We start from the raw sequence: 60,948 nt of genomic DNA, 5'->3' as shown, positions 1-60,948 counted from the left end.
ACCTAAATTTTGACCGTAAAATTTCACAAATGACGAACACAAGGTGCTGACAGCTTTTATTACAGCAGCTGCATTTTATTTTGTTCACGTTTGTCGTGTATGTAGTCGCTACAGCTGAAAGAATGTAAAAAGAAAATTTACGGACTTGTCAGCTGGCTCCTGCTGATGCGGACAGCTAGTTCCACGATATCAAACATTTTGCTGAAGTAGAGCGCTGGTGTCCCACCCCCGCGACATTTTTTTTTTTTTTTTTCAGCGTGCACGACAGTAAGCATCGCTTACATTATGTGGTGTTCTCTGCAATTATGTTCGAAACCTCTTCTGAACCCTAATTTACTAAATACGATGGACTCAGTTACACAAACCAAGAGAGTGCGGTCGATTAAACCGACCACACAATAGGGTGAACTGTGCCTAACCGGCAAAGACTGGTCCAACTGGGTGTCAGTCTTGTGCGAGCGCATAGGTGTCCACATTTGTATGCTTCGTATTTATGCACGTATCTTGTATTGCTCCTCGCATAAGAATGTATAACATGAATTTTTGCCTGTTTTGTATAATATGCATTCCTATCTTATATACTGGTCGTCTCTATTTTGTAAGGCTTATCCGGATATCAATGAAGACCCCAGCCCGACATTTCTTCAGATGAACAACCGACTAATGCACCCACCTGACTTTTAATTTGAAACAGCTTAGGTCATTCTGACTGAGATCAACTGCACTTCATTTAAGTCCCTTTGGAAGCACCGGCCTATCTGGCAATCAGTGACATTTCTAATGACGCAAAAAGAAAAAAAAAACGTTTTCAAATTAGAAGTTTCTCGCTCTTCCTGAGTAACATGTGCTAAAATGGGCACAGGTGGCTCGACGGAGAGTCGTGCAACTTGTTTGGAACAGGTTTATCGGCCGTAGTGTCGTCAGCGCTTCCAGTTTCATTTGTATTTCCTGTGAACTGCTGTTTAATGAAATGCAAGCACATGTGAGCCAGCAGTTCTCTGAAAGTCAGCATCTCCTCGCTGTGCTCGCTTCGTGTATGCGTCATTCCCTGCTGCTCCCTAAAGGTGGTGAGTTATCCGGATGAACTGTACGCGTTTGTGAAGAGTTGTGCGTTTCAGTGTTTTCGTATCGTATTGTCCATACAAAATTATTATGTCGAGCTCACTTTGCCGGTTGTGAGAACTTGCCTCGCGCTTTTCATTGTCCACTTTTTAATTAATTCGTTAATTTTCTGCTCTTTATATTCAGACGGAATCCTGTTCCAATCAACCTTTGTACTTATTCTCGCACTATTTTCTGTATATAAATGATCGGTTATAACATATTGTCACGTGATAGTGACAAGGCCGTAGAGGACAAGCGAAGGGACCAGCGTTGCAATTAAAGTATACTCTTTATTGGACTGACTTGCGCCCACAAAAGAACTCGGCCGATCGGCGGCAACGATAGCAGCGAACATGCTCGGTGGTTGTCGATCTACGAATGCCCGTTGCAATCGGCAGTGCTCAATTTAAAGTCGCCGAAGAAACATATAGATTAACCGGCCAAGAGATACTGGAAAACTCCGGAACATTACGGAAACACTTGCGCTTGCCTGCGATCACTCCAGCTTAATCTCGACTCATCTCAGGCTACAAAGAAAGCGATAAACACGCGTTTCACGATACCAAGCATGAATAAACAAAGAGCACAAAATGGGTCCATGCACCGCAATCACAGTGACAAGGCCGCATACCGGCAGATGTTGAAAAGCAACAAACAAATGTATGGATGGTTCGCGGGAATATACGCCAGTCTGTTGGCCGGGGCACCCCGGCCTCCACAGCCTCGTTTAGCAGATGGCTGTGCGATGCCAGCGAATGTTGGTGAATTCCAGATGGTCTAATGTATTCCAGGGCCCTTCATTACAACCCTTGCTCATTTGACGGCTTAAAGGCTATCAGAAACGTATAATTTGAGGAGTGATTGAGACAAGTGGGAGAAACGCGATGGGCTCGGAAAGATTTCAGTTATCTTAGAATCAGGAATGTCGACATATAATGATAAAAAATAAGTAGAATATTGTGAAGCAAAATATATTTGAAAAGTAGGCGGATCAATCCAGAAATTATAGGTCAAAGTAAAGGTTAATGAAACATGTAGGGGTCTGGCGAAAACAGGGATGCGAACTAATTAAGCACAGGGGACATTCAGAATGTCCAAGAAAAAAAAAAATTGACAGTGAAATACCTACAATAATTATAAGGTAAGCTCGTTTTTCGAAGTCATGAAGGGAGTATATATGTGTTAGATGTGGCCAGTTAAGTACTAAGATATAAACACGTTACGCGGTGTGTGTGTAGACAAGAGGAGCAAGTGACTGAACAACGAGTATTTTCGTGCAAGGGCTGCACCCTACACTTTGTTCAAATCAATGGGGTTGATTCAATCAATTCATCGCGGCTTAATGACAGTGGGAAGGAAAATATACTTCGAACGGATAGAAAACGAAGAATATCTGATTGGTGACTAAAATCATGGCAAGAGTTGCAGTGACTTAACTCCGCCAAGTCAGGATATACAAAGCGAAAGCATTAGTAGTCGTGCATGAGGCAGAATCGTTTCTATGTTGTTGTTCTTGTCGCACCTTCTTCTCAGCCGCCTTACGTAGTCGCTTTGCAAGTCTCTCTTCTCGCCCTTAGCAAGTTTCCATCGCTCGTTTACATCTCGAGCATCAAATTCTATATTGTCTAAAAGGTCTCGATGGGTAGGTTCCAAAATTTAAAGCTAAACCATGCAAAACCATGCAAAATCATGCAAAACGAGCTATCGCTTGTCTAACTGTGTTCAACATAATTGTTAAAATGCTGGCACTTGTTTCTATCACTATCTCTCCCATTCTCAGCGATGATAGCATCGCAGCTCGACTGCCGCGGCGCCCTGACGGCCCCAATGGACTGTTTCTTAACTATATAGTTTCGGATGGAACTTCAAGACTATGTGTTCCTACTTGCATTTGTTCGAGCTTCCCTGCCGTATCCCAGCAGCCAAATGGGCGAAGGCACACATCATAAAAACTTCCTTATTGCGTAGGTACTGCAAATGCGCGCGTGCAGTCAGAGGGCCCACATGTATGAAAATTGTAAATAGGGATATTATGTTGCGACAAGTGGCCAAAGCGAATTCGGCGTACGTTCGTTGGGGATCGTAAAAACAGAAACATTGCCCTTGCTTTCATATACAACAGCAGGTTTGACCTGTTTTCCTTTGTTGTGTTATTACCGTGCGTTTATAGGGGAAAGTTTCATTTCGCCCAGCTGGTGTCCTTGGAAAATACACCACAGGCGCATTCTCTGCTTTTGCGTTATGCACCTATAGGGTTCAGAATACGACTTCGTGAATTGTGAAAAGTGTTGAGAATTATACGATAATTAAGTTCTGTGTGGCATCTCTGTGAAGGCGTAGCGCATAAACTGAGGCGGCTTTGCTGCCTTCACATGACACTCAGTGAAAGAACAGCTAAATTTTTTTTTTCAGCAGGGGACAATTAACGTGAGTAAAGGTCTGACTGTAGGTCAGATGAAGTGTTCTGTAAAACCTGGCTGCTGCTGAAGAGCATGATGATTGGATTCGAGAACTCACTTCTAGAGTGAGGAATGTACTTTCAATTCAATTCAATTCAATTTATTTTCAACTCAAGGTTGAAGGCCCTCAGGCGAAAAAAGCTGTTCTAGAACAACTTGAAGAGTGCCTGAGGGCCCATACACGATATAACCAACGAGGAATATTTTCACGGGACCATGTTTTCCTGTTTGCCTAGCCCATTCGTAGTCCCTCTTCTTGCCAAGCTCCTCTACAAGCATAGTCATAGGCGAGCAGGTTCCCAAAATAGGAGCTCACGAATGAAAAAAATTGCGACCTCAATTGTCACGAAAACATATCTGCTCTTGGCGGGCAGCGCATTTGCTGGCGGCGAAGGGCCTCTTGAAGCAGCCTTGCAACTGATATAGTCTTATGAACGTTATTGCTTTCAGGCAGTTCCAACACAGGGCTCTCCGAGCAAGCCGAATGTACTAGTCGATCAATCAGCACTATGCTGGAGGTGTTCTGGAAGTGCCTCTTCACGATCCTGGTGATTGGGCTTCTGTCGATCCTGGTGCGCTATCTGTGGGAGTTGGTGCTATGGTACAGGCGAAGGGACCTTCCTCCGGGACCTCATGGTTTGCCGTTGGTCGGATACCTGCCCTTCATGCCCAAGGACGGACACCGGGGCATCGAACGTTTGAGGAAGAAATACGGTGCCGTGTTCGGGTGCGTTCTGAACCGCTTGTTCGTTGGTTTATATCCGGACATTTGAAAGCATTGAACTTCTGAGGCGATGCCAGTTTTACTGCGAAAAGCCGTTTTACGGAGCTCGCCTGCGACGGCTTTCATCTCTTGTCGCAGGCAAGGCTGGATCTTGTAAGGACTAAATAAGAGTTTCATTGCACCGGCCACCTTTACACGAGGCCCACTAAGCGGCATTATATTGATCGCTATGTAGCTTATAGCACGGATGCGTGACACTCTCCATACGCAGCTGCAGCGGCGGCGGCGGCAGCGGTGGGGCGGCAGAAATAGCAGAAACTAGCGCATGCGCCGTTTTTAGCGGAAACATATGGCAGTAGTTTTATAACTGCGGGTACATCTGTGCGACAGGAGTACTAAACTCAGTTTTACAAACCTTCTGTAGCTATTACAAAACTGATAACGTTACATCATTGCGTTCCTACGCGCCTGTAGGAACAAAATTATGTATGCGCGCCATTGTGACAGGACCAGGTTGCCCTTATTTTTCGTACGTAACTGATAACTTGTAATTAATTACATTTCTGTGTAATTGTGCAATCCACTGATTACTTTCTTCGAGCAATAATGTTTCGGGGGATTCAGTAATCGATTACAGATAATCAATTACTTCTTTGCTAAAATGGTGATAGGGCCGAGGCTTCCGTGATCATGTGATTGCGCCGAATTGTTCGGTCGCACGATGTGCGAATGGCTGCTGGCATGTTTCGATGACGTCAGGAGCTCCATCACTTTTGACCGAAGAAGTGAACCGGCCTTGCTATATGGACACGAAGCTGCATCTGATGTTAAGAAAAAAAAAGCGCCTACGGACAATTTCTTCACCTTTTCAAAGCCCTTATCTGCAGCGCCTTTTTACAGCGCTTGAAACGAAGAGCGGCGCTTCGTAGCGGACGTAAAAACTGGCATCGAAATATTGATCAAAGTGTTCGTACGGTATAACACCGCCTGTTAATTATAGAGGGAAGATCCCTTCGAGCGTTACAGCAGCGAGATGGATGAAAAAGCCATCTGCGCTCTATGGAAAGGTAAAAGTTTGCTGACTTATTTATTTAATATTCTATATCGGTTCAGCGCATCACTGGTTAAAGCATTCACTTATTGAATCACGGTATACAGGGGCTTGATCCTGGCTATGGCGACCGCGTTTATATTCAGTCAGAGAGCATGGCACTCGTGTATTATGCGGTGTCAGTGTACGTTAAAACAACACAGGTGTTCGAATGATCCCGAGCCCTCCACTAGGGCGAATCTCATAGCCTGAGTCGCCTTGGGACGCGTGGAATTCCTTTTGATTTTCGTGTCAGTTGAAAGGCGACAAATTTTGCCATGAATTCAACCCTTGACGTCGCGTTCATCAAAGAAAAAAATGTCATTCCACTGGCTGCGAGGACGTTTTAGTATTCAGACATCAGGGGCCGTAAAATACGACAAAATCGTGAGGGAACGCGAAGTAGCTTATTATGTGTGCATGCAATTATTTTCATTTGGCCCTTGGAACTTTTGAGTTCTTCTATCTACCTCTAGCTGCGCATCTGCGAGATTATTTTTCAAAAAGCCGACCAGGAGAACACTCTTCATTATAATTTTGTTTTGTGGTAAAAAAAAAAGAAACATACTTTGGGAGCATTATTGCGGTTTAATCTGATTTGTCGGCCAGACCTTACTTGTGTGGTAAGAGTCTTGCTCACTGCGAGTAATTTACCTCATGCGTTACTGCGAGAATGGGCCCGGGTTCGGCTTAATTCCAAGACCTGCAGGCCCGGCCGGGCTCGGGCCTCAAATTTAGGCCCGTGCAGTGCACTAGTCTGGAGTCCTAACCCCTAAGACACAACGGTAGGTTTGGTAGAAATTAAACAACGTGGTAAATTTATCGCCACGGCCAAATATTACCTAGTCTGGAAGAATGAGGTGATCTATTTGGGCCCATTTTATTTGTCATAACCATATAGCTTGCATTTGTAGATCCATTGATGAGTGTTCGTCAGCATTCCATGAAGTTTAGAGGCTTGTTTTTAACCTACACCAGCTACACCACTGGAGTGTCTGGGTTAACACAATTATTCGTTAAAACTAAACAGAAGTACAATACTTCGAATATTGTTTTGCTACACTAGTGTAGCTTTTTTAGGTTAACAAATGTTCTTAATTCCTAAATGTTCTTAAACGAATGTTCTTAATTCGAGAATCGCAACAGGCGTCAGTCTCGGAGGGTTTGAGATAATAGCTCGACAAAACCATGCCAGACTACTGCTATATGCAACCGACAATTCGGCGTGCAAGCGTACAGATATGAACGATTTCCAGCAATGCTGTCTGTATTACTGAATCCTGCCCGCGTCGTTTCACCGATATCTAGTGTCCGCTGTCGTAAGATAATAAAAATATTTTACTATAGATTATTTCCATAACTGAGGCATTGGGCAGTGTTATTCGTCATATCACCTGTGTAAGTTCGTAAGTGGCGCTTTTTTTTTCTGCATTCAAGAGATGGCTATTAAGGAGCTTTCAAGATTACCGAGGGGTTTATTCATTATATCGGTGCCTATAATTCCTCTCTGCAGTAAGGTCTATAGGAAACGCCTAAGTAGGCGTGCTATGGTTACTTAAGGAGTACGCAATGTCGACGCAGTGTATCTATATTGGGGAGAGTGCAGATATCTCCATCGTGTTCGTTTTATAGGGAAAATTTTCTCTCTCTCAGAATGTTAATATTCAAAATATATGGGTGTATACGTGACCCTGATATGCATGTGCCTGTAAGTATAGACGTGAGTGCCTATTTATTGGGGGTATACTCTCGCCACCGTCATTAGTGTTTTTGTGGGGATTTATTATTGCGTCAGAAAATTCTAGTTGTTTCTTTTCAATCGTGTGCGTCCCGGCGTGTTACGTAAAATGCAGAGTAAAGTTTTGAGTAGCTTCATTTATGCAAAATTGTAGGCGTATATCAAATAGTCAAATCTTTCTCCAGCGACTCCTCTCTTCTCATCAGATGACCGAAGTAGCTGAGTTTTTTTTTTAGATTTGATGTTGGGAAAGGTTGAGGGTCGCCGGAGAAGGGGTAGGCAGCGAACGCGATGGTTAGATGGCATCCTCGAGGCACTGCAGATGAAGTTATGTGATGTTAGGAAGATGGTGAGAGACCGGAAAGCGTGGCGTGCAATGGTCCATAGGGACACGAAGAGTCGAACACGACTGAACGACTGAACTGAACTGATCAAATAGTCACGTTACTGCATAACCGGCCTTAGTCAGCATATCTATCGAAGCAGTGTCAAAGTTGAATATTCTATTAGCCAATGGTAAATCATAGTCTAAAGCATTGCTATCGAAACCGAAAATGAGCTAAAGCACGCGCCCTAAAAATCTCAGGTGTCAGAGGTCAAATTAGTGGTCTGACCAGCCGCTCGGGACGCTGGGGGCAGTGGAGTACCTCGGCCGCAGGGTCATATATGGGAGTGTCCGCTCTTTACGTAAGTATATGTTTCTCTGCGGGAGTGCGAGGAGAGATCGACGCAGAGTTCGTGGATCTTCTTCCTCTTGTGAATAAAGTTTTATCAGACTCAGCTCTTTCTCTTGTTCTGAGAAATTCTCTTTGGCAGGTGACTCTCTCACGGCTCAAGGGTGCATAAAAGCTTGTATGGACGCAGGCTCCATCTGGGCTGCCGGTACGCGGTGTTTCTGTGCGACTTTGCCTCTGTGAAGGAGGCACTCTCGCATGACGCGCTGCTCGGCCGACCCGAAGAGTTCCCTCTCAACGTCAACGAGGGCGCGGAAAGTAAGCACGTCAGTACTGTTCCTACTGGGCCCCATGAACGAGTATCTCTCCCGGACTACGTCACTAACGCATGTGTCCTCAATAACTGCAGATATCTTCTTTCCATTCATCAGTTAATGACACACGAAAATGTCAGGGAAATGTATATGATACCGAGCAGTCACACAGAGGCTTATTTGAGATATCCATGTAACGTCCTTTTTTGTAAAAAAAAAAAAAAGGAAAAAATTAGAGACCGGGAGGCAAATCTCACTACACTCCTATTGACCCTTCTTTTAGGCCACACATTTGCATATTGATTTGGTTTCACAGAATTTAACGCCCCACGACTCTGCCTGTGGGGTACGGATACGAATTTTCTGTTATTTTCACTGCCCTAATGCACAATTTGAAAGCGTTTGCCCAGCGCACCTAATTCCAACTTTTAAACTAGCTTGTGCAATGCACCCAGAATTATTTGTTGAAAGGTGTGAAATGTTCAGTGACAATTTTCTGATCTCATATTTTCAACTGTCAGCGTGTTGCCATTGCTATACTCACTTGCATGGATGGATAGCTACTGCTCTACCGTATATCAGACACATTTCCGACAAGTCTTAAAAAGGCGAAATGTTTCTTGGTTCGTCAGTGACGTGAGAGGAACGGCGTCCACAAAACGGTGTTTACAGAAAGTGTATCCTCAAATTACATGATCGGATGTAAGCAAATTACTAACTGAAAATAATTGATTATAAATAGATGATTAAGTAAGTATTTGATAACAGCATAGTACATGAAATTAATACTAGTGTCTTAGCATCCTTTATACTTTCTATGCTAGTGGTAATGCAAGATTAGATAGTAGAAATGACAGTTAACGAAAGAGGTAGATAGTAATAAATAGTAATGTAGCCATGGTGCTTAAGGACAGGGATTATAGGAGTAGCAAAACTGGTAATATAGTGATGATGTTAGTGAAAGGAATTGATAGGGATAGTAATTACAGATAGGGGTACCGATAGATAGGGGTAATATTTCAGTGATGGTAGGTATAATAAGAACAGTACTGGTGATAGCGAAAATAATTTTGATAGTAGTAGCTGATAGCTATGGGGATAGTGTGATTTTTAGTGATAGTAGGGGGTGAGATCTATAGTGATAGTATTAGCGATGAAAGTTAGTGACAAAGAGTGATTATGCATGATACATAAAGGAAATGGAATATCAACGTCAGGGTTCGGTTCTGATTAGGTCGTGGGTTCGAGTGAAGTAAAAGTCACGGGTTCTAATCTGATAAGATGAAGTCCTATAAGCTTGCAGGCCCGAGTTCGATAAAGGCTGAGTCTTACTGCGGGAACACAACAGCGACATGAACACAACACGTTGGCCAACAAGCCCGGAACTTGTTTACCAACAGCTTGTCATACTGCACAAACGTCTGAGAAACATGACAAGTTGCCGGTCTGTTGCCTCGATATGAGAGACTCGATCAACGAAAACTAAATGCAAACTGCGTTCGTCAACCGTCTTTGGCTTGTTCGCCGGTCGAGAGAAACTTCCAGTGACAACACACCAACAAAGTAGGCACTTAGCGGCGAGGGATCGTTTTTTAATACTACCGTGCTGGCAACTGTACTTGAAAAAAAAAAAAAAAAAAAAAAGAAGTTTCTCTTCATCGTTGTGCTTTTGCCATGGTACGGCATCTTGCAAGCAGTCGGGCAGGATGCCATTTATTTACACCAGTTGTGGTGGGCCGCCGTAATCCCCCTCCGCTTCCGTGCGCAGGACTCGCCCACGAAAGAACACACGAGTGGCTACGCTAGAGTAAAGCACTGCACGGTCCTGAATCTAAGGCCCGAGCCCGGCCCAGGGCCGCGGCTTCAGGCCAGGCCCTACTCGGGCTCGTTGAATTAATGGTTTTGCTGAGCCCGATCCGAACCGCAAAACTCGGGGTCAAGTAAGGGCCTGGCCCGGGCCCATTCTCAAGTAGCGCATGAGGTATTACACAGAAAATTAAGTGATGAGGTGCGTTCGCCGGTTGGCTTTTTGAACAGTGATCATGTAGACTCAAAGGGATCATATATAGATGAATTCGGAAGTTACTGGAGGCGTGGAACCATGTACCAAAAGTGTTATTTTTGACCGCACCTTTAGAAACTACTTATCTCTTTCCACTCTTTACCTATCACCTTATGCCAGATAAAATAATTAGAAATGTTTCATTCTACTTTTCACCGCAAAGCTTGTCAAAGGCCCAGCCCTTCGAGCGTGAAAAGTTCTCTCACATTAGCTGACTACAGGAAGAAATGGAGGAAGACTGGTTATTTTGACAGCCTTGCTTGTCTATACAGTAAAAAAAAAAAAAAAAAAGGCAATTTAAAGACAATTTATAGTGTAGTATTTTTAGGTTTGGTATGAAGTAAACATTTATTAAAGCGTCATTATACGGATAAAGTGCACGAACCATGTCCACTGCCTTTGCTTTGCCTGCAGGCATGATAGTGCAGAGTGGACCATCGTGGAGAGAGCAGCGCCGGTTTGCAGTAAGGACTCTCAAGGAACTCTCAGAAACTTTGGAGACATGCATTCACGTAGGTTAAATTATGATAAGTATTCAATTACTTTATGTGTTCTCATTTGCTGTGGACGAGACCGCAGCCCGTGCAAGGCTCGCTTTATGAAGAGATGCTGGTTATGGCTGAAGTGAAATCATTCATAACTGCTCGTGAAATGACACGGAAAAGGAAATTGAATTGTAAAATGTGGGGCCTAACGTCTCGAAGTGGCACACGAGGAGATGAGCGGGTGCCGCAGGGGAGGGCTCCGGATTAGAGGTTCGTCAACGACTAGGGACATAGAACAACACACCGGCGTTTTTGCATTTGGCCTTCGTCGAATGCGTGACCACCTCTGCTGGAATCGAACCTGTGACCTTGATCCACAAAAATAAGTGCATAAATTGCTGCACTTACTTAATGTTACCGAAGAAAGGTCAACACAGAGGAAAACAACGTGGTGTCTTTAGGAGCCAAATAACGTTTCCTTTTGGGTGTTCCTCAATTCGACCAGCGGTCGCGCTGTTTCTATTTTTGCATGCCTAGGAAGGCCAAAATCCTTTGTACGTGTGTGTGAGCATATGCCTGTCCCACCTAGGTCCCACCTATCTCCATACTTTAGTGAGTAGCTTTAATCTGCGCCAAATTCCACACCACTGCAGAAGGAGCTTTCGCACCTTCTGCGCCAACTGTCATCACTCGAGAGCGAACCAGTGTATCCCGCATCGGTGCTGGCGCCCAGCACCTCCAACATAATGACGGCGGTGCTGTATGGCCGGCGGCTTGCCTATGACGACCCCGAACGCGCTAGACTGGACGAGCTTGTAGACCTCGTAGCAACGCTGGTCGCCCAGGTGTCCGCTCTCAATTTTGTTCCCTGGCTTCGCAAGCTGCGGGTCTTCTTCCGCCTGGGACCACATGGGAGACTAAGGGACGCCCTCGTCCGCAGGGACCATTACTCAGAGTAAGTGGTACGCTACCAAGGAAAGAATACATAAAAGTGAAACCGCTTCACGCTCTCTCAAATATAAGGTAAAAAAAAAAAGACACATCAAGAATGCGCTTTTGAGCATTGTTTCGCATGTTACATGGATCACTGGCAGGGTCATACGCAGAGGGCTGGGGTAGAGTTACCATGATCGCTCAAATGGCAATTATATGTGGTCAGAACTCTTGGATGAAGCACCATCAGCTTTTTGTGCTTTGCAGAGCAACGCAGTCGATGGTTTTCCCTATTTCTAAAGAATATAGATTCAGGGGTCGACGTTCGGCTTCTGGATCTTCGCCAGTCACAGCACATAATGAGACAAAAAAACTCTAGATTATTAAAGAGAAGACCTTAAAGATCAAGTTTCTCAGGAATTTGGTGTCGGCGTAGTTGGCCATGAGAGAAAAACCGTGATTGGCCGACGTGATTAATACGTCGCAGCCACGTGACCTTGCTCGGGAAATTTAAACACCTACAACGGCCACGTTAAACGTGACGTCAGGCATGAAATGAAAGATATTTAAACATCACATGTAATATGATTTAAGGATCCTCGACTGTCTCAAATAATTTAACTTTCAGAGTCAAACCTATTTCACTTAGCTAACTGTCAGGAATTTTAGGAAAGGTTCGAACTCAAGATCCTTTTTGTTACTAGCCAGACTACCGACTAGGCCAAGCTAGACACGCTTAAAGGGCTTTTGAACAAGCAAGTTTTATATGTATCATCGCGTACTCATTCATTTCAACTGATATCCTCTTATGCTACCGAGCATGTTTGCAGAAAATAACAATTGCACAAGTAGTGACTAGGCGATCGAGTAACAAAATTTTAATGCAATTTTAAGACGTTGCGCCGAAAATCCGTCGTTGGCATTATGAGGGGAAATTATGAACATGTTTTTGACGTTTCATATCCTGTTTACTTGCGGTGGTATAGTGGCGCCGACATGCGGCTGCCACTGGAATTCTCGCGATTTCATATACGCCGCAGCCACAACAGTTGACGTCCGAGCAGTATAAATTTCTCCTCGTCTCCGATTCACTTGTCAGCGCTAAATCTGTTTCTGTGAAATACAGCTTTGGGGATTCGGCGCTCGATCTCCATTCTGAGGCAGCCTTCACAGTAAGAACTGCGCACCCATCGTTTGATTTCTCTGTGCGGAAGCATCAAATACGATCCACAGGCCGCTATCGCGTTATTTCATAAGGCGGAGCTCAAGTGTTTCTTTATCTTTTCTCATATCAAGGAAATGAGCAGGATCACTTGAAAGGCATACGTTGCAAGCGTGTCTACCTTGACTCCTTGGCAATGGTTCCTCACATTTGTTCTGCCCTTCCACACCCCCTTGCGAGTCCTGTTCATGTATCAAGTACGCCGACACTGCTGCTGCAGATCCTTTGGAGCTTTGGCCATGATCATTGCCCTCTCTCCAAATCTAAAAGCCTTGATTTTAAAAATGTTCATTATCTGTACTTCAGTTATTATCTGCCCTGTTCCCATTTGCATGCTTAGCGAAACCTGGGGCCGTATTCCACGAGCTTTTATTTTTTTTTTTTCGAATTAGTTAGATCCTCCGCGGCATTGGATGAGTGACGAAGCCACTGCATTCAGGCGTTCACGGGAAGCGGCCGGGTCATTAGAGAGATTTAGCTTACCGTGATCCGCGATCCGCCACCGTGGCTCTCTACCGCGCGTGGGCGGAGCGGTCAAGCTGATTGGTCCCGACGCGGCAGGTCTGTGTGCCGACATCCGGTATGTGGCGCCATCTGTCGGCGTCAAGGGGGGTCTAGGCATGCGCAGTGAACGCGCGGTGGCGGATCCCAGTAGCGGATCGCGGATCACGGTAAGCTAAAACTCTCTATTAGCTCATTAGCGACTGCAGTTCAGCATTAGCTGCATGACGCAGTCAGCAGTGTGTCGGCGCATGCGCCGAGAGAAGTCGATTATCGCTGGCGGTGTTGCCAATCTTGCGGTTTCTATTACTAGTCGCTGGCTGCTTCCGTCCGACGAGGCCGTTATGTGATTGGTTTAGTTTAGGGGGTTTAACGTGAAAAAGCGAATCAGGCTGTGAGAGGCCACGTAGTGAAAGGCTCCGGAAATATCGGTCACCTAGCACACTGGCCTAGCTTTTCGCCTCTGTCGAAAAGAGGCCGCCGCGGTCGGGATTCAATCCCGCACCCTTGGGCGCAGTAGTCGAGCGCCCTTAACACTGTACCACTGCGACGGGGCAATGGGAAGAAAAGGGCGTCGTTTATCGATCGAGAGTTCCCTTATTGACTGCACCAATAATATGTAGCAAAATTCCCCGAGTATTGTTCTTTTTTTTTTTTGCTACTGGATATAGTTTTTCTTGCGGCTTAAAAGGGCTCAGTTTATTTTTAACACAACATCGTCGTTGCATGCCGATAATGAATGATAGACAGTGCGTATTAGGCTAAAATTTCCCTCTTGTACATTAAAGGATGTATTTAGGACATTCTTTGCTTTTCTTTTGGTCTTCAAAACAGTGCCATGATCGATTTTCATACGAAGACCTACAAGGAGGGCGTGGTGCGAGACTTCATCGACGCCTTCCTCAGAGAAATGAAGAAGAGGAACCAGGAAAGGTCGACCTTCACGCGTGAGTACAGCGCGGTGTACACCGTGAGTATACAGTACGTTGCCGTGAGCTGTGGGTTTGCATGTATATTAATATTTTGCTTGCCGATTAGTATGCTATAGTTTAAAGTCAAGGCAAACATTTCTGTGCATTACTTTTTTTTTTTGAATTTGAGAGCAATAAAGAAGGTCATATTCGTGCGGCGATTGCTGTGCTACGATTGATTCGATAAGTCTTGGATGCTGAACTTAGACTTTCCCTTAACGTATAGTATCTGGCCAAAAATTGCTTTCGTTTATTTTTGTTTTTCTCAATTCTCTATTCACTTACACAAACGATTAAATAATATTCGCAGAGTGAAACGTGCTATTTTCAAATTAAGTGTTCCTGCAAATGTTTTTGATAATGACACTTCGCTATGGATATCCAAAAAGGAAGACCTTCCTATTCATAGGCTGTCGTAAAAGTGGTCAGGTCTATCGCATCAATAGTGTGTTACTACTGCATTAAATTAACCTTGGCTTGTTGAATATCTATGACTGCCCAACTGATACTGATTCGGCAGTATTCTCCGTTCCGTGTTCCGGTCATTACAGGCGAATGTGTACGCTCCATGTATGCTGTCAAGTATTTTTCGAAACTTTCGACATTTGCCACGGATCAAGCCTGCCTCTTCGCACTACATTTTGTATAGTGTCCCTGTACGTGCTTGTATAAGCGAGAGAGAGAGAAAGAGAGAGTAAACAAATTCGTTGACGTAATTGCGTGGGTGGTGTCCTTAATCAGGGATTCGAATGGCTTCGGCTGCCTCCCAGGCCCATGGCCAGAGTCAAAGCATGCTGCCCGAGCCGTTGAGTAAGTGTTCATCACCAGAAATATGGAAGCAAATTCTCAATTCAAAATATGCGAAGTTCTAGCAATTACGAAATTGCTAAATGAAATTTCTATGTCCTCTAATTTATAACACCAAAATTTGTGGTGCAGCGGTTAGCAGCATACTCTCAAAGGTAATAAAATAAATATTATTTAGGAAGAGAATAAGATTCTGTTGTCAAATTATAGCATTCCATGCAGTCCATAGTAGTGCTGAATATCTACTTGATGGCTTGGGGGGAATACCGTGCTCCTAGAAGGGAGTGCGCTAGAGAACATGCTACTCCCTTTTTACTCCCTTATAAGCTTATTCGTGTTTAGAGTGCAGCTTGCGCTGCTCGAGAGACTCGCGTGTGGGTATACTTCTTGACCTAACCTCGTTTCCTGGCCGAAGAAGCCAGAGTTGCAGTTGTTTTAACGCGGTAGCGTTAAGGAGCTCGTGTCGCAGAAAAGCCGGTGTCGTCGGCGGCGTTGGCCGTGAGCGATAAATCCCGGCATGCACTTCATAAATAAAAAGCAACTTCCATGTGCGGCGCTGCCCCGACACGTGGCGCGCCACTCGCCCCTGACGTTTCGCCGTGCACACTCACGGGTTGTAAAATCAAGCGTCTTTCCTTTCTTTAGATCACTATCTTGGCTCACCCGCTTCTCCCCTTCGGGCCGCGCGGGTACCGGTGCGAGGATGCCCCAATACCCTTGCGTTTAATAAGTTTTCTCGCTCTCTCCCCTTCCAACATCCAGCGTGCGTCACTCGGCCAGTGGTGTTTAGGCGACGCGGCTCCTCTTTCCGCTCACAGCGCGATTGCTAGGTGCAGCGTCCGATGCCGGACGCCTCTGACGTGATCGCTGCGCCGTAGCGCTTCAGGTGGGAAAGCGTCCCCTGCGATGTAATAACGCTATCGCGTTCCACTCTTGAAGGCGAAGCTCAAGCGTCCTCCAAATTTTTACAAAGTCACTAAGCGCTCCCTATCCGTTCTTTTTTACTCCGATAACTCTACCGCAGAAGGCACTATATTTTTCGTCGCAGGCAACGTACTCAGAAGCAACGCGTCTTCCCTCCTGGGCGCTGGGAGCGAGGGTGTGCGCACCTCCCTCGAGTGGCTGCTGCTGACTTGCGCCGCCAAGCCGGAGATGCAGAGCCGCATTCAAGCCGAGATCGACGCCGTGCTGGAAAGGAACGGTGCAGGAGGCGGTTCATGCGTGTCCGTGAGAGACCGTGGTCTGATGCCCTACACGCAGGCCTTCATATGGGAGAGTGCGCGCTATAATCCTGCCAATCCCCTTGGCGTCATGCGATGGTGAGGTGCTTGGTGTTCTTAAATGCAGAGGCTTCTTTGCAGTCATGCCGTCAGCGAGATATCGCAGATGGCCAGATGGTGAAATCAGAAGTTTCAGGGGCAATCACAGCTGGCATAGGACAGGGTTTTAACTGTGTGATGCTCTGCAGTGGATTGGCTGGCGCAGATTTATTACTGCTGCCGGTGATGATAATGACGATCATGATGGCAGTTTCATCAAATGCTCCGCTTGCGATTTGGGCGAGGAGAACAAAAAAGAATTTGCGTCACCGAAAATTACGTTTTGTGCGCACAGGTGACGAGCTCCACCTTAATTAAGTTGGGGAAAGAAAAACAAAAATCTAAATTCGGAATTATCACCTCGTGGAGTATAGTGATTTTGCACTAAAAAAAAACTTTATTCCTATATTTAGGTTTTGGGTCATTCTAAGCCATCAGGTTTATATCACTAGTGTCATGACATCCTGAGACATTCCAAATTTTACCGCATACAATAATGGAAACTTTTGAGCAGGTATAGTCATGAAACATTTTCGGTCATGACAGAATTAGCTAAAACTCGCGGGACGGCGTGAAAGCAATGTAGGTACATGCATTTCGCCATATATTTAAAGATTGAGAACTGTCTGCATATACAGTTATAGACTACTGCTTTTATTAATGCGTAAGCACCAGGTGGGTACGTTTTGAAAGTCGTGTCCTGGTATGTTTTCAAAGTCGTCCAAGGTAGAGTCACGTGCATGGTACCCAAATCTCATGGGGTGCTACGTCATGGTGCGACGTCACAAACCGGAAGCCTCTTCTTTTTCTTTCGCGTCCCTTCTTTTTTCCTTCACAAAGACTGCTTACGCATTCCCCAACGCCGGTGCGGCAGTGATCTCAAACCTTTTTTTTTTCTTTTTTTTTTTTCAGGCGAGCGATCCCCCTATAGTAGCGAAGGAAACCTTGTCAACTCAGCAGTGACATTAGATGTGGTGAGGCTTTGATCCAAGGCCCGATTCTAAAAGACGTCTATATGCACGTGCTGGCAGATCGTCGCAGCATTGGAAGGAATTACATGGTAGAGGAACTAAGCTCTTACTGCGGTGGTGCAGTGGCTAGGATGCTCGCCTTCTGTGCTCAAGGATCCCGGTCGTGGCGGCCGCTTTTCGATCTGGGCGAAAAACAAGGCGCCTGTGTGCTGCGCGATGTCAGTAGACGTTAAAGATCCCCAGGCAGTCGAAATTTACGGAGTCCTCCACTACGGCGTTTCTCATAGCCTAAGTAGCTTTGGGATGTTAAACCCCACAAATCAAACTTAACTTTATCACTGTAAATTCTTTGTCGGCAAGGTGGTTAGGGGCTGAATTTAAGACACTGTCGCACTCAACAAACAGTTTGTGGTCGGCCTGTATCTGAACGGTCGTGTCGTTAGCTATTTTGCGTGACGAACGCACACCCACTCCAGACAATTATGAACAACTCTTGGCTGCTAATGTCTTCTACAGATGCTGTCCTGCTGACGTTTTGTTATTCCCTGTTTTCGTGCGACGGACCCACTCGGTTCTGGTTTCTCATTGTATGGACGTATACGTTTCCAAAAGTACTGCGAATCATGTTACACGCGCGCAGAAGCATGTTTGATATCGTCGAATATCGGTGATCAATCGGTGGAGAGCCTCTTTTGAGGGGCATGGGCGCTTATTTCTTTTTCTTGAGTTCTATCTGATTATAGAGAGCCAACGAAGCAAGCTAGCATGAACTGCCATTGGTCAAACTTCCCTTACACCATTTAAATGAAATAATCGTCATCATCAAAAGCACAAAGAAATGCAACCTCTGCAGATATGAACACGCAAAAGAGAATACAAAAACAAAGACTAGTGCTTAGATTCCGGCTTAGAGCAAGGTCTGTTCACTGTTGGAGGGAACTAGCGCTGGCGCTTTGTCACGTGGTGGTACACAATTTTGCGTATTTGAAGCGGAAGAAGCGGTTATATAACCGCTGCTCGTTTCTTGTGTGCAGCGCCAGCGAAGACGTAAAGATAGGCGGCTACCTCATCCCACAGGGCAGCGTCGTGGTCACCTCACTATGGTCCGTGCATCACGACGCCTCTTTCTGGGGAGACCCGGAAGTCTTCCGACCAGAACGCTTCCTCAGCGACAACAGCACACGAGCCAGCAAGCTGGAAAGACTAATGCCTTTCTCATACGGTAATCCTTCGTCGCACGCCAAATATGGCGGGTGACAAAAAGCTCATTGCCTATAGTTCCCTCTAGGCCTAGGTCACTTTGCAGCTTGATATGCATCACTGCAGTTAACTATTGAATATGCCGCGCAGCGTACCCATGCGGCGTAGTCAGTAGCGTGTCAGTCATCAGGCCCTGTATTCCGAGTTTGCATGATTTTCATAAGTGTCATTTTCACTTTCACCCCGATCATCTGATTGATGGAAACACCGGGGCGAAAACGGCGAAGAGGAGGAGGATGAAAAACATTTATGGCGTCTATCTCTTTCTTCCTGAGTGGAGCCCTCTGTCCACGGCCCCATCTCGTGGATTAATGCTGGTGATAGTGGTCTCAGGTTAAGATAAAGGTTCTCAGTCCAGAGTGCCATTCACTACAGCTATTTTCTGGGCCCGTTCGATCAGTCGGCGCTAGTTGGTTGGCCCGTTGCTGGCCAAGGCTGGTTCCCACGAGAACAGACTGGGAAAATTCATAGAGGAACGGTGCAGGGTAGGGCTGTACGGGCTCAAAGTGAATAATGCTGAGTAGCTCTGTATCGTTGGCAGCTGGGGCATTTCGCTGGGTAGCGCGTGGGAAAGAACAAGTGTTTGTGGTATTTGTTAGGAAAGTACGAGTTTTTAGCTGACACCATGTCTCAGCTTGGGCCTTGGCGAAAACGGGGAAGCGACACTTCTGAAAATGAGGCGGACAGGTAGTGCGGGCCAGTCGTCACTATCCACGGCCTTGGAAGGTTTTCGACCAGTCGCATTTTTTCGCCTAAAGCACTGTCGTGCTTTGCAACCGGAAGTAAATATATAGTCGTCTTAAGTACAAGGAACGCGGGTGCAGCGCCAGTTACCAAATCTGTTTGGAGACGAACTCAGCAAAACTATACAGAATGCATTAAAGAGTGCGCGACTGTTGCACCACCGCTTTGTTCTCTAGCTGATGTGTCAAGTGCACATTATATAGTCCTGGCCGCGCGCTGCACTGACTCTTCTAGTAAAGTGTTGCTATATGATGTGGCGCCTCCTTCTCTTATCCTTCATTCCTTTCCTTGCGACTCGGATTTGCTGTCCTCTGAGAAATGACACAGCTACTATCAAAAATGCTGCGCTGCTTATATATAGTTTTACACGGACAAAGTAACTGGACAAACGCTGAGGTTAAGCGCTTAACCTCAGCGTTTGTCCAGTTCCTTTGTCCGTGTAAAACTAAGCAGCGCAGCATTTGTGAGAAGATGTTCCAACTAGCTCAATCTCAAGCACTTCTTAACAGCTACTATATTTGTTTCCTTTGCTTTTAACTGACCAAGAAGCCCCTGTGCCAAAGATGGTGCATTTCCCAATTAAAAAAAGTCAGACCCGTGCAATCGCATAAAAAAATACCACAAACTGTTCTCTAATTATGCCGTAACGTCAGACTTTTCTATAATTCTGTAGATATCGGTATAGTATTTTCATAGGCTGTAGTTTTGTAGCAATTTTTTTTTCCTTTAATTACAGAAAATTCTGATGTTGCTGCAACAATTTATTTCGTCACAACAGATTCACGCTTAAATATCGCATAGAAATTTGTTATGACAGCAAAAAACTATGTATTTTCGACAGTCCAACCTCCTTCCCCTCCCCCCCCCCCCCCCCCCCCCCCGCCCTTCTTGCCGACCCTCATAGGCCCTACTACCCAGGCTGATCAATAACATCATACGTAGGTGAGTATGTGAACGCGCTAGTTGCCCATTACAGTGTGCGACATAAAATACAGCACCATATATGGCCTCCGATACAGTTTTTGGGTACGTGAACGGCATTGTGACTGCATCTGTACCACGCACCTCCTATACAATGGTCGTCTCTCACAGGCAAGCGGTCCTGCCCTGGAGAAGGGATCGCCAACGTTGAGACGTTCATCTTCTTCACCACCATCCTGCGCCACTTCACCGTTGAACCACCGCCAGGTGTACGGGATCTCTCATTCGAAGAAAAACTCGGCATATCGCTAAGACCCAAGCCCCAGAAGCTGGTCTTCAGGCCGAGGAAAATTTTCAGCCGACCGAACTGCGTCCCTCACCAGGAAAACGATAGGCTTACCGATGAATGCACAGTTTCGTATCAGCAATAACGGAAACTGCACTGGTCCGTAACGTGTCGCAATAAAAAAAAAAATATAAATAATATAATAGAAATATAATATAACTAAAATAGATATAACAAACATAAAAATTTGCATTCCATTCATTCGTAGCGAACTCGAGACGCAGTGGAACGGCAACGCCGAATAGGGGGCTAGGCGAGCTGCCTTCACTTCGTCGCACGCTGCCACCTTGCCTGACCCCATCCGCTTGCCACCGCAGAAGGGAAGAAAAATCCCTTGCCACTTTTCTCTCAGAAAGAAAGAAAGAAAGAAAGAAAGAAAGAAAGAAAGAAAGAAAGAAAGAAAGAAAGAAAGAAAGAAAGGAAGAAAGAAAGAAAGAAAACCACGTGTCCGTCTGATATGTGAGAGAACAGACCACTCTGTTAGAGTGCACAGCACATATCTTGGCAACAGGCACGAGCCGTCGGAGAGCGCTGGCAAGTAACAGGTCTGCCACCGCTTCCGTGGTTTGTGGGCCGCAGCTGTCTTAAGTATTATAGGTTTCTTAACTTTTTATACCAATGCAGCAACTGAGCTCAAGGGACAGAACACTGGCCAAAATACGTCGTAAGATTATGATGGAGATGTAAAAGCCCTTGCCTCAAATAGTACAGATCGACCACTGCGATATCAAAGAAAAGATGCTTTATAATTTTAATTTGCCTTTGAAAATCACATAAAAACTACTCAGGCTCAATCTAACGGAGAAACGCTATTACTTTCGGTGTAGTACCCCACGTGACAACATGTCAGCAAAATATCGCTGATTTTCGTAAGTGCACACTGTTCTTTTTTCTTTTGTCATGATTCATTAATATTTTGCGCTCTCTACACTGCGTCCTTAAATAAAAACCACCCCTCCTTTTACACCAGGAGAGGTATATACTTTCATGTTTTGCCACTAGACGGCGCCACAGTGTTTGTAATTCCGTGAATGAAGCGATGATAGTACTACAGTCAACTATAGATAGTACCCAGTAAAACATTCGTCGACGAGGCGTACGTTATTGTGCCGTAACAGTCTTGAGTGTGAAACTGAAAAGGCGTTAATCTAAGCAAAAAATGTCGAATTTTCTGCTTGGCGAGTGAAATTTATATTTGTTTTCGGTACGTCTTTTTTGTCGACCACCAGTCGTCATCGCAGTCGCTGCTCACGTTTTCCAGCATCGGACTACATAAAAACGGGCGCATGCACTGATCGAAAAATTCTCGGTAAAAATTTTCTACAGCTTTTCTACCAAAACGGTTATGGAATCGAACATTTTAGACATCAATCTTCAAATCGCGCTAAAAAAAATTTGAGACCTGAATTCCAGTGTTCTGTTTCATTAAAATTTTTGCCTCGTTAGAAAGGGCGCTCTTGTTCATGGCAGCCAACAACTGGATCTAGATGAAAAGTTTTTTTTCAGCCTTCCGTGTCACCCTGTAATCATGACAATTCTGACACCACTCTGTCAAATCTAATCTGTCAAACTTAACTAAAATTAATATATATATATATATATATATATATATATATATATATATATATATATATATATATATATATATATATATATATATATATATATATATATATATATATATATATATATATATTAAATTGAAAGCCAACCACGTGGGATCCATGGTTCATTTGGATTCGTGTCCCACCGGCTGCATTTGGTTGCAACTACTTTCTGATCAATTATCTCCATGACCGTATCGTTATTTCATATTGGTCAATAGCAAATAAAATTTCATACGCTTTAACTGTTGTCATTGGCTTTTGGCTCCATTTGTATGTACCCCATAACGAGCCCCTCATTTTCCCGCATTCGTTTGGTGATTCGCGCAACGAGGGCCTCGAATCTGGCAGCCTTGGTGCCATAGGAAGCACAAAAAGGGTCATCATAAAGCTCTCATCCTTACCTTTAGATCACGCTCCACGTGAACCTCACGGTGACACTCGCAAAGCAAGTAGCAGGTTAACGGCAGTTGCCGTCATCATCAATAGAGCACCGAATGCGGAATTTTGTGGAAATTGGTTTCAATCCGTCCGGCAGCATGTGATTGATTTTTATGTTTTCTAATCCATTATCTCCACTATTATGTTATTTCACAATAATCAACATAAAAAAATTCTTTATGCTTTCCTCTGTGTCAGCGGCCGTTGATTCAATTTCTATCATACCAGTTGCGTTACAGTTGAGCAACTCTTCCTGAAGCCATGCTGAAACTCTCTTAGGGTATGTTCGCAGCCAAGATTTCTTTGGTGAAAGCTGCCACAATGTTCTGCAAGAGTTTGCAGTATTTTGATGTAAATGAAATGGGGAAAACTTTTCGTACATATTAAACGTTCTCCCTTTCTGAATATCAGAACAACTTGTGACACCCTCCTGTCTTCCGGCGGCGGTCCTGACTAAAGTGGAGTAGTAGAAAATCAGCCGATTTGCACAGTTAACAAATGCGAAAGGTGCCTTAGCAGTGCTTACCTCAGCTATACTTTTGTATGCATTTTTACACTATGTTATGATACGTTTTGCTTTGGTGCGAAGAAAGGTAATCGAAGAGCAAGAAAGTGCGCTTTAAGGCGAGCGCCCGTTAAGGCGCAGATGTGCATGAGCACATGTTGCTTCACTATGCGGTAAGCAGCGAACTGCCGATATCTATCTATAGAGATCCCGCGCGTACACGTCTGTTGTTTGCGAAAGCTGAGGGTGACTGACGCGAGAGGCGCCACCACGTTCTCGTTCGCTACAGTGTCTAGAAGACTTTCTAGAACACTACTTTCGCGCTTCAAGTTCACAGAGCGAGAGGGGCTTCGGACAGAGACCGGCGAAATTCGTGACTGTGGCTAGCGCTAAAATATTTCCAAGAAACGTGGCAGCAAGTGAAAATGTCTCTTAGACGGATGTTTATTGAAATGCCCTATAATTTTATTTTTAATTAAATGAGCACCAATATCTTACAGTATGTGCCGTCCGCTATGAAGAAATTAAAGGGAAACGTCTTCATATATAAACTTTACGCCCAACAATCTCTCGACAGCTTAGGTTAAAATACGCACAGGTAGCATGGTGCAAAGCCGCGCTCAAGATTTGGAATAGGTTACCTCTTCAACTGGCTTTCGTTTCAGTTTATTTGTTTGTTTCTCGTGAGGCGATGCTTAGTGGATGGCACGCATGCGCACATGTGAGCCAGCAATTCCCTGAACATCGTCTCCACGCTGTGCTCGCGTCGTATACGCGCCTTTCGCCACTGCTCCTAAAAGTCTAAAAGTGGTGAGTAACCTTTGTGCACTGTGGGCATTCGTGAGCTGCCGAATATGACTGTCGTTCTCATGACTGCTCATAGCTGACAGCCACCTCTGTAATTTTATAGTTGCTGTTTGTGGAGCCGCAACAATTTCAGGCGGCTCAACGTTGAAGATCTCATCAAGAAACTCTCCCAGCAAAAGGCTCCGAAATGATTATAGAAACGAGAATAAGTTTAATCACTTGCTTAAATGTGGAAGGAAAAAAATCAAACGTTATGCGAATACACGCCTCATTTTAAAGTTGAATTCCTGTTAAATATTTAAACTAATAATTTCGTCACTGCGTATACATGTAATGTTTCCGCAAAAACAAAGCATGCAGGACGCTTAAGCTGCATTGTAGATGCGATAACACGACTTAAGTATATACCCTATTTTAAAATAAAGTTCATGTATGCGAACCAGAATCGGCCTGGGCAGGCGGCAAAGAGATATACCTTTAACGTTGTCCTATAATACACTTAAAGGTGGAGCTTAAGTGTCCACTATTTTCAGTGCCCATCTTTTGTTCCGATTGCCGCCTGCGGCTGCGGCTGCGGCGGTGGCTTCTCGGTACAGTAAGCTGAATATGCTACCTGGTAAAATGTAAATTTATTCTGTAAATTGAAAGCAGGAAAGGTGTGCGATACATGCAAAAGTGATTCCTTCTGTTTTAAAAAGTGGAAGTTATGCGCAAAATGTAAATATACTAACCTGGTATATGTGAACAATATTTGGTAATGTAAATATATATTAGTGATTATTAGAGCATGCTAAAACTTCAATTTTGTGCCAGCTCATCGATGTCATTCTCTGCAGCTGCCACCGTTTCGAAAATTTTAACTCACCGCATTACGGCAGCGTTTGGAGTAACAAACGTTATTTGCCGTGTTGTGCGTCACCACAAGAACGTAATATCAGTTTCTGTGAAAACACTGCCTTAGGCGAGCTTCAAATCATCTTGTTGGATGAATTCACAAAATTTCTGTATGATTGGTAGCACACTTACGGTAAGAATTTGGGAACAGCTTGTGACCTATCTCTACTTCGTCTGTGCACACACACAGCCAATCGTCCTGCGCTATCGAATTAGCCAAGAAAATAACCACTCGAGAAATTATTTTTTTCATGAGTGCGCATTGTCGTCGTTGTTGTTGCTCTAGCTGTAAGAAGCAAAAGAAAATGCACGGGCTTGCTACTCGCTCTGTAGCTGAGCCACCTCCGCTGCCTCGTGCGGACAGAAGAGAGAAAGTAGAGGAGAAGGAAAAAGAAGAGGGAGAGAAAGACGCGTGCCGCAACAACAGCCGTCGTCCACCACCGCGAAGCAGTGGCGGGTGCAATTACGGCCTACAACAGATAAAATTCGGTGGCAGGATATCGTGTGCCTTGTCATTTCCTAGAATATCTGTTTAGATGCTGGTCTGTCCGCGTGCTCTGTGGGAAATTATATACTCAGGTCATATATGCATAAACAATACGCAGATTCTTCGAGTAAATATGGTGGTACATTTGGAAATTAAAACCGCAGCAAACACAGGGCCCTATGTCATCGCCTCCCTCTGTCCTGTGTTTGCCGCGGTTTTAATTTCAAAATGTATCACCAACTAGCCTATTTTTCCACACTCCTAAAAATAATGTGTGTTCTCTGCTGGGAATTTCTTAGAATTTCCTACAGAGAATACATGTGTCATGTCTCAAACAGGACAACAGGGTCAGCGAGGTAGGATGGGATGCGCGTTCGTATGTGCGTGCGTGTGTGCGTGCGTGTGTGCGTGCGTGTATGTGCGGGGGGGGGGCGTTATAGCGGCCCTCTTAATATTTTATTTAACCAGGCCCTCCCTACTGTTATTTCGGCCCTGCTCTTATGCTTTGGTGATGTCAGTGCACGTTAAAGAACCCCAGGTGGTCGAAATTTCCCGAGTCCTCCACTACAGCGTCTCTCATAGCCCGAGTCGCTTTGGGACGTTAAACCTCCAGAATCAACCAGATGGAAAAAGAAACCAACCACAGTCTGATCTTTGATATTATGAAAGATTGTCATTATTCTGATTTGCTACCCTGCTCCCTACATATATTGCACCCTTCCTCAGTATACTCATGAGATCACCATTCGTCAAGGCCACCTTTCCCGTTTGAAGCCGAATATCTGTCCAAGTGCGAGATCCTTAATTCCTCTACAGAAGAGCGTGTTGTCGGGCTAGTTGGTTCTGCATAGTATATAAGAGAAATGCGCAACAACTTAGACAGGACACAGGACGAAACACATACAACAGTTCACGAGACAGTTCATGCGCTCGTGAACTGCCGTATGTGTTTCTTCCTGTGTCCTAAGTTGTTGCGCATTTCTCTTCTATACTATGAATTCCTCTACCTTGCCGGGAACTAGTTTATGTGATTCTTACTAATTTTCTAATCTCTTAGGAAACTATAGACTTCACTACACTGTCACTCCATCTCAATTTATCTAGTTCCTCCACATAATGCATAGACGAGCGCACAGTACCGAGTATGAAGTCTTGACTGATGGTTTATCTTTGCCGGAGAATGATTCGTAAGCTATTCATTCTTCGAAGGCTACTTATATGCCTCCTCTGATATTTATAGAGCTTTGGAAACTATGTCATGGTGCCCAATTAAGTCTCTGGTCAAGTGTCAGCATTCTATCTACTCTAAGATTTGAGTCGTGCACTAGAACTAGCCCTCGTAAGCTTCAAGACGTTTACCATTAGCAGCAAGCTTGATTTATCCGAAGGTGACGAAATTGTCGACTGTGAACACGGAGCTTTTGAAGTTGTCAATACCAGCGCTGATTGATGGTGAATTGAGATGCAGCGAGAATCTCATAAGTGTGGCAAAATACACAGCAGGGTTTCATACTCTTAATACCATTCTGGTGCAATATGTTTCGAGCACACGCGATTTGGTGTTCGGTGAACATGTCCACGTGGCACAGAGCTTTTATTCGCCTGTCGCGAAGGTCTTGGTCCTGTGGGAATTCGTAATTGGTCACGACGGTTCTCGTCGCTGATGAATTTGTACACCTTACAGCACAGCACCAGTTCTCATGACCTACCATTCTGGTGTATACATGGCGCCTACCTGAGAGTGTTAAGCTAAACTGGGGTGAGCACGACCTACCATTAGTGTATACATAGCGTCTACCTGAGAGTAGTATAAACTTGGGTAAGCACGCTCAGATTCTGCGAAATCCCCGGCTCCACTCATGCCAAACCCACCCATGACGTAAGCAGCTCAGGGTGGCCTCTAGAGATCGCTCGATTATGTAGTTTGGTTTTGCGCTAAGGAAAGACCATCTTTAAAATTCGATTGCGGAAAAACTACGCCGCTTTCAGGTGCAAAATATGACAGGGCAGTTTCAAATACCATGAAAAATATGAACAAAGTTTCATTTCGATTCGTGACGATAAAAAAAAGATCGTCTTAGCTGCCTTTTAAGATCGACAAACTGTTTCGGTAATAAAAAAAAATGAGGTGTTCGTCTTTAGAATATCTGTATAGCTATAAATCCCATCCAGAAGTCCTTTATTGCATACTTTATTTTGTTCTTCAGCAGTGGCTGAAAGACCTGTTTACTTTCTCTCCAAGCTAGTTGTTGCTGGAAGCAATGATACGTGAGCTAAGTCTCATTTGCAAAATACATTGAACAGACTGCATAACAACTGCGGCTCTCAGTGGCAGCAATCCTCCTTGATAATCACCTTTACGTCAGGAAGAAAGCAGCAGGGGTCTATATATAGACATTATCTGGCTACCTTCAGGTATTCACCATGCTCAAAGATTCACGGGCATATGGCTCTTCTGGCGCAGACCTCTGAGCCATGGTTTTATAGGGTCGACAAAGAGAAAATCAGGTTACCTGCGTTAGACCGAGCAACCAGCTCTTTGATTTCGGCATGTCACATTACCGTGCTGACTTATCCAGTCACGGTAAACGTGCACTGGAAGTGGTATTAGAACGTCTGTACCCATGTATCTTCTGTAAAGGTCCAGGTCTATACTTTTCCAGGCAGCGTGCGCATATATATTGCAAAGCACCTGTTCTTTGCACTGTTGTGACGTTTTGCAATGATTTTTCAAACAATCTCCGCCTGTCAGGTGCACCGTGCAAGCCAGCTCTACAAGGACGCTCAAAGAGCGCGTGGTTTTAAGAAAGAATGTATGGGCGCCAAGGAAACTATACCGTCTAGGAGAAAATTGTTATTTACTTCAGAATTACTCAGTAATTCTTCCAAAGATAAGCATATCGTTGTTTTTCGGCGAAGCAGCTGGCAGTCTTGTCAAGAAAACGTGCCCCGTGGTTTGAAGACCAATTCCTGGGGCGTGGGCCTGAGCGTTAGACCGAGCTTTTCGTCAAAGACGAGGGCTCGCGCATCGGGCGGGGGTTCAACGGGGAAGTGACGCAGGATGGTGGTGAAAAATATGAACACCTCCATGTTCGCGATTCCTTCTCCTGAACACGACCGCTTTCCTGAAAGAGACGACCACTGTCAAAAGATAGAATCACTGAATATAATGCGCTTGTTTCGTAAAACTCTGAGCACATTTGCAAGGCCGATTTTCAAACGTCAGACCAGGCAAAACAATTAAGAAACTACTCTGGGACCTCGGTATGAATGTGGATTTATAACTGATATCTGTTAATACTGAGAGGTTTGGTTAGATATGGTTAGTGCGCTATAAGGCAGCTGAGTCGACGATAGGCGAGGCATATTATACTAGTCGGAATAACCTACCACCCTTAACGTCTATTCAGCTTTCGACGAGGTGTAGACCGTTGCCACAATTACCGTATGAGAACGGGATCAGTTGTTCCGGTTTGCTCGCTCGTGTCCAGTCGTCAGTGAGGAAGCGCTCGGGCCGGAATACTTCCGGGTCTCCCCAGATGGACGCGTCGTGGAATATGCACCATAGAGCGGGTACCACGATGCTGCCTCGTGGAATGACGTAGCCTCCAACCTTCAAGTCCTCGCTGGTGCTGCGACCAAGGCGAGAACATCACGCCTGTGTTAAAATTTGTATTTTTTTTAGGCCCGTACGTGCCTACGCTGCTTTAACGCTTGTAAAAAGTGCCTGCAGAAATTTATGGCAACTTACATATTCTCTCGAACCACGGCAAGTATAGTTTAATGTCCTGCAATGAAAATCATTAGTCTTCGAGCTGGACATTAACGGATCAAAAGTTTATTTCGAACAAAATATAGTCTAATGGCTGCAGGAGCAGGGTATGATTTGTGGCTGAATGTTTTGCCTATATTAAGCCAAAGGTTTGCCGTGAGTCGAAGGTATATCCAATGTTTGCTAAACGGGCTTGAAATGCGCTGTCCGGGTGAGCTGCAGGTTCCATTGCAGTCATAGTCGGATTATTCTGTTGGCTTATTGCAGCATCACATAGTAAACACATCGACAATTTACCCTTCTAAACACGCCATTAGCCCCTGATAATATTTTTCGAACGGAAGGCAATGGTGTCGCGAATGTCGCGAAGAAAGCCAAGAAAACAAGACGTTTCGGTTTCCATACGGAAGCCTTGTTCACTAGCAACTATGCTTGGAAAGCGGCGCTTAATAATAATTGTCCGAGGCGTCTTGCATACGTTGACGGAGATCGTCATTCTTGCGAATAAATGTTTTTTTTTTTTATATATATATGAATGATGTCAACAACAAGAAAGTCGTCTCCAATGCACTTGCTGAGCACGTCGTACCAACAGCACGCGATATCCGCTGGAAATAATCCTCTATTATCGCCAAAGAAAAAACCTGGCTTTCACGTATCTCGAATCATTCGTGGTACAAACCTCGGAAGAAAAAAAAAACGAAGAAAAAAAACACTCAATCGCGACGGTGCCAATCTCCTGCCAACATATGCAAGATGCCTCGGACGATTATTGAAACGGACTTAAGCATTAATTTTCAAGCGTAATTTCTAGTGAACAAGGCCTCCGTATGAAGTGGAAGCCTTGTTCAATGTATGGAAGCTATTGCGCGCTCAAGACATGACAAGACGGCCGAAGCGCGCCGTAAAATGATGCACCAAAATGTTCGCTTCACGCAGCGCACGCCAGCTGCCACGTCATTGCTCGGGCGCGCAAAGAACAAGTTAAGCCCACAAATTGAAACTGGGTACCAATATTGCTGCTGTTGTGGCACCGCTCGGTATCTGGTGGAGCCAGAAGGTGTTGCGTGGAAACGAGATAAGCGATGTGCCTGCTGATGAAAACGGTCCCCAATTCGCTGTCTCGGTGCCAAATGTCACCTGTAGGTGGAACTGGAATGCAGTCTTGCTTAAAGCCCTCCTTGCAGTCGTCTCCAATGCACTTGCTGAGCACGTCGTACCAACAGCACGCGATATCCGCTGGAAATAATCCTCTATTATCGCCAAAGAAAAAACCTGGCTTTCACGTATCTCGAATCATTCGTGGTACAAACCTCGGAAGAAAAAAAAAACGAAAAAAAAAAAAAAACACTCAATCGCGACGGTGCCAATCTCCTGCCAACATATGCAAGATGCCTCGGACGATTATTGAAACGGACTTAAGCATTAATTTTCAAGCGTAATTTCTAGTGAACAAGGCCTCCGTATGAAGTGGAAGCCTTGTTCAATGTATGGAAGCTATTGCGCGCTCAAGACATGACAAGACGCTTTCTTTGAAAACCGGCGTTGCTCCTTCCAGGAGGGTCCGTTTAGCACGAGCATACCTGTGGGCAGGCGAGACGCAACATAACATAACATTCCACTAGGGGGCTTTAGTCCTGCTTTGCTCGTCCGCCCGCCGCATGGAATAGACCACGTTTGATACCGACGGTACAGGTATGTGTCTAGGTGGCTGTTATATGTATATGTGCATGCGCAGTCGTCATCACTTTGAAGCGCTCCAGGCAGCGTAAAGCAGCGTAAACAGCTTATTGAATCACCCCGATAACATATGTGATCGAGATCACCAAACTTTAGAACAGGCCAAGCGCCTTCCTTAAAACAAGGTAGGTGCGATAACATTCCACTTTATTTGCTCCGAAGCACGCCGCCAGAGAAGAGCGGTCTGGACAAGTTTGATCGACTGCAAACGAATGTGCCTACCAGTATACGCAGCTTTTATGTAACAAAAAGAGTTTTCGAAGCCAAACGTATGCCCTCTTCTAGTCGGTCTGAACATTAGACCGAATTTTTCATTGCTCATAAGAGCGAATTCACTCGCAACCAGTTGCTCCTTCTTACGTGTATCGATGTCTCCACAGATTGCGTGACACCGGCAAGCTCCTTGAACGCTTTCTTTGAAAACCGGCGTTGCTCCTTCCAGGAGGGTCCGTTTAGCACGAGCATACCTGTGGGCAGGCGAGACGCAACCGACACCGCACGACTTGGTAAGTGTGACGAGCCCACGTAGCAGCACATTTGTTCCGAACAAAACAAAAGAATCAGTTCCGTGTGTCTTAAGCATTTGCATGCACGCACTGTGGTAACCTCTCTCGAGTCTAAGCGTATTGTTCACTGCGCAGTTAAGACAATGAAACTATGGCCCTATATAGGGAGCTTTCATGAAGCGATGCATGCTGGGTAATCCGCCATGATGTTGTCCCTGGCAGCAGACGACGCTGCACGGCACTGCCTCACAGCCTCGTCTGCATGGTCGCGTAGTGCACGCAGACGATGCTGGCGCGATCGGACAGACCGACTGCGGGTTCTTCACGATTTCAAAAATACGTCTGCGCGAGGGCGAGAAGGCAAGGGATTTCCCTAGCGACGCCGATGCGAATGGCTCGCAGGGGCCAACATACGCAAGATCGACGCCAATCCGAGGGAGTATCGAACTACTTGCCAGAACTAGAAATCATGAATGTCGGCGATGTCAACGGGCAGCTAGGTCCAGACGCATAGTGCAGTCAGTCGTTCTCGCGTAGCTTGAACAGGTCCGTGTCGCACTGCTTTCCATTTCTTCATAGCGCGCCCAATTTTTCAGGCACAGCGTCGACGCGTATATGTTCCTCGGGAATCTGCCGACAATGGCACGCGCGTAAGGGCAGCGCACAAAAAGCCGCGTGTTTGCTCGGTGGACCGTCGAAAACGACAAGACACTTGCTCAATTCAGCCTGGCTGCGCTGCCTGCCGTCTGCTGCCAGCGACGACATCATGGCGGATTAACCAGCATGCCTCGCTTCATGCAAGCTCCCTATAGGTTCCTTTTTTGTTATTATGTTTAATTATATTTCCATATTAAGGAGTAAAAAATTGCTGGTTGTATATCTGTTAAATAATTATTCTGAGATATGCGCTGTGCTCAAACGCGCTTCGAAGCTCCCTTGGACCAAGTAGGAAGTGTAACAAAAAAAAAGAGGAAATGCTGCATTCTTTTCGGATTACGGGCTGCCACGAGCGAGCAGGTGGTCACGTGGTAGCGTTCATTGAAGCAACCAAGCAATGTAAATCACACTTTAGTGCAAACACAGCAATTAGCCTTTTCATTAGGTCGGTATGCAACTTCTGCATTGACGCTTTGTTCCCCAAGCGAATAATTTAAATATTAGTCAGCTATTTTGTAATTAACATTGTCGGCCGAAAAAGACACAGTAGACTTGCCCAGGCGACCCTCAACAGTTTTCAGTTGGTTGCACAGGGCCAGAGCACTCGTTATTTAAATTCTTGGTTACATTTAGCTGGGACACCTGGTATATGCATGTTCGTGCGGTTTAGTAGTATACGCTAGATGATTGCGATCGCTAATTGTATAACTTGTCTTATAACGGTTCTCGAAAACTGTTTTCGCGTTAAGTGCCACGCTATTCACAGCTTGGCTGAAGAGAGCTGTACTAAACTGTACCGCTATAATTGGACAAATAACAATCACAACTGGTATGCGAGTAGTTATAGCAGTTCTGAGAACGCCTCCAAGTGCTTCTTGCACGAGCAGTTGATCGCTAGGTTAAATTCTGTGATTTTTTTATAAAAACAAAAAGAAAAGTTTGGACAAAGAACGCCCGAGGCAGTTCAAGCATTATTTGAAGCCGTGTACAGCAAGCCTGTCCAACTACAGCTGCCTTGTTCTATTCCATGCACGTTTGTTTTCTTATTGTTGTTATTATACGATCAACGTTGTTTGACTGATAGTTCCGCACATGCCGGTTTCCTACCCTCTTGATCGACTTGATCGACACGCAAATAGTATATATATATATATATATATATATATATATATATATATATATATATATATATATATATATATATATATATATATATATATACACACACACAACAAAGGACAAGGACAATAGCACCCGCAAGTGAAGCCGAAAAATGGCCATATTTGCTGCTTACTTTCCGTTCCTTTGTTGACGTTGAGAGGGAACTCTTCGGGACGGTTCAGCAGCACGTCTTGCGAGAGGGCCTCCTTTACAGAGGCGAAGTCGCACAGGAAGGCCGCGTACCGGCGGCCCAGATGAAGCCTGCATTCCATTTGTGCCTTCGTTATGGTCGGAGTGATTATACAATGGCAGTGATGGTTGCACCGATTATCAGGTAGTATTTCACATATACAACATGTAGCGGCTTTGCATCCTAGTAAATTTTGCCCTTATTTGATTTATATCTGCTGCTATGTATCTTCTCATCGCAATAAAGCAATTCCTGGTGTTATCGCATAACGACGGCAAATGAGCCAGTATCAGAATCAAGGTTTATTTCTTTATCTTATCTATACCAGTTTTGATAGGGTACATATACATCGAACTCAAGGAACCAATATGAGTCTTAAGGGAAAAAAAATGGCAGTAGCTTAGCTCATCTATGGCATGATACACGCAGCGTGATGTACTGGTTTTATCTTGGTTAAGCTTTGTCGTAAGCCCACTGATTGTAAGCCCACATGGACATCACCATGACTACAGCATGTGGTGTACCCTCTGGCCCGAAAACTGTGGAGCTCATGTATTTGTCGGCGTTCTTAGTTTACGGCTGCATTACCCAGTATACTTGTCGGTCTCGGTAAACTTTGGCGCAGATAATTCATACGCGCGTCTTGCATAGTGAAACGAAAGCGTCAGGACAAGCACATCTGGGTGTCTCTTGGAGACATGCATATGAATTGAAAGCACAGTGTTTCAGGAAAGACGCGAGGGTGCGCAGAGAATCCCTTACCGGATTAGGTGCCCAATCTCTGTCTGAAATCCCCAGCACATTTGGATCTTAAGAAAAGAAAAAGTTGCCGTGGTTTAACATCGCTTAAACCTGTTGAGACGTGCGAAAGTATATTTTTTTCTTGGCGCTTTAACAATAATAAACAGGCATAGCGATATCAGTGCATGTAAAAGTTTCTAGGTGGTGGCAATTGTTGCGCAGCTCTCCACAGCGGTACCTCTTTTCTTTTTTTTCTGTCTCTTTAATTTCCACCTTCTTCTCTTCGCTTATAGCGCGTCTCATCTAGGTGTCCAACGAGGAGTGTGAAAGATACAGAGCGTTTCCTAAATTTCCTGTACACCAATCTGCAATTTACCCAGGAGTTGGCAGGGAACCCGGGCCCTGTGTGGTGGCAGTGCAAGTTAAAGAGTCATATGGTCGAAATTTCTGGAGCCCTCCACTTCAGCGTCTCTTATAATCTGAGTCGCGATGGAATGTTAAACCCTATAAGCTGCACTAAGCTAAACTAAACGCATTTATTTTTTATTTGGGGGGGGGGGGGGGGGGGGGGGAGAAAATACCGGCATCTGCCTCACTCTTTGGTGGAGACTTACACGAAACGGACATAGTAACGTATGCTCTGAACCTCTCGATTAGTGTATACGCACAATAGCGAACGAAGTGTCGAGAACGTACCCAAATACGTTGCCGTACTTCTTCCTCAAACGTTCGATGCCCCGGTGTCCGTCCTTGGGCATGAAGGGCAGGTAGCCGACCAACGGCAAACCGCGGGGTCCCGGAGGAAGGTTCTTTCGCCTGTTCCATAGCACCAACTCCCACAGATAGCGCACCAGGATCGACAGAAGCCCAGCGACTAGACTCGTGAAGAGACACTTCCAGAATACCCCCAGCATAGTGACTGCTTGTGCCAGCTTCAGCGCCTGCGGAACTTCGCAGACAAGTGGGCTAATTGCTTAAAACAGCTTAGACTCGCGAAACGTTGTGTACAATAGGGACGTCAATCTCCCTGCTGCCCGCGTCCCCATTTGCAGCATTCACTTTATATATAGGTTTTGTGCGTACCAGTGAGGAAAAAACGGTAGGAGCTATACTCTCTTGCACGGCAGCTATGACAGTCTAACTGCACTCTGCTGCTGTCGTTATGGCATAAAAGATAGGCTCCGAATGAGTGACCATTAATGCCGCGTTCCGAAGATAAAAGAGAGTAAGGAAGCAGACGTGAAATATGTGCGTGCACGCGGCGCAGAAACGACGTCCGCCGAAGAGACGACTGCGGATGCTGCCAGTCCACAGTCGGACGCATCCAATGACTGGAAGTGACGGATCGAACATCTGGAGGACTGTACTCGACGATAGCATTTTCTTAACCCTCCTGAAACTGCTGTCAGCTTCAGCTGGCCAGATGAACGGCTCATTTTTGCGAAGAATCTCATAGGTTCGACCAATTGTGCCAAGTGTGCGTGTGCATATTTGGTTCATGATACCCTACTGCAACAAAAAAGTAACCGACGCTTAGGCTAAGCCCCTAGCACCGCCTTTTCAAATTCTCAATACTATACCTCTATTCCCGTCCTCTGCTCTCATGTGGGTAAATGTGGCTGATGCCGGTGCTCAGCCACTGAGCGTAAGTTGCTGTTTGGATGAAATATTAGTACTCGTGGGCGAGCGTGTCTTGGGGTAAAAAGTTTGTTGGCGATCCGCGCGGTACGAGGGACAATGACCTGACAGTATATAGCGGGCTCGAAAAAGAAAGCGAATAATGAAAGGAAGCAGGTGCGAAAGTTGTGCAACTGAAACGTCATATAAAGGCAGGTGGCGAGTTTTATCACGCTTTCAAAGGTTCAAGGTTTCCAATTTTAAAACGCATCTATGGCTTACGGTAGGTCATTTGACTTGACAGCATTCCGAAATCATTATTATTTTAGCCTCTGTTATCAAAGCTGTAAAGTTTACTCTCGCTCTCTGAAATGTTTTGCTCATGCGGGCTCCAAACTTAGGGCCACTAATCCCTATTAGGGTATACTGTACGAATGGAGCATCGCATTGGGCGCCCGTGCACGAAGCCGCCAGTTCCTGTAATTGAAGCTAAAGTTTTACCATCACTGGGTGATAAATTTAAGAGACAAGTGTAGCGGGATTGGAAGTGACCCTCTTACCGAATAAGCAAACAAATTGCGCGGAACGCGGAGGTCGTTATGAGATAGAAATAGTGACAATTGTCAACTGGAACCAACGAAAGCATGAGAACTTTCTTTCTATTTTTTTTTTTTTTGCTGTCGTGCAATGCGGAACAATAATGTTCGATAACATCTGATTGGTTTTCCTATTTCTTTCCTTGCTTGTAAATGCTCTGTCTTCAGAGATGTGGCATCTTACAACGCAACACACCATCGGTACAGGCCAATCTAAATTTGCCTACGTGTTAGTGTTAATTGATCGGAAATTGGGAAAATAGTTTTCTTTTATTCAGTTTCGGTCTACATCCGAGCGCCAAAAGAGGTATGCACCGGTACGAATGAAGTTTGCGAGGTGTGTGAAGAAGAAGCAGGTGCGCGATGTAAGAGAAGCGAAGCAGCAGCAGAAGAAGAAGCGGGCTGTTCGGAGTTCAAGACCATATGAAACATGCGTCGACCAAGCTATGGATGGGCGTAGTAAAGCTTTCGCTTTTTCCTTTGTCTTGCTTTACCTACAAGCTTTTTCATACAGTTTTTCTCGCCATTTGATCTACGACGCGTCGTTCTTCACCCTTTTTGGTTCTCGTCAGGGATGTGTGTGTGTGTGTGTGTGTGTGTGTGTGTGTGTGTGTGTGTGTGTGTGTGTGTGTGTGTGTGTGTGTGTGTGTGTGTGTGTGTGTGTGTGTGTGTGTGTGTGTGTGTGTGTGTGTGTGTGTGTGTGTGTGTGTGTGTGTGTGTGTGTGTGTGTGTGTGTGTGTGTGTGTGTGTGTGTGTGTGTGTGTGTGTGTGTGTGTGTGTGTGTCGCTTCTTTCTAAATAGCCTGACCCAATGGCACCTACCGGTCAAAGTCAACACCATAGAAGGCATGCGTCATGCCTTGTAAGCAGAATATATCATTATATGAGCAACATGAGGTAACGTATGACAGATTGAGGATGCACTTCAAGAAGCTGCCAATTTGTATAACATTTTCGGCGTCATTTACTTACGGTATATTGTTCTTTTTGTTTTTTTTTAAATTATTTCGTCTAACCCTTGCATTATTTTTCTTGTTTCTGTTTTCTTTTCTTGTTGTTTTAATGTTTTCCTGTTCTTGTTCGCATTGTATATTGAGTTTGCTCCCCCCTTATGTAATGCCCTCGGGCCTTTAAGGGAAAAATAAATGAAATGAAACACAGTGCCTAACTATATGTCGTTGCCTGCTGCTTCACCTGTTTTTCTACCAAGTCAGAACTCCTCGTTATGCTTGCTAGAAAGGCGCAGCAAAGAACCGATCCTAATCAGCATCCACGACACACACATCCCCGAAGCAGACACTATTCGCATCATTGGGCTGCACATCAATAACAAAGTGGTCAACGCGACAACTATCTCTACTCAGCATGATCTGAGAACACGTCGGCAGGGTTATCTCGCATAATACGACCAAGTCGAGTGGAATGGGATAGAAAAAACTCTCCAGCTAATTTAGGCCTTTATCGTCAGTCGCACAACCTTCGTAACATAGGACCCCAAGATACGACAGAGCGACCTCAAACCTCTCGACACCATTCTTAGCATGGCCTATATACAAGCGGGCGTTCCTGCTCATCACAGCGTCCGCGTGACCAGCTTCTTAAACTTGGCATTAATAGCGCCATTGACTTCCGCATAGGGGCTAACCTACTGAAAACTTTCCGCCCTTCTGGTACTGCCACCAGACGTCAAGTACTTAAGAGCTTGGCATTAGCATGTCCAGTACTGCGAAACAACGAATGGAGGGGCGCATTCTATATCATGCTACGTAACAAGCACCCAGAATATCATGAGGCACGACACAAGGCACGAGCCAGGACGATTGAAGAAAATTCCAGGACACTTAGGCGACTATGATGAAAGGCGAAAGCCTGAGTGCTGCATTCTGCTACGCGACTGTTGCGCATGTAGCGATGAATGCTGCTACGAGTAAAGCGAGCGACAACTCTTTCACATTCTGCGAGTGAATTTATTCAGTGAATTCTGCTTGGTAGCGACGAGATCGCGCTCCTTGTATCTTTGCAGTTATTCTACGTTTACTGCTGTGTGGTTGATTTTACCGGGTGCGCGGCATTAATCAGCAATTGATCGATTAATTACGCAACATACACAAATTGCGAATTGCTAATTAATTAGACATTAATTGGTAATTAGTAATTAAGCACGGTTAATTATTTAGCTGTTAACTAATCATTAGTTAGTAAATAATGACATTACTTAGTAATTGATAATTCATTGCCATATGGCCATATAAGGCCCGCATTCGCACATACTGTGGTGGGCTCTGTGATTGGTCGAGACCTCCATGACGTCATCCCGTCTCGACTAATCAGAGCCGCCGCAAAAGCGTGACACTTTTGCTGACGACAACGATGAGGCAATAAAGGCTTTCGCCTTAATAACCACTCCAAGGAGAAGTAAGCCTTCTTAGTGGATGTTGTGGGAGCGTACGAAAGCATCACACCAGTAGCCGCCTCTCACCTAAGGCATACAGTGCTAACGGTTAGAAAATAAAAAAATCACACGCTTGGATCCAGGACGCAGAGATCGCATTAGCCGCACTGAGCACCGAATTCACATGCATTATTACCGATTACCAAACCACCTACAGAAACTACATGCGAGGCAGGGTATCCTCTCGCCTGAAAAATCTTAACCCAAACCAGCACGGTCTCACACAAAGACGTCACATGGGTACTAGGCCATCAAGGAGTATAGGGAAAAGGCGTGTGCGCGCCGCAGCCTGAGCACTCATCTCCCGCTCTAACCCTCCACTACATATACCTGCTTAACGAGACAAACTTTAGAACCCGCTAAGAGACTGCATACGAAGCTGAGGAGGGTCATTTCAGGCTTTTTCCTGTCTTGTCCTATACATCCCAGCTAGACTGCAAGTTATTAGCTCGGGTTCCTTCTCAGCTCAGTAGAAGTTTTGCGGCCAGACTGCATTTCGAAACACAGCTAGCAGAGAAGAAAGAAGACAGGACGAGCGGTGACCCCGTGTGCGTTATGACTTTTAATTTTTTTTTTTCAGTTATTTCACATTGTCTTTCCTTTTCCTCTACGCCTCCAATCATTTTTTGTTTTTACATGTAAGCATACTCAAAAGCTTTCTTTGCTGCCCAATTCTTGGCCAGTCTCCCTCTGTGGATATGTGTCATATGTTATTTGGACGACAACAACAACAACAACCCTGTGTGCTGTGTTTCGAGCTGTTTCCTCAAAATGTCATACCACTAGCTCGACTCTGTTACTGCAGGTCAGAGTGCTACTTCCATCGGCTTGCCAAGAAAATCAAGCTATAATCCTTAAACAAACCGCAATGTGAGTGGATCGGGAAGCGGCCCTATCCAGCGCCAACCTCGCGGCCCAATGATCCTTGGTTGAGAAAGCTTGGACAGCGCCTTCAGCCAACGGAGTGCCAGACTGAGGACCCGACCAAGCCGATTTCAGCAACCCATCGGCTACGTAATCACTAAACAAAAACAGATGATAGAGCGTTGCATTGTCACTGACGAGTGTGGGGAGATATATGGAGGGAAAAAAAAAAGAATTATTGAGGACACTTAAGATCCGACTTCAAGACTAGATAGCGTTATGCCCGTCGTCTGAGGCAATAGTTGTATAGTCCCTCTTCGCGTAAATGTAGTTTTTGCACGCTCAACTACCATTCCCTTAACTTGAGCCTCTATTATCTCACACATTTTTATTAGCATGTATACGCTAGCACTTTATAGAACTACCGGTTGCAAGCGGCCATGCTAGGGTCTAGCCACGCGATATAGATTTAAAACAACGTTTTACCCAAGCCGTATACGAACGTATACGGCTTATACGGCGTATACTAACGTATACGAACGTATACGGCTATTCGTGCAGGTCTGCATGGCCTGCACGAATAGAGTGGTCTGGAAGGTTGTTTCCTATCCCTCCCTGTCACCTGAAATGGGCAACCCGAGTTGACAGCTCCTCAGCTTTGAGACAACATTTAGTATTTATTACGTCACACAACCCAGCGACTACCGACTGTACCCCCTGCCAAATACAGGCCGATCTTTTTGTCGCTCAGAAAGGCCGACAACACCGACGCCGCATTTTTCTGCAAAACGGGCCCTTAATATATTCAGAAAACTAGCAGGTCAGCCACTATCGCACATTGTTTTTTTTTTTTTTGTGTGTTTTTTTTTGGCAAGATAATCCGACAGCAAGAGAATACAAGAACTGTTCGGCAGTTCACGAGTGTGGTATCTGTGCGTGCACGACGTTTCGATAAAACTCACCTATACGAAAACCCAGCTGCGAATGGGGCGCGCAGAGTGAACGCGGGAGTGTGCCTTTCATGGCATTGCCAACACTTGCACACACATGTTCTCATGAAAAGAAAACGAAGCACAAACATGGCGTTTGTGCTACCGATAAACACATTTCTCTCCGTGTGCTCGGGACACCAGCTGCGAGAATGGCGGTTTACGGAGCAAGTGTTGACCTGACGCATGTACGCACGTCCTGTTTTAAAATATATGTAGCAGCTATCCTTTCTCTCCAGCAGTGCACTTTATAAATATGGAGGAGGGGGTCGCAGTTTTTCGCTGTACGCAGGTAGAAACAGCCCCAAGGTCTTTCTCTAGGGGACAGGAAACTTAAATTTCCGCAAAGCGTTATTTTTCTATCACACCGCGGCTCGTAAAGATAAAGAAATGAACAAAATGTGATCCTACAACTTTTGGGGTATAGCATCCTCCACCTAGCTCTTGCCTCGTACTGGCGTCGCCGCTGTTTTAGGGTGAGAGATTTTGTACGGGAAGACATCGTTGACGCTCGTTTATTCTACGAAATTTCAAGAAATGCATCGTTATCATGCGCTTCCTTATAATTATAGAAAGGGAAGGAAAGACAGGGAGGTTAACATGGGCAAGAAACCGGTATAACTAGTTTTCTATAGCCACGCTTCACTGGGGACGTACGGTATAAATTTCAAGGAGAGATGAAGCCAAGCGGAAAACGAAATCAGTGAGCAACCCATTGCCCCGCCGGGGTGGCGCTGTGGTTACGGCGCTCGACCACTGTGCCCAAGGAAGCGGGATCGAATCCCGGCCTCGGCGGCTGCGTTTCGTTAGAGGCGAAACGGAGTGGCGTCCGTGTGATGTGCGATGTCAGTGCACGCTAAAGAACCCCAGGTGGTCGAAATTTCCGGAGTCCTCCACTACGGCGTCTCTCATAGCATGAGTCGCTTTGGGACGTTAAACCCCACAAACCAACCAAACCAAACCAACCAACCTAACATTAACCATCGGGGAATTTCAATGAACTAATCCGCGGATTTCATTGCATCCGCTTCTTTGAATGGTCCTATCCTGTCATTGATTCCACACTTCTCTTTATGGGTGGCGGCGCGATTCAAACACTTTCTTCAAATTCGGCCTTTTTATATTTTGATGATTTCCGGCATTTGAGGTATAAATGGAATCCTGGACAGTGCCTTTCCCGACAGTGTGAAGTGTGTTTGACAAATTTCAGGTCTAGGATGCCTGCCCTTATTTTTTATCTTCATAGATCGGGTTGTGATCCTTCAGCCATGTCTTCATACTGACCTGACACCGTTTCGCCTCCTTCAGAAAACCTTTCCTTGAAATTCCTTGCAAAAATTTATCTATATCCTTGACTAAATTTACTTTCGTTTGGCGCTAATCAGCTGGGTTTCCGCAGCCGGACAGTAGGCTCAGCGGTACACAAATTTGTTAATGCCTCTGGTCGGATTCCTTGCTAGGTGTACCGACTCCGCTGCTGCTCCTCTTCAGGTTCTTATTGAGTTGAAATTATTCATTTTTGTTTTCTGATCAGTAGAGCCTTTTTCTGTCGTATTGCTTATCTATAAGTATTAGTTGTTTTTTTTAATTCCCATATCTAACAGCATAACTCACTCACTACTGGTTTCACGTGTGGCCAATCCCCCTCGTGGGTATGTGCCATTATCTGAGGGCACAACAACACCGGCAACATAACGTTCGGTGAAGGCTTAGCCTTTCGTGCATGCAGGCCTGAGAGCCTCAAGAAACGGAGCAATGCCTGGTAGGTCTTCACCGCCGCTGTATTAGAGAGTTTTTGCTTACCGTGATCCCTGATCCGCTACCGTGATCCGCCACCGCGGTCCACTGCGCATGCCCAGACCCCTCTGGACGCCGATAGATGGCGCCACCTACTGGATGTCGGCAGACAGACCTACCGCGTCGGGACCAATCTGCTTGAGCGCCCCGCCCACGCGCGGTAGAAAGTCACGGTGGCGGATCGCGGCTCACGGTAAGCTAAATCTCTATCTCCGTCAACGGGCGAGGATCGGCACGCTCAAGTGCACGGCATAGACACACGTTATCTGCAGGCGCGCACAGAGAATGTTTGTGTTATGGCCTAATCGCAGTGGCAAATAGCACATGTGAGGCTTTGAGCCATACAACAAATTATGTGGACTGTTAAGTCTCCCAAGTGTGGAACGCGACAGCATGAGGAGAAACGCTGCTGTTTCATGCGTCCGAGTCTGTGTCATTTTGTTTGACCACTATTCAACGATGTCAAGGTCATCGTATCTTTATTTGCACGCACACGTAAGTGGCAAAGCGAAATGCAAAAAATGTAGATTGGAGAACATCCTAAACGGCAGATGGGTTATTAGAGTAATCGTATAGTGGAGGCCTCCGTAGTGATATACACAGTCTAGGGCTCTTTATTTGACATCGCAGCTCATATTGGCAAACGCTTTTGTATTTGACCTCTATCGAAATGCAACAGCCCCGGTTGTGATCGAAAACAAGGCAACAGGTTAATAGATATGATGCTCGTGCGCAGGCGTAAAGGAGGCACATGACCTGAGGCCCAGAGTCGACTGCTGTGACAGGCATGTCGAAAACGTCATATATGCAAGGTCGACGTTTCATCACTGGTAAGCCCTCAACGAAATATGCGTTCATTGAACTGCTGGAAGAAGATCACACTACTGTCCCTTGTTGCCTGTCGACATCCGGGAGTGCGTGGGGGGTCAACTGCTTCAGCTTGAACGGCATCCCGATTTTATGGAGACGAAGCCTGAATATTTCGAGAGAGACCTCTAAACATGCTGCAAGATCACCACGTTTGTTTGACTGCTGTCCTTGTCATGGCTGTGTTTTAAAGCTGAGGGGGCAAAGGAGAGTGCACTTTTCCCACTGCCAGGCCAAACATTTTGCAACCAATTTTTTTAATGGAAACTGTAAGAAATCCACAGTTTAAGCGACATCCCCCTCTTCCCTTCTTACAATGGTCCTTTCCTAATGTGATCCATAAATCTGCCCCACGCATGCAGGGCCTCGTCATTCAAATCATACACCCTTCGATATCATGCGTGGGGACTAGCAAAACGAATATGCCGATCGACCTGAACTTCTGCAATCAATGCGTGGTACTTAACATTATTTCTAAAAGCTTTACACATTCCGCGGCTCTAATTGGTTGACGACAAGTGCATATTGGAATATATACATCATAAAACATCCAACGATAGGGTTCCCTGCTCCGTTCCGCTTCACTACTGCTCGCGAGTTAACTGTTTCAAGAGTGCTACGCGCACTACACGCACCCTGGCTTTTTTTTCTACATATGTTCTGTTTAATAACGCGACGTCTATAAGACGATAAGAACGATTCATTTTTGCTTTCCTTATATCATTCGAGAGACGGCACGACTGCTAGGCTATGTAATGGCTGATGTCAAAATATTTATTAGATTGTACATCTATCATTGTCCAGCCTGAACATACCCATGCAAGTCGTTCCTAACTGACCTATATATAGCGGCGTAGAAGTCAGACTTAACCCCGGAAATAGGTCGTTGCAGTGGTAGCACACAAGAAAAGGACTTTTGGCAACCGGACGAAGTCGTCAGGTCACTGTGTGAGCAAACAGAGCAACATTTGAGGTTTGTAATTGGTACATTTTTATTTCAATAAATAACACGCATATTCTACACTGTTCTGACAATTTATTTCTTCTATACAGGGCTATGTACAAGACGTATAAGCGACTGCCGTTATTGCAGACTTACTATTGCATTTGGACTCTACCACACAAGCCTGGAGATGTAACCGAGAAACGGTCGCGCATGCGCGAACAGTATGCACGCAGTACCATACCAACGCTGGTATAGGGTTGCTTTTCGTTTGTCTTAGGCACATAAATAATATTTAACCCCTGTGTGCATTCGAAGAGTTGCTATTGTAGCGGGCATGCATGGCGGAACGTAACGCGTAAGATTTGGAACTACGAGACTCCTGGAAAGTCTTCTGTGCCATTTCCTCTTGCCACAGCGGCCGTATGTGAGGAGCATCCCTTTAAATTGTCTGGGCCTAAACGGTGAGCTTTTATTTAGGTTTATGTATTGTAATAAAGAATCGGGTCGTTTCGACAGATATCAGAGAGACCTGTACCTCGCAATGTGTGTCGTTATAGGCTGATGAGGATGATAAGGATCCTCCTGTTAAGGATTCTCCTGTCTGTCCTCATAAAGTTCGCCAAGATTTACATAGCTCTTTGGTGTTACCATTTTAAGTTTGCCAATTTCATGTCATCGTTGAGTGGTTTTTGAAGTCAAGACTGTTCGGTACGACATACATCAACGCACACTAATGTCAGCTCCCTGCATGCTGAGCCTAAATATTACACTTGTACTTGCTCGTTCAAGACGTTTCGTGAAAGGGCTCATCGCCCACAGTTTCTACTTCAGTTATACGAAGCTCCTACGCGGTACAAGAATGCATGTGAAATTATCACTACGTTAGGAAACTACTGGCGAAATACCGCCTTCTGCCACGAAGCTTCGTTTTGGTTTTAATGTGATGGGTATTTTTTTCCTGCTTTAAAACAGCCTTATCTTATTATTTTAAAGAAAGCAACCTTTTACGAAGACGGGAGAATGGCATCAAAGAACATGATGCGATAATGAATTCAATATGTCCAGAAAGTATTGGAGTTACTTTTCGATGGTGCCAAAATCAGTCTTTTTTGCCAGCTACTGCCGTGTGCAAATGATAGAAGTTCTCGTTCGACTGGCGTCAATCGCAATGAAATAAATATACAATAAAAAATGTATTTTAGCCACATTTTTCTGAAGTAACCTAAGGAACACCGGCGCATACTTGGATCGAAAGATTGTTTTTGCTCTCTAGGCAGACAAAAAAAAAAAAAAAACAGAAAAAAAAAGCTTCGGCCCCACAGTATATATAAATCTAGCTTGTTTGGCCGGCGCCCGGGCGCCAGCTAACGTATTGCTATTGGCATCAGTACTGCAGCTCATTCGTGGCAAAGCGTGTGCCTTTTTTTACTAGGTATTGCTACTGGATTCAAACTCTTCCGGAAGGGGGGTCATTGACCCTAGGAAGCCGCGGTGTCCTATTCGCTCTGACGCGAAACATTTTCGGGGCACTAACTGCGTGCCCTGTACAAAATCAGTTTTTTTTTTTTTAACTTTAATTTGCTTCTGAGATGTCTTCGGATTTGCTCCGCGCGTGCAGGCCAGAGAAAGCGAAGAGAGAACCGCTGAGGCGATACAGCCCCTACGCTACTAAGCCTGTCCTCTAACTGTTCGATCTTTTTATGTCGTCACTGTGTCGTATTCTTTCAACACTGGGCGCTATTGACGTATGCTATGTGCCCACAAACGCACCACGAAAATCTCCTAAAAGAAGGTTGTCACATAGATGAACTCATCCCACCAGAGCCGTAAACAAGCCACATTTGAAGTATTCTTCTACATTTGTCCACATCATCATCTAGCTACCAAGCAAAACCTGACTTTGCCGAACAACACACGCTTCATGTCATAAACCCCGATCGGTAAACCTTGAAATTCGACACAGGGAAGAGAAAGAAAACAAATCTAGTGCAGACTTAATTGATTTGTCCATTTTCTTCTTTTAGGCGAGAAGCTTCAAAAGATGCTGGCATCGATGTCTAGCTCATCGGTTATTCACATGATGTCAGCTGGTGTGGAGTCCTCGGTTCGAGTAATTAGGCAACACTGCATGCACTCGTGTCCGCAGCAACACTGGCCAGTGTCACAAGGGCTCGGCTAGTCCCTGAGCCTAAAAAGGCCATGGGTTGCCGGTCAGAGCAGCGTGGGCATAATGGCACGGTCGACGAGCATCCCAGAGGCGGCAGCCACGAACGGCGCCGCCGCGGCCTGGTGCAGCTGCTGTAGCCTGGCCGCCGCCGTCTCGGCGGCCGAGGGGCGCCGCGACGGAGTTGTGCAGGACGCGACGACGCTTTCGTGAAGCTTGCGCGAGTGCTTCTTGAGGTCAAAGTTCCTGCAGAACCCCTTGCCGCACACCTTGCACGTGTAGGGCTTCTTGTCGTTGTGCGTGTGCATGTGGAAGGTGAGGTTGTACACCTGGTGGAAGGCCTTGTTGCACACGCTGCACTTGTACGCCTTCTCGCCCGTGTGCGTGAGCCGGTGGTTCTTGTAGTTGCCCTTCTGGTGGAAGCCCTTGCCGCAGTACTCGCACACCCACGGCTTGAAGCCCGCGTGTATGCGAACGTGCGTGTTCAACGTCGAGCTGCGGTTGAACGCCTTGCCGCAGGTGGCGCACTTGTGCGGCTTCTCCTGCGTGTGGATAATCTTGTGGCGACACAAAGTGCTCGCCTGCCGGAAGCCCTTGCCGCACACCTTGCACACGAAAGGCCGAGCGCCCGTGTGAACGGGCATGTGCCGCGTCAGGTTGTAGTGGGCGTTGAACACCTTGCCGCACTCGGGACACGTGAACGTCTTCTGCTTGCCGCTACCACTGCCGCTGCCGCCGACTCCAGCACAGGCCTTGTCCGCTGCTTGTAGCCTAGTCTGCTTCAGTGTCTCACACGTCATGGTGGCCAAGCGTGGTTGAGGACGTATTAGCCTCGCAGTGTGTTGCTCTCCGGGTGTTGCGGTTGCTGCGAGCCCGGAAGGTGGTAAAGGGGCCAGGCCATCGGAGGCCTGCTGGAGCCAAGGGTAGACGAGTCCGCTGCCCTGGTGAAGCCTGGCCAGCTGGCTCAGAGCGGTTGTGGCAATGCCGAGAGCCAAGGACGAGTCTTGTCGGTCGACCGCGGGGTTGTGCGGGCCATATGGTACGGTGGGTCTTATCCAGGACGCTCCTGACGCTTGTAGCTTGCGGCGCCAGTCGTTGAGCATTGCAGTAAGCGAGCACGCTGCAGCTGATGAGCTGTTTCTGTGGGCCTTGTCGGGAGCCATAATTCTGGCAATAGAGAAGCCCAGGGCATTGCCAGATTTCTTGGAGGACGGCTCTGCCCTGATGCTTCCGGCGTCCTCTTCGTCGTCCTCTTCGATGTCCAGGTCCGAGTCGGAAGCGACGTGGCTCGTTGGAAGTGGTTCCCCCATGGCTGTATGGTGCCAGTTGTTACGCCTTGCACCTGGCCATCTGCGAGGAAACGTACCAAAAATGAGCATGCATGCAGTTACACGGTTATCACAAGAAGCATACGAATGAAGCAGAGAAAGTACCAGGGCAGTAGAGCTGTGTGGCATACGAGTCGGACATACAAACATACATAATTTATCAGTTTCAGGGGGGGGGGGGGGGTCAAAAGTCTACGAGCATATCTATGATCATTTAGTTATATATCCTTTTACAGTGTTCTCAGAGTGAACGATGGCACCCGTACGCTGCGTAAATTGCAATAATATCAGGTGGTATTGGCTTCCTACCACCGCACATGCTCCTGCACAATCTTTGGTTGCTCCTCGAGCGTACGGATTAGGGAAACAGTAATTAACAGGATAAGTGAGAAAAAACCATCATGGTGTGTAAAACCCTTATATTTTGGTTCACGAGGATATCTTAAGGAAGCTGCCCGCATTCAAGTGCGTACATATTGCTAGTACCAAAACTGAGTCGTGATGAATACTAATATCGTTAGGTATTTAACGCCGTTAGTCAACCCATATTGTATTTATTAGCACTAATAGCTCAGGCAGTAATACAGGATCGATGCTATACGACCAATATTACGAAAGCCTCGCGAAGGCAGTCTCTCTGCTCCGATTGGCGTAACATAGTGGATCATATATGAATCATTTACAAAAATAATGTGCTTGGCGCACTTTGTGTAAATCTTCAGAAGTCAGACAGCCCCACGAATAGCCAAAGTGTGCCAGCTTGCAGCGGCGCAGTTGTTTGTATACACTTTCGGAGTTAATGCTTTCATGAATGGCTGAATTATTCAACACTGTTACCCGAGGTCAGTCTTCGCAATGCATATTGCCCATGTAAGGTGTAATCTAATTTCATTTATTACATTTTATGCTTTCTGAACTAGATGTGAAAATTCTTTCTGTAAATCCTCTGTCTGGGACTAGTCAGGCAGTAGTCTAGAAACTTTTTGGCAACGGAACAATTCCATAATTTCACATGCTCTCGGAAGAAATAAACTTAAATTGAATTGAACCCGAATGGGGTGCCTGAACATACCACGCCCGAACACTTTCGAAAGCAGAAATGCTCATGAAACACGCGAAAATTTTTGTAAATTTACGCCAAGCAAAACGGAATCTTTAAAAAAAATAAGGATACCACCGGGAAGCTAAACAGGACCCACGCGCCCCTGTAAACTTGTAAGGTGGTGGATGCGTGCTCTTCCACCGATCGCGATCTCCGTATCTGACGAATGGACAAGGGCACATCAGGGGAGACTGTTGCCGGGGGACAAAGTTACACACCCACACATGCTGCATTCAACTACGGATTTGAGGGTACGGGCTGTGTCATGGGGAAAGGAAGACGTCCGATAGCATCCCCATTTGCATTGGAGATTAGCTTTTCCCGCTCACTCCCCACTCCATTCCATCTGTTGGCCCTCGCGTCCCTCCGTTGTTGCCGGTTCGGGAATCGCTCTATTTGCTACGCTCGCTCCCCTTGGCAGCTTGTTGACAGCGGCAGTCCCCAAGTGGGTATCGTCCAGTCGGCCCCGGCGGGCAAACATTCAAGGCTGATGTAACCCTACGTACAAGCTCGCAAGTGGAGCGGTCGTACATTGTCCGCTGTCAGGGGCCTCGTCACTTTTCGAGAAGAAAAGAAGGGGGAAATTAGGTTGGGGGAGGAGGGGACTCCTTTCGTTTAGGTTTTCATTAAAGCAACGCGGCTCGCCGGCGGAGTTGGAAGAGGCTCTGCTGTGATGCCAATGGCAGGAATTCGTCGCTCGCAGTTGGCATTGTGCAGGTGTTTTGCGGATTTGCCTTTCCAACAGAGAGCCACAGCAATCTCTCTCTTCTTTTTTTTTTTTTTTAATCTAATTAGATTTAGGTTCTGCAACACTTTAAAATCCCTATAATCGTATTGCACGCAAATACATTTCATCGAACTGACCATGTAAGGCCACACGGAAAGTCAATTTATTTGATTTCGTCGGAATATGTTATTCGTCCTTCGTGAATTCCCTTTGCTGAAATAACTTCAGATGACCGCACACTTACAAGCAAGTAACTATCTGTTGTTTTGAACTTTCACGCACACTAAACGGAAACGAGTGGTAGAGGTTGCCTGTGTCCAATATGCATATACGATAGAATAGTCTGGGCGGGGTGGGTTACAAAGAAAAAGCGGTTGGTAGCCTCGGCCCGAGCGCAGCCGTATTGCAACTGCGAAAAGCTATGTCGGCCTTTCAAACATTCATTTTTTTAAAGAAATTTGCTCTCCTCTCCGTCTCGCGTCCGTGGTCCCCGCACCTGTCCGGAAAAAGTCTTGAAGTGGCAAGATGAGGCTGCACTGATCTATAACGTGAAGCAGGAATGGTGTTCGTAGATCGATCCCTGTGCTATTTTATGGGTTAGTCCAGTATAGTAAGTTCACACATGTCGGATAAAAAGAAACATGGCACAGCGTGATGCAGTATAGCCATTTTGGATATTTCGATGTTATAACGTTTTTTTTTGTTTTTTTTTTTATAGCAAAACAAAGATACTGGACAAAATAGATATCCGTGTGAAATAGCAATGAAATAAAAAAAAAAAGACGTTTCTTATTAGCCTTCTCGACACCGTAAAGGAGGAGAGAAAGAACATCATTGAGACGCGGTACTAAGCATCGAGAATGTCCTGCATGGGCCAAGGTCACTAAGGCCGACTGGTCCGTGAGCTAATCCGACGCTAGCCAAGCCCGCCACGTTGTGGGGGAAGGGTGTGGAAAGTGAGGGGATTGAATTGAAGCGGGGCACGAGAAAATGCACTCTTCTAAATTATCATACAGTTCAAGACAGTTCGGGTATGCGGGAGTGTGTCTGATAGAATGGAGAAAGTACCATAACGTAGACATACAATGTCAATAGCCAACACCACCATTCTTCTTCAGAACTGTGTTCGCTTTCCCGTTTACAAACCTTTACCAAAGTTGAAAGAGAATACAAGACAAAAGCGGCGGTGCAGTACGTTTTGTATAAACGAGTTATAGAATTGACACTCAGTTGCTTTCCGGTTCACAGCTTTGCTTTACGCGGATCCGCCAGTCTCTTCACAGTTTATGTTTTACTTTTTTTTTTTCTATAGCTGTCACACTTGCGACTCACATGCATTATTTAGAGCCCATGAAATTTAAAGCACCAGGCAATTGCGGAATCAACAGAAGGAATAAGGAGAAAAGCAGAGAAATAACGAAAATAAACGATTAAGGCTCTTTCTCCCAATCGGAGTCGTAATGTCTCGCATGCTAAAGTTCACGCGTACACCAAACGATCAACACATAAAGAGAAATACAGGCACGCAGAGAAAGTCAAGAAACGTGGACAGGTAAAGAAAAAAGAAAAAAGAGAAGAGAACGGGGCTAAGGCATCGCTGAGTGAACGGGGAAAAAAGTAGGTAAGGTTGAACGCGTAAACGGGATGTGGGAAGGCATTTGCTCTTGCTTATTAGCGGACGAAGCACGCGCGGAAGCCCGGCACACGCTCAAAGCTCATTTGCAAAGCAAATCCGAACGCCGCTCGCGCCTGCAATGCAGCGGGGAGTTCGAGCTTCGGAAGCACACGTGCACGAGCGCCGGCACACGCACGCACACACGCACACACCACAATCACAGCGGCGTTTCCCCTCTGTCCCCGAAAAAGGAAGCAGACGTCCTCTGCTGCTGCAGACGACGCCGCAATGCCTCATGCCCGGCTAATAAAGACCGGCACGCCGCATCGCCGGTCGTGGAGGCAGCGTTTCTGCTTTTGCCGGGGCCGCTGTCGGCAGCGGGAGTGCGACCGCAAATAATAAATGCGGAGCAACCTAGCCTTTCTCCCCCGCTTTCGCCTTCCTAACTTGCCCCGCTCTCTTCTAGTGCCCGGGTCCATTTTTACTGACAATTGGTTCCTGATCCGATTGTGTGGTGACCGGGGCGGCCGATCCAGTGTGGATTATCGGCTTTGTGCTTGTGTACATAGCGAGCCTTCGGCCTTCTGTGTGCCCCCAAAGGGGAGGGGGCCGCCCGGGATATTCCGCCGAGGAGCGAGCGGGCCTCCAGTGTGACACTGTTCTTCTTGGTCGATTTGTGCTGCTTTCCGTTCGCCGCCCCCTCCGGCCGTCCTTTACATCCCTTTTGCTTCCTTATTTAACCCTCTCGCCCTACATCCTTCCCTTATGCTAAACTTACGTTGAATGACTTCCCTTTCTTCATTTTCCTTTTCTTATTCCTTTCATTCTTTGTTTAATTTTTATATATGCATGCTGTCAGCACGCGCGCCTCTTTTCCACCTCTCTCTCTCTGTCCCGAATTTCCCTCTTTCCCTATACTACGTCCTGAGCTCCCGGTTAGTATCCCTTTGCGCCCAGCTGACAAAAACGGTCCGACGTGCCTTCCGAAGCGCCGCTGCTTGTGCGCTGAGCGCTCTTTGCCTGCGCCGAGATTCTCCGCATACGTGCGTATTATAAGACGCAGCATGGAGCATAGCTACGAAAAAGAAAATCGAGAAGAAAGCGAATGGCCCCTGAAAGGCTGTGTATTCACCAGCAAGTGAGTGTATACGGGCGGGTGTATTTATATCTGGTTGTGCCGTTGCTATAGGGAAAACGCAAAGCACGCGCTTTCATCTCTTCAGCAGCCGTGCCGCGAATCGTTTTGTTAAACACCGCTCCGGCTTCCTCAGTTGGCGCTAATCCTTCGGTGACGTTCGATAATCTACGAACACATGAAACACCTCCTTCCTTTTCTTGCGGACATCACTGACCAAAAGAATAAGAGAGTAAGGGAAAGAGTCTCGATGCTTAGAGGCAAATGCCCTCTTTCCCTCACCCTCTGTCTCCTTAGGAAGCCGCCCTTGCTTCCCGGGGCCCTGTATGTATAGCTCGCCGAGGCTTTGTAGAATAACGTATATGCCGCCAAGCCGCGGCTCTGAAGAGGATTTTGACGGAGCTCTGTTGTTAGTACGCCTGTGCTGCGCTATCCGCGCCCTGTTTAGAGGAACTTTCCTTCATCGTTGTCTAGCGCGGTATTCTCAAACCTTGCCCTCCTCAGAAATAAGCGCTAGTATTTCTTTTTTGCTTATTATTATATCTTCTCTTAACCATGCTTTACTTATTTTTTTTCTTATACACCCGCTCTGGCATTGGGTTTATGTTTACGACGCTTCCTTCTACAGGCCGTGATCGGATCCCTCTCGCTAAATACGCGACTCGAGCGTGTCTATATATGTGTGCACAGTGCACGAAGAGGTTTAGAGTCCTGTATGCGCGAGCTTGTCATTGTCAGGCGTCTAAACGCACACCTCAGTCTTGAGTGCATGTTTCGACGGAACGGACGGAACTCCGCGGGTTTCCAAGCCGGTTCTTTTCAGCAGTTCCTTCGGCACTCCATCCGCGAGGTGCCTTTGGTCTGCCGCGTGCATGCCCCCTGGAATGCAAAGTGAGGCACGCGCGGTTTTGCTCTCTCGAATACACCGCCTATTGTGAATAGGCGCGGGGATTTGATCCAGCGATCCCCGCTGCTGATCCGGATTTAGATCGTCGTTCCTCTTTGAATGGAAGGTCGATTTTAACGCGGATAAAGAAAGGATCAAGGGATATATTCGTCGGGCCCTGTGTTAGCGTGACCGCGGCAAGCGGATTACGTTTGTACCATGCTTAGTGAGCGTATAACTGTCGTCATAAAGCAGTGGATAAATAAGCTGAGGTGTTTAAAAGCTGTTTCTCATTAGGACTAATTCAGCTATCGACAGGTACGAAATCTAAATGCGGGCATGGTAGTTATTACAGCGACGCTGTGCCACAACAGACTGAACTCTTCGTGCTTATGCATCCTATACTGTAAAGAAGCTTTTCTAGTGTGTTTTCGTTCCCGTGTTCCAGTCCTGTGAGCGTGTTTTATTTTATTTTTTACGGTTAAGTTTTGGGTGAACGACGGCTATGCCGCGCACATTATTTGCCTCCAACAACCCATAGCTAGGCACGAAAACAATAAAACAGGATTTTGACGAACTTGTACATTCGAAATACTGTCCATAATCTGAGTGCCCCATATTAACTAGGGTCGTAATAACGAGGCACTAATGTTTTTGGAATTCTTTCTACGCTGTCCCTTTTTGCCCGGCCGGGATCGCTCTGCGCCTAATTTCCGCGAAGGCACATGCGTGCGCTTTTTTTCTTTTTTTTTTCTTGTGCACAATGATCCGCGTCGTTTAAAGGTTGCAGCGAGCCCGTAGAGGATAAAAATTACCACAGGCGTTTAGGCTAGTAACCTTCGCCTTAAAATAGAACACGGTAAAAAATGCTGCCAAAAGCCTTGAAAGTGGTGCAGCATACCAAGAATATTCTAAAATCACTGGACGGTGCGCATCCTGCGGGTCTGCAAGTATATAGGTGACGCCACAGTATATGATGAGGCCACAAACGGAGATGCAGCTTATCAGTCATTAGAGAGTTTTAGCTTACCGTCATCCGCGATCCGCTACCGTGATCCGCCACCACGCGTTCCACTGCGCATGCCCAGACCCCCTTGACGCCGATAGATGGCGCCACGTACTGAATGACGGCGCACAGACCTGCCGCGTCGAGACCAATCAGCTTGAGCGCCCCGCCCACGCGCGGTAGAGAGTCACAGTGGCGGACCGCGGATCACGGTAAGCTAAATCTCTCTATTTTGTGAGAGAACCGTGCATGCATCATATGGCATGGCAATACTCGAGCGGCGGCGGCACGGCTATGCCTAAGGGTGGCGCGTCGCGTTCAGAACTCGTCTAACTGAGAAACTGCGATATCGAGACGGTATGGTGTTACAAATTTAATCTGGATGCTGTCTGACAACATGGCGTATGGCAAGATGCCCAAGTTCATGCCAAAACAATTTTTACATCAGAAACAGAAATCCAATCGTCACTCTGCACTCGCGTCTGGTAGAAGCAGAGAAAATGCAGCAGTTTCGAAAGCAAGATGTGGACCTTTTAGGGCTGATCGTTCGCATTACCACCAGTGTAAAGGCTGAATCGCATGCACGCGAAAACTCACGCGAACACGACGGCGGCACGCGTCGCGCGAAGCCTTCGCGCGAACAGAAATGCATGTGTCGCTTGGCTCGTCGCTCGGATCTGCCGAAATAGAAAATTTCGCTCGTTCGCCCGGAAGTAACCGTACGCCACTGCCGCTCATTTCGCATGCTTTCTTAATTTTGCTGTGTTTCGTTGTGATTGTGCATTACCGCGTAAACATTTCGCTTTGTACGAACAATGGTGGATAGCCAAGGATTCAAAGAACGTCAACCGAGACATCAATAGAAACAAGGGGTCACGTGACTATTCGTGCCGATTACAGTGCAAGTTCACACACATTCGATACGGTTTGCTGTAAATACATTTTACTTTGCCATGTTGTCGCAAAATAACTTTAATTCTTGCAATCGTTATGACTGTTGTTGGATTTGGCGATAGTTTTGCGGTGTACTAAGCCACTATGCCAGCCACACAACCTACACAGAGCGTTGTCGCCGTTTCGCTCGGTTCGCGCTGTCGCGTGCATGCGTCTTCCCCAGTAGGCGACGGAGCGAACCATGATCGCTTACGCCGCGCCGCCTTGTCGCTTCGCTCACTTTTTCGCTCACATGCGTTTCCCGCTTAAACCATTTTCTACCATAAAATTTTAGCTCCTGTTGTCGGCGACCTTAAGTGGATAGAATATTTTTGCGGGCGAGTTGGTTCATTGCAGATAAAAATGCTGCGCGAAAAAAGCGGGACAATAGACGAAGGAACACGAACACGACAACACGGCCGCAGACTTCCAACTGTTTATTTGTGAACGAAAGCACATGCTATATACATGAGGTAACTGAGGCGCGACCACTGCTATCTTTCACAGAAGACGTGATTAACGGTAAGAAGCTAAAATATATCGTAATTTTCTTTCACACTATGAGTAAACATATTGCAGAATGCCAGATAAAAGGTAGAGCACTCAAACGTCATGTCCCAAAAAAAAACGTCACATGAAAAACCACAGACTGAGTAAAAAAAAGTTTAAAGCAGATGAAGCGAAAAAGGTTTTGGTAAGGCTATAAAACAATGTAGGTGTACGGAAAAAAACAACGGTGGAGTGAAAGATCATTAACAGAGATGAAAAGAAAAGATGAACATTAAAGGAGGAGAAAGCGTTTGCTATAAGGGAATAGGGGTAAAGGGAAAAGAAAGAACAATTATGGAGGAGAACATTGGTTTTAATGTTCACCTTAATAATTGTTCTTTCTTTCCGGGTGAATTCATTAATAAACGTTTTCGAAATAGAGAGCTCGACAGCATAAGTCTTCTGATTTAATCACGCATACAGATTTAGTCGCCCATAATAATATCGTTGTGTTAAGTTCTGCCGTTAAATATTTGATGACTCTATCGATCGCGTAGTTGCTAACTGCGCTTATAGATGTTACATTTTTGTGCATTTACGCCGTTCTGTAAAAACTTTGCAGATGCCTCTGAAAATCAGCTGCATATCGAGCTGAAAAACATTACGTCACGACTATACATATGAGGCGACAATTTTGAGAAAGCAGTAGAATTAACACTCGATCATTGATTTGATGATTTCATCTCGTGGCAATCGAATATTGGAAATTGTTCCATATTGAACCAAATATTCTCCTATTCGATTCGCTGAGCGAATCGCGCAGTGCATGTTCAACATTCGAAACGAATCGAATGGAATAGTGTTCGAATAGCCTTTAAATAACAGACGGAACGTTCGAATCGGACGATTGTACAGTTTTCTTCAACGGCAATTTCAAAAACAGCGCCCCTAATGACGTCAAAAAGCATGCTTCCGCGATTGATCGCCACTTTCAGGTGGCGCCAGTATAGGGGCATAAAATGACGGCCACAGCGTTGCTATACTCCGTTTCATACATTAAGTGCAACACTGCCAAAGCTAGAGCTCTGCCCCACCGGGGTGGCGCAGTGGTAAGACGCCCGACTACAGTGCCGGAGTTCCCGGGTTCGAACCCGACCTCGGCGGCTGCGTTTCGATGGAGGCGAAACGAAGTGGCGCCCGTGTGCTGTGCGATGTCAGCGCACGTTAAAGATCCCCAGGTGGTCGAAATTACTCCGTAGCCCTCCACTACGGCTCCCCTTTCTCTCTTTCCACTTTCACTCACCTTCCTCCCTTCCCTTACGGCGCGGTCCAGGTGTCCACAGAGCAAGTGTGAGGTGTGACAGATACTGCGCCTTTCCCTTCCTGTTAACCAACCAAACCTAGAGCTCTTGTTCGCGCTCCCCGCATCCGCGATGAAAAATAGTGCCTGCTCTTAGCGAGAGGAAATAATAGCTGCTTTGTCTGCAAGCGTAATACATATTACATTTACTATCAGCACCATAAAAAACACCTCTTTTAGAAAAAAGGATCCGATTCGGTGAGTTTGTATGTTCTGTTTGTCGTTTTCGTTAATAATAATAATAATTGTTTCACAGGAAGGGAAAGACGCAGTATCTGTCACACTTGCTATGTGGACACCTGAACCGCGCCGTAAGGGAAGGAATGAAGGTTGGAGTGAAAGTGGAAAGAGAGAAAGGGGAGCCGTAGTGGAGGGCTACGGAGTAATTTCGACCACCTGGGGATCTTTAACGTCGTGTCGCGTTTTCACTGCCCCGCAACCCTGCCAGCTGTGCCCTCCGCGCTGCGCAACGCAGTGACCGCGACTGCCTCTTCGCAGCGGAATTTTTCTATAAGATCCGCACTGCGGAGATGTCCAGGCACGCGAAGCAAGTTATCGCAAACGTGTATGCTCGTAATAGAGCCCGTTTCCGCAGAAACCACTCGACCACAAAACGAGCGCGTAGTGATACGCCTCCTTTTTTCTTTCTTGCGGACTACTTGCGTAGCTTTCGTTGCGTTGCACCTGATGTATGGAACAGAGTATACGTTGACCTGCTGCTTGCCACCTGGTGAATATCAACGTTGCATACTTTGGAAGCTTACTGCGCTGCCGCTATAGCTATTCGCTGTTTCATGAAGATATTTGATCTTTTTCTTTTTCGAATATTTGCACAATTGCGAATAACTGCGTAGGTATTTGATTCTGGTCTCTTATTGTTCAATTTGTATTCTATATGGCTCATCGCTTAACTATTCGCACTCTAACAAAACTATTCCCATTATATTCGATGTCGAAGCAAGGCTATTGATATCCGACTGGGTTTCAAAAAAGTGCATGCTATTCGCACACCTTTACATGTAACCCTAACGAATGTTTTTACTCTGAGAAACACAGGATTTTTTTTTTTTTTCCTGGAAGGTAGGGTGGGTGTAGGTGGGTCGGTGGGTGGGCGGGCGGCAACCTAGCCAAGAGCATAGGCTGGCGGCTGATGCTCTTAGAAAGCGGGTGCCTTTAATAACCCCTCCCTTTCTACAGTCAAAATAGCACCGCTTTCGCAGTAAAACTAATGAGTTGGCTTTCTTGATGCCTGATATGGCAGGACGAACAAGATTTTTATTTTTAACGCGAAATTGTTAAAGGCCTCGTTCTTCAGAAGATCCGGCGCTGGCTTTGTCGGAGTCGCAGGCGTCGGCGTTTAAACAGCTAAATTACGGCCATGCCTCTGCAAGTGGCAGTTGGCAGCTGACATGTCACCGGTACTTACCTATGGGGCTGAAACTTGGAGGCTAACGAAGAGGGTTCTGCTTTAGTTGAGGACAACGCAGAGAGCTATGGAAAGGGAAGTGGTATACATGTAACGTTACGAGATTAGGAAGCGTGAAGAGTGGGTCAGAGAAATAATTCGAGTTATTGACATTCTAATGGAAATCAAGAAGAAGAAATGGCCATGGGTAGGGCACGTAATGCTAAGAGAGGATAACCGATGATCTCTAAGGGTAACCATTTGGATTCCAAGAGAAGGAAGAAAGCGCATAGCAGGGGGCGGCAGAAAGTCAGGGGGGTAGATGAGGTTATGAAGTTCGCAGGGGTCAAGTGAATGCAGCTGCACAAGACCGGGTTAATGGAACGAAAATTGGAGAGGCATTCGCCTTAGTGGGTACGTCCGTCTGGTGATAATGATGACGATGATGATGATATGGTTGTGTAACGTCATGAAATATGTCCGAGATGTCAGGACTGCCAATTCTCGGAAAGCTCGTTTGAGACGGGAGTGTGACGGTGATCGAACCCACCGGCACCCTGGATCTCCGAGCCGGACACTGTAGATTTAGTCCACGGTGTTTCACATAATGCTTTAGCTTAGGACTGCATGCTTATTAGTATGTGTGAAATAACAGAGGGATAAATTAAGCAATTATTAATAAATGGAGTATCAAAGTGCACGCACACGGACAAGGATCCGCAAAGGAAGCTGCAGATGGGATACGTTGACGTTTTATAGCGTCATATCATTCAATGCGGAGCTTAAGTGAGCCTCCAACTTTCCTTTCTCGGCGAACGGCGTGTGATAAGATGAATTGGAGTTTTAAGTGAGCTTTGAAAGGAAGCACTGGGTGAACCATGTGAGTTCCGTACAGAAGCATACAAGTGCAGCATACAAGTGTTAGAACTCTGCTAATGTATGAAATTCATGTTTGATTACTTTTTGGAAGTAACTTATATTCCGAGTACACCGCTCTCTTTCTTTAAATCGTATGGAAATGAAACAAAATATTATTATTGCGTTATTGTTCGAACAAGAAGCAAAACTATAGTGTCTTAATGTCGGGACGCTGGATTGGCTTTGACATTACGTCCCTTACAAGATAACCCGCTGGCACAACTCGTCCCGACAAGACAGTTGATTGAGTTGAGTCGCCAACGTCAGTCAGAGTGCCCACGCCATGAAAAATCCGAGTTCCTATAGTTCTTAGAGCGTATTGTCCTCTAACCAAGCTGCCAGAAGCAGCCAGGACAAGCCCACGCACAGCTGGTCCTTACACTGAGAGAAAGAAAGAGACACAGCGGGCGATCCTTTCCCCTGACGCGTTAGCGGCTCTTACAGCTATTCTGCGCGCCCAAACAGCGCGCACCCACGTTTAAGAGTACTTGCAAAGCCGCGGAGCACTGGGAGCCTGGCCAGACCGCCTTCGCGACTTCGGCCTCGGTCACCTCTCCCCGCCGCCTTTCGGCCGCTCCTTTCCGTTTATCGAGGAAGCGAACCGCATCTTGTCGGTGCCTGCTTTGTGCCGGCCGCAGGTGCGCTTTCTATAGAAGGAGTCGGAAAGCCCGCGAGAACCCGCGGCCGGGTGCCACGACCCTCGCGCGCTCCCTAGCACGGAACACTTCACCCGCGCTAGCCGAGATGATGCGGGAAAGCCTCTCCCGCCATCATCGTCGTCTCATGGAGTACACCCTGTATACTCTCTCCCCCCTGTACCATGCATTGCAAGTCGCTCATGATGGAGTCTGAAATGTACGGGTCGCCATTGTAAATACACCCCGTACGCACTTACATGCACGCACACGTGCATACACTTCGAGTGACACGAACGCCGCCTAGGTGCCCCCCTATTTAAGGACCCAGTCATCTTCAATACGCGCCGTGGGTTCGCGTCCCGAGCGGGGTGTGGAGGGTAGGGGAGCGGTGTGGGCGGGGGCGGCTCTATAAAACGCGATTTTCGCGATGTCTTTCACAAGTCCAGGGAGCGCGCGGAGCGCGTGTATGTCGCGGTGACCGGAAGGCAGTCTTGGCCATAGCATGTTTCGGCTTTGCCCTGCTTTGATTTCTCTCTTCGAGACCACACGACCCCCCCCCCCCCCCTTTCTTTTTCTTTTTTGTGCCTTTCTTAGTTGCAAACATGTATAGAAGACGCACACTGCCGGCCGCTTCGAGAGCACTCGTAGCCGCGTCACGGCGTGTCGCCTAGAAGCACGGATGGATGGGATAGGAAGGACGAGCAAGAAAAGAAACAGAGCAGTGTGCTCTTCGGGCTGTTTTCTCTCTCTCTCTCTCCTTCGCTCGAGGATAAGAACAAGTGTGTGCACCTACACTGGATGTTGGTCTTCTCCACTACGCAGCCCGTTCGCCGGCAGGGGAGCGAGAGGGCGTTGATCAGAGGAGTGTCATCCGCAACGTGTTCTGCCTGCTGGGGCTGTATACGACGAGAGGGAGAAAGAGTGTGTGTGTACATGTTGCCCGTTCGCTCGAGGACCACCCTTGT

At 46.1% G+C, this 60,948-nt stretch overlaps 3 protein-coding genes across 3 annotated transcripts; 1 reads left to right on the top strand and 2 right to left on the bottom strand.

Annotated features, from left to right (window-relative positions):
* Nucleotides 1-995: 995 nt before the first annotated feature.
* On the top strand, nucleotides 996-21,891 carry LOC146207593 (cytochrome P450 2J6-like). The gene is made up of 9 exons (XM_084588923.1): nucleotides 996-1,067; nucleotides 4,014-4,290; nucleotides 7,980-8,107; nucleotides 10,580-10,677; nucleotides 11,304-11,605; nucleotides 14,141-14,253; nucleotides 16,133-16,403; nucleotides 18,409-18,596; nucleotides 20,471-21,891. The coding sequence occupies exons 1-9, from the start codon at nucleotides 1,037-1,039 to the stop codon at nucleotides 20,728-20,730; spliced, it is 1,668 nt and encodes a 555-aa protein (XP_084445049.1). The 5' UTR covers nucleotides 996-1,036; the 3' UTR covers nucleotides 20,731-21,891.
* Nucleotides 21,892-28,317: 6,426 nt separating this feature from the next.
* Nucleotides 28,318-35,064, bottom strand: LOC146207592 (vitamin D 25-hydroxylase-like). The gene is made up of 6 exons (XM_084577007.1): nucleotides 34,847-35,064; nucleotides 33,353-33,480; nucleotides 31,256-31,362; nucleotides 30,731-30,738; nucleotides 28,828-29,015; nucleotides 28,318-28,508 (listed from the first exon to the last, which is right to left on the bottom strand). Exons 1-6 carry the CDS (start codon nucleotides 35,062-35,064, stop codon nucleotides 28,318-28,320), a joined length of 840 nt encoding a protein of 279 aa, XP_084433133.1.
* An 11,424-nt stretch (nucleotides 35,065-46,488) lies between these two features.
* Nucleotides 46,489-47,790, bottom strand: LOC146207591 (uncharacterized). The gene has a single exon (XM_084576994.1). It carries the CDS (start codon nucleotides 47,749-47,751, stop codon nucleotides 46,489-46,491), a length of 1,263 nt encoding a protein of 420 aa, XP_084433120.1. The 5' UTR covers nucleotides 47,752-47,790.
* Nucleotides 47,791-60,948: the final 13,158 nt, after the last annotated feature.

This window comes from Amblyomma maculatum, chromosome 1 (assembly GCF_055883805.1).
Source record: "Amblyomma maculatum isolate TAMU_Amacu chromosome 1, ASM5588380v1, whole genome shotgun sequence".
NCBI classification, from domain to species: domain Eukaryota; kingdom Metazoa; phylum Arthropoda; class Arachnida; order Ixodida; family Ixodidae; genus Amblyomma; species Amblyomma maculatum.
This window is presented reverse-complemented; position numbering and strand designations above follow the sequence as displayed.

What these genes read in the sequence shown, in the direction of transcription:
- LOC146207591 (XM_084576994.1), bottom strand. Translation starts at nt 47,751, where the DNA reads ATGGGGGAACCACTTCCAACGAGCCACGTCGCTTCCGACTCGGACCTG.
- LOC146207593 (XM_084588923.1), top strand. Translation starts at nt 1,037, where the DNA reads ATGCGTCATTCCCTGCTGCTCCCTAAAGGTG. An exon ending in CCTGCTGCTCCCTAAAGGTG is followed by an intron (nt 1,068 to 4,013) that starts GTGAGTTATCCG and finishes TATTGCTTTCAG; the next exon opens with GCAGTTCCAACACAGGGCTC. An exon ending in CTTTGGAGACATGCATTCAC is followed by an intron (nt 10,678 to 11,303) that starts GTAGGTTAAATT and finishes ACACCACTGCAG; the next exon opens with AAGGAGCTTTCGCACCTTCT.
- LOC146207592 (XM_084577007.1), bottom strand. Translation starts at nt 35,064, where the DNA reads ATGCTGGGGGTATTCTGGAAGTGTCTCTTCACGAGTCTAGTCGCTGGG. An exon ending in CGTCAACAAAGGAACGGAAA is followed by an intron (nt 31,363 to 33,352) that starts GTAAGCAGCAAA and finishes GCCTGCCCACAG; the next exon opens with GTATGCTCGTGCTAAACGGA. An exon ending in ACTGATCCCGTTCTCATACG is followed by an intron (nt 28,509 to 28,827) that starts GTAATTGTGGCA and finishes CGTCTCTTTCAG; the next exon opens with GAAAGCGGTCGTGTTCAGGA.